The sequence below is a fragment of the Trichomycterus rosablanca genome, chromosome 10 (genome assembly GCF_030014385.1).
Source record: "Trichomycterus rosablanca isolate fTriRos1 chromosome 10, fTriRos1.hap1, whole genome shotgun sequence".
Classification (NCBI taxonomy): domain Eukaryota; kingdom Metazoa; phylum Chordata; class Actinopteri; order Siluriformes; family Trichomycteridae; genus Trichomycterus; species Trichomycterus rosablanca.
In genome coordinates this window covers 13,647,789-13,719,877 of record NC_085997.1, presented here as the reverse complement: position 1 = coordinate 13,719,877, position 72,089 = coordinate 13,647,789, and the positions used below count along the sequence as shown (strand labels likewise).

At 39.5% G+C, this 72,089-nt stretch overlaps 1 protein-coding gene across 1 annotated transcript; it reads left to right on the top strand.

Moving 5' to 3' along the window:
- Nucleotides 1–12,669: 12,669 nt before the first annotated feature.
- mpp7a (MAGUK p55 scaffold protein 7a) lies at nucleotides 12,670–69,632 on the top strand. Its single transcript, XM_063003616.1, has 15 exons — nucleotides 12,670–12,736; nucleotides 14,536–14,613; nucleotides 19,963–20,043; nucleotides 26,850–26,981; nucleotides 36,389–36,470; nucleotides 38,470–38,555; nucleotides 38,675–38,749; nucleotides 40,714–40,910; nucleotides 43,972–44,033; nucleotides 51,092–51,262; nucleotides 51,938–52,018; nucleotides 56,206–56,299; nucleotides 56,480–56,588; nucleotides 58,743–58,849; nucleotides 68,324–69,632. The coding sequence occupies exons 1-15, from the start codon at nucleotides 12,701–12,703 to the stop codon at nucleotides 68,532–68,534; spliced, it is 1,602 nt and encodes a 533-aa protein (XP_062859686.1). The 5' UTR covers nucleotides 12,670–12,700; the 3' UTR covers nucleotides 68,535–69,632.
- The last annotated feature ends 2,457 nt before the right edge of the window (nucleotides 69,633–72,089 follow it).

Here is a 72,089-nt window from a genome sequence, read left to right as displayed (position 1 = left end):
GTATTTAGAAAGTAAACTGGCTGCTTTACATTGCACCTATAGGCGTAAGTACAAAAGATTGTGAACGCGTTCTGAGAAAAACCAAGTGCTCCTAAACAAAGCCCTTAAGCCTCAATTTCTTGCATTGTATTCAGTCACTACTGTAAGTCGATTTGGATAAAAGTAGCTGCTGCATGCCATGGATGTAAAGAAAATGCCATAATCTTTAGAAATATAGATAAAATATAGTCTTATTGACAATGTGCTCACATTTGAGTTTATCTCAAGCTGTGTGTGTGTGTGTGTGTGTGTGTGTGTGTGTGTGCACAGCCGGGTGTGTTTTTGAAATCAGACTTTACAGCAATTTTGATTACATACCAGATGTTGGAATCCAAAGTAAAAACCCAGACTATCAATTGCTATTATGGTCATTTTAACCAATTATTGTTTTTTTCTTTCTTTTTGAATTAAACACAGATGATTGGATTGGTTTGACCGTCTCTCTGTCTCTCGTGCTTCACTTATTTTATCATTTAAAGGCCAACTTGTGAAGGCTTGAGGATTCATTCTTTTGTACATGCTAACACACATACAGTACACACATATAGGGAATGGAGTATGACCTTATACTGTATACCCTTTAATAACAGAGGTCTAAAACCTGTGTAGACTGTCATTACATTTGCTAGCTGTGAGAAAACCTTAGCTGTTTCAAATCAAATTTACTACGCTGCCTGTTGCCATGTCATTGCATGGTTAGAAGAAGAACCCAACTGTATGCCTAACCATTTTCAAAAGAACGAATTGTAACAGACTGATATTCTTGAAAGTATTCTATCCGTAAATCAAATATTTGTAATTTTTCCAGCATCTTTAGTGGTTGTAGAAGACAATAAAAAAAAAAAAAAAAAAAAAAAGGAAAGATGTTATGCTTTTTGTTTCACTTTAAACATGCATGACAACAATGTACTTTTTTTAGGGTTGCGACAGGTCTGATTCCACTAGGAATCATGGGTTCAGGAATACCATCACAGGGTGCAGCATTTATACGTATATGCTGCACATTTATATACTGTGTATTCAGTAGGTTTTGTATTCTAAAAATAAGGCCAAATGATCACAGAAAACTAAGATTACGGTAGGGCTGCCGCGATTGGTCGACCTAGTCGATGTCGTTGACGCTAAAATGCGTCGACGTTAATATTTTAGGTCAATGCATTGTTTTTAAAACTATGTTTATAAATAATCCTGTTTCCATTCATATAACCGTTCATATGATTTCCATTAACACTACTTGCTGCGTGCATGACCTACGTTGTATTTGGTCCAGTTACTGGCTGGCGGCATTAAGCGCAGTCTTAAAAAATCCCATCTGCAGCAGAGTCAGAGGCCGATTGTAGCGAGCTTTCAAAGAAAAGCTAAAAGTTTTTCAAGACCAAAATCATCAAAAGTTTGGGAATACTTAAAACTGGCACAAAACAAAAAGGTGGTTTGTACACTATGAAAAGCTTTGATGGTACCACAGCAGCACTAGCGCGATGTTGCACGTCTATATTGTTTCATTACGCTTTTTAATCACGGAGATCTTGGAATACCATATTCACTAGCGAGTTCACTTAGGGCGCATGAGACGCGCCAAAACTTTTACTTCCATATTGTTTCATTAAGCTTCTTAATCGCGCAGATCTTGGAGTACCGTATTTCTTAGCAAGTTCAGTTAGACCGTCGTGCACTCTGCTGCATTGGGCTCAAAGTGCAAAACCTTTTCATGTGAAACACTTACCACTTTGTGTACGTTAGATTAGATTAGATTAGATTAGATTCAACTTTATTGTCATTGTGCATAGTACAAGTACAAAGCCAACGAAATGAAGGAGCATCTAACCAGAAGTGCAAGATAGAGATTATTTACATATAATACAGTAAAAAGTGCAGTAGTGACCAGATAAGTAAAGGTGCATATATTAAAAACAGTAAACAGGTAATGGTGGTACAGTGTATAGACTACTATATATTTACAAGGTGACTACAGTGGCTAAATCAATTAACTACAAGGGCTAAATGAATGATAATAAATAGATGAGAGTATATAAGTATAGTGGATAATATACAATATATACTGTACATACATTATTGTTGTGCTGGTGTGATTAGTGCAGTAGTGCCATGTGCAAATTTGCAAATACTGATATGTAAACAGATGAGATGAAACACTTAAGAAGTACAAAAGTTTAGTGCGATCCAGGGTGCAGTGATATTTTAAAGTGTTGTGGTAGAGTTTAGCAGCGTGACAGCCTCAGCAAAAAAGCTCTTCCTGAGTCTGCTGGTACGAGAGCGGAGGCTCCTGTAACGCCTGCCAGACGGAAGTAAGGTAAAAAGTCCATGGTTGGGATGAGAAACGTCCTTGATAATGTTCCTCGCTTTGCCCACGCACCGTTTGTGATAAATGTCCTGTATGGTGGGTAAAGCTGGAGAGCTTTCCGGTCAGCTGCGGAGCAATTGCCGTACCACACAGAGATGCAGTTTGTGAGAATGCTCTCAATGGTACAGCGATAAAAGTCCACAAGTATTCTGGAGCACAAGTGTTCTTTCTTGAGTCTCTGTAGAAAGTAAAGGCGCTGTTGTGCCTTTCTGACCATGATTAATGAGTTGTAGGACCAAGAGAGATCTTCAGAGGTGTGGACGCCGAGGAATTTGAAGCTGGGCACCCGTTCTACTACAGCACCGTTGATGCAGATAGGGGCGTGTGCCTGACTTGCTGTTCTTCTAAAGTCCACAATAATCTCTTTGGTTTTCCCTGTGTTAAGCGTTACTTAGAATATGAAATAATTTTTGAGTGAATGTGTAGGTTAGAATCTGGGCTCATTCTGTCATTACTGTACAGATGAGACATGCCTACATCCAACTATTTTATTTCTGCTGTAAGTCTTAAGCACTTTGCTTTGTGTACAGAATGCCATAAACACGTTGCCCTTTGTTTAATATGGAGCGCGTGAGTATTTGATAATATGGACATAAAAGATAAAAGAAGCTAAAATGAGATTCTGAATTAAATTTTTTGGAGGAAAATTCATCGTTTAGATTAATCAACTAATCGATAAAATAGTCTAGAATAATCGCTAGAATAGTCATTAGTGGCAGCCCTAGATTACACTTGACTAGATTGGAGAATTTATTGGCACGATTGTGGGTTCAGCAGTGAAGAAGCTGAAGAACAGAGAACAGAACTGTCGGCCTCCGTTTATACTGCTCTAGTCACGTTACAGTTTCAGCACTTCCTCTAAAGCTTGGGTGTAAAAAAATCTGTGGTAATTGTTGTTCCTTATGTGGTTACAACTAGGGCTGTCGCGGTGAAAGAATTTCCCCTTGCGATATTCAGACGGCGGTGATATCGCCATTTTTTTGTTTTTGAAAATTACTTAATTAATCTGCATTTTAGAGCTATATACAGGTCCTTCTCAAAAAATTAGCATATTGTGATAAAGTTCATTATTTTCCATAATGTAATGATAAAAATTAAACTTTCATATATTTTAGATTCATTGCACACCAACTGAAATATTTCAGGTCTTTTATTGTTTTAATACTGATTATTTTGGCATACAGCTCATGAAAACCCAAAATTCCTATCTCAAAAAATTAGCATATCATGAAAAGGTTCTCTAAACGAGCTATTAACCTAATCATCTGAATCAACGAATTAACTCTAAACACCTGCAAAAGATTCCTGAGGCTTTTAAAAACTCCCAGCCTGGTTCATTACTCAAAACTGCAATCATGGGTAAGACTGCCGACCTGACTGCTGTCCAGAAGGCACATCATTGACACCCTCAAGCAAGAGGGTAAGACACAGAAAGAAATTTCTGAACGAATAGGCTGTTCCCAGAGTGCTGTATCAAGGCACCTCAGTGGGAAGTCTGTGGGAAGGAAAAAGTGTGGCAGAAAACGCTGCACAACGAGAAGAGGTGACCGGACCCTGAGGAAGATTGTGGAGAAGGGCCGATTCCAGACCTTGGGGGACCTGCGGAAGCAGTGGACTGAGTCTGGAGTAGAAACATCCAGAGCCACCGTGCACAGGCGTGTGCAGGAAATGGGCTACAGGTGCCGCATTCCCCAGGTCAAGCCACTTTTGAACCAGAAACAGCGGCAGAAGCGCCTGACCTGGGCTACAGAGAAGCAGCACTGGACTGTTGCTCAGTGGTCCAAAGTACTGTTTTCGGAAATCAAGGTGCCAGAGTCTGGAGGAAGACTGGGGAGAAGGAAATGCCAAAATGCCTGAAGTCCAGTGTCAAGTACCCACAGTCAGTGATGGTCTGGGGTGCCATGTCAGCTGCTGGTGTTGGTCCACTGTGTTTTATCAAGGGCAGGGTCAATGCAGCTAGCTATCAGGAGATTTTGGAGCACTTCATGCTTCCATCTGCTGAAAAGCTTTATGGAGATGAAGATTTCATTTTTCAGCACGACCTGGCACCTGCTCACAGTGCCAAAACCACTGGTGAATGGTTTACTGACCATGGTATTACTGTGCTCAATTGGCCTGCCAACTCTCCTGACCTGAACCCCATAGAGAATCTGTGGGATATTGTGAAGAGAAAGTTGAGAGACACAAGACCCAACACTCTGGATGAGCTTAAGGCCGCTATCGAAGCATCCTGGGCCTCCATAACACCTCAGCAGTGCCACAGGCTGATTGCCTCCATGCCACGCCGCATTGAAGCAGTCATTTCTGCAAAAGGATTCCCGACCAAGTATTGAGTGCATAACTGAACATAATTATTTGAAGGTTGACTTTTTTTGTATTAAAAACACTTTTCTTTTATTGGTTGGATGAAATATGCTAATTTTTTGAGGTTTTCATGAGCTGTATGCCAAAATCATCAGTATTAAAACAATAAAAGACCTGAAATATTTCAGTTGGTGTGCAATGAATCTAAAATATATGAAAGTTTAATTTTTATCATTACATTATGGAAAATAATGAACTTTATCACAATATGCTAATTTTTTGAGAAGGACCTGTAAACAAGCTTTATTGTTAGGCTATGATTCGGCATATTATTGCTTTATAATGACAAAGATGAGACGGCTTTAAGACCAATGAAATGCGTGTTTAATGTTAAATACAGAACACAGCAGGGATGCGCATCTTTTCTCTATATTAAAAAAAGGTTTAAATTAAGCTTCTAGCCTAGGCTAGATATACACTGTGAAACAAAAAAAAAGTGTTTAGGCTAAATATTTTATATGCACATCTAATCAAAATATGGTAAAAAAAATAGAATAAAGAATAAAGTCTGTAAGAGTGTAAACCTGCGTTATCATGCGCGCTAGAAGAACCAACATGTTCACCTGATGTGGTTTGAGAGGATCTGAGTGGGGTAGCGATGTTCCCCTCGGCACTAAAACTCTCTCTGATGGTGTGCTCGTTACACTAATACACACGTGTACTGTACTTACATGCGACTTTACACAGCAGAGGAAATCTAGCCCGGTTATCGCGCCACTATTAACTATCTATTTAGTAGGTGTAATTATCATAACAATATATACTACATTTTAAGTTATTATTCGTTTCAATACATTTTTATTCAACGAAAAAATACATTTAAATCATTCCAGCAAGCCAGCAAGAGAATATTTGCAGGCTGCAATGCCATATTAAGCGTCATTAAGTGTTTTAGTACACCAAGGCTGTTTGAATATAGTCTAAATTACAAGTATTTTATTGAGTGTGAACTCAATTTGATCATTAATAAACTTGCCTATAATTAACGTTGCGATTATTTACATTTTAAAACACAAAGCCTGACACTCAGCAGCAACGGATGGAAACAGTTGTTGGGAAAATGTCGCTCATTTTCATTATGAATTCATTTAACATTTATTATGCCCGAATGTAAGAGTATAAAACAAGATGGACACTGCACCAATAAAAAAAAAAAAAAAAGAGAAGGAAGAAAGAAAAAACTTGAATATCGCGGTGATGCGGTTGCTTGGCATGCCCTGCGGTTGGCTGGTCTATACCGCGATATTTCAAAATTGCGGTTAGCGCGACAGCCCTAGTTACAACAGCTTGTAACGACTTAACGACAGGCATGTTGCTCATCTCTGTACTTTCCACTCCAGCCACACTTCCTCAAGCAGCAATATGACTATGAGGAATTAATGCACAAGCAGTATAATACTAATATTCAGCATATACTAAGCATAAAATCTAACCTTTTCAATGCATTATTTAGATCCGTCTCTCTGGCACAATTCTGTTGGTATTCTAGTGGTTTGACATAGAAATGAAATAAGTACCAATTTATCTAGGCTCTTATATTGCATGGATTGTAGCAAATGTCATCACACCCTTGCAGCTTGCAGTTTAGAAGAAGAATGCCTTTACAAATACAGGTGTACAGTACAATGAAATTCATTTCTTCGCATATTCCAACTTGTTTTTGGAGGCTGCGGTCAGAGTAAAAGGTCAGCCATTTAATGGTGCTTCTGGAGTAAAGAGGTTTAAGGAATGAAGTCGAGACTGCCGTGCCAACAATGCTGCTCCTGCCGGATGTGACGGGCCCTGTTTTTGCACCAAGAATGTCAAGAACTCACTACAGACTGGACTGAATAATAACTCTTATTTATTTATTGCTAAATCTTATTCATTTAAAGTATCCTCCAGACCACCCAAGAAGGATGGGCCCTGCTGAGTCTGGTTTCTCTCAAGGTTTCTTCCTGTAATTTGAAGGGAGTTTTTCCTTGCCACAGCCGCCCTCGGCTTGCTCAACAGGGGTTTTTGTATCTGTTGGTCCTGGATTCTGTAAAGTTGCTTTGAGACAATGTCTTGTATAAAGCGCTATATAAATAAATTTGACTTGAGGTTTAAGAGTCTTTCTCAAGGGCACACAGTGGCTGCATGGCAGAGCCAGTATGCAAGCCCTCAACCATTCATGACATTAAGTTAGCACTGCCCTGGGCTTGCACTACAGGTCTAGGTCGATTTTTGATCCATCAACAATCATTAAGTCACAGGACTTGACTTGTCTTTGCCATTCATGTTCCCTTACGAGTGTGTGTCGACTCTACACTTAAACTGTATGTGGGTGTAAAGGCATGTTTTGAAACACTTAGCCAGACATTTGGTGTAGTGCACATCTCCAAGATCCACACTGCACTTTTTCCTCCTTTCTCTCCGCTATTTTTTAAAGTAGAGCATAATAAGTGATAATGATCTATTAGAAAATAATACCTAGCAGTAAAATAAAAGTGATGAATGAGTATCGAGTGACTGGGAGGCGTGTGGTACGTTCACCACACTCTGTTCTCACTTACTCCACACACAGTCACTGGAAACAGATTGGAAGCCCAGCAAACCACAATGGGCCTGATAGATTGACTCTATTGCATACCACACGTACGTACATGTATCCTCTCTGTGTATAACCACTTAGAATTTATCTGGGTGCTTTGCAAACAATTCATCGCTTAGGTCTGAACGTGGGTTTCAAGTCCTGGCTACAAAGCAGGAAATTAGGATTTGAAGTTAATACAATTAAATTAATCAAGCAGTCTTATCGTGAAGTTATTTTCTTCTCTTCTTTCTTAGCACTTACTCTCCTGATTTATCTGAAGTACTTTTTAATGTGGTTTTTTTTATATTTTATTTATGCATTTTCTCCCTTTTAGCCCATGGGAGTGAGACCCCATCTGGCTTAGTCCCGCCCAAATCTGAACAACAGGCCAATCGTTGTTCATTTGGCCACTCAGCCTTAGCCGGTAGACAGAGCTGAGATTCGATACGATGTATTCAAGATCCCAGCTCTGGTTTCTGGTGTTTTTACAGCTGCGCCACCTGAGTAGCCTTTAATGTTGTTTTTTTATAAAATCACAACTTCTTATGGTAGGATTAAAGATAAGTGCCATTTCATAGATTTCTCAGGGCTGGCTGAAACCAAGCCTGTGTTAAATTTGCCAAGACAAAATTGGCTTACTAATTAAATTTGCTGGAGCTTGGGTGGCGCAGTGGTAAATTGTGCTAACCCATTAACTCTGGGATCTTACTGCAGGTTGCTGCACTGTGCTACCTGTTAGCCTGATGAGTTAAAGTTGCCCTTTAGTAGGAGCATCTTAAACTCCTGCTGGCCTTTTATTGGTCATATGACGTTTTACTATGTTATTCTGGGCAGGCCTGTCCAGTCACAATAAGTGGCCCCATGGTACTGGTAAAAGAATAGAAGCTCACATATGCTTAGTAGAAAGAAAGAACAGCCAGCAAACAGAAAGGGGACGTGGAAATCTTTGAGGTAAACTCTTGGTAATCTGGTTATTTGTGTGTGTTTATTAGAAGGAAGCTGTAATTGTGCTTAAGCATGATTTATTTCCATCCTCTTTGATATGAAGCAAGTGTACGCCTCAATGATGACCTCGTCTGTTATGAGATCCATAATGAGGTCCAGAATGTTTATTGTTCAGGTGCTGCTTTCTGTCTCTTATGGCTTGAGCAGATTGCTGTCGGAATACGACTGCAACATGGGATATGTCAGGAATGGACATATTAAATTTCTCTCGGCTTACGGTAGCCTGAATTTTTTCCGTTCTGATGTCAAGAATGCAGAGCATCTGGGAGCTGAGGACAGAACGAGAAAACGATGGAGAAAGAGAAGGAACGTCAGCAGCGGCTGCCACAGCGTGTACTTTGGGAACACTTTAGTGATTTCCAGCAGTTTATCCCACTCCCTCTCTCAGTGTGTCTAGGTCTGTCTCTGCCATAGGGATACAAAAGTGTAACACAAGGATTTGTTGCCACTGGACGAGCTCCCTGTTTCCAGTTACATCAGAATGAAAATTTCCACTTTATTTTACCAAACGCAGACGAGGAAAAAGCAGCGTGCGAGAGGGAGTTTAATTTATTTGCATTATATTTTTATGTCTCTTATTCAGAGGGATAATGATAACCACCACTGACACACACACAAAATGCTGTGTTCTGGTGTGTGTGTGTGTGTTTGTGTGTACTGGCCGTGCTGACCTAAATATGATGTCTAAGTGTTTCATCTGTGTGTTTATTAAAGAGTAATTTATTGTCTTTTTTTTAAGTCTGTCATTTCTAAAGAGACTGAGACTGGGGAGAGTCTTTGGCTATGAACAGCGCTATTAGAGTGCAGACATGCACCAGACCATCTCTCTACCTCATTCTTCAGATTTCTTTCCCGTCTTTAAAGAATAGACTGCTTCTATCTATCTATCTATCTATCTATCTATCTATCTATCTATCTATCTATCTATCTATCTATCTATCTATCTATCTATCTATCTATCTATCTATCTATCTATCTATCTATCTATCTATCTATCTAATCACTTACAGTTCATCAGAAACTTGATACCCTGTCTTGACTGAGCAGAATAGTAAGAGTACTGTGGCAGGAAAACTTGTTTTGTATTCTCAATTCATTGTGTGTATCAGTCTTGTTCAAATCAATGCTAAATGTTTCAAATTGCAGCTGATTGAAAGTGGAAAGTATGATATAGGGGCGTTGCCTGATTGACAAGTTGCCTGATAGGGGAGTTATGAAATTGATGAGTTTTATAATCATGTGATCATGTTCGCCTTTTTCAGTGGATGTTATTTAAAATAATAATAATAAAAACACTATTACTGGGAAGGATTTTTGCTTTTATGTGTAAAGAGATATTTGTTATTTACCAGGAATGATCTAGTCAGTAATAAAATGCCACTTAATATGCAATTTCTTACTACAATAAAAAATTGGTTCAAACCACCTAATTACCTGCATATTTCTTCATTTTTTTCTATTTTCTTGGTGTAACCTGGTCCGTCGGTTACTGTGTCAGTCTGCTCATGATGTCAGATGAAGATATACAGTATGTCTTCACTCAGATCTATCTTTTGACTCAGTGTGTTGTGTCCCAGACTGCCATGAAACACAATCTGTGGAGGAGTACCTGAAATACTGATCCCAGAAAAGAGCTCAGGTGTGTATCAGACAGATATACAGTCTCTCAGCACCTAAAGACAGCAGCACTTATTTACTTTAGCACTGCTCACAGAGACAAGTTCATTTTCACTCTTTTTTTTGTATGTCTGCTTATATGCTGTAAACTTCACAGATTGTTCAGTGAGAGGTTTGGAGAGGAGCACTTTTCTGTTCTTAAAAACTCCAGACTGGAGACTAAACTGTAAATCTTTCACACTCTTTCGGCAACTTGTCATGCGTTCGCTGACGGGAGCGACACCTCAGGCCAACAGGGCCAGACTGCAAGCCAGCTGGGCAGGATTCCCATGCAGACGGAACACAGGTCATGTGTTCACTTTCTGCTGCTTTATACTGTGATGGAAATAATGTCAACTAGTGATATGTGATTAACCAATTAAATGTTAACTGTTCAATTAATGCTGTCAGATAAAAACATAATTTAAATTCATTTTCAGCAACTGATGCTTGATTTAAACTGGGAGCAAAGGTTTAGGTAGGCAAGATTCATCCACTGTTGACCTGGCTGGCAGTCAAACAGGCACAAGCAGCCATGCCCAAGGGAAGGAGGTTGACAAAGTTTCTCCATATTGCTGCTGCAGAAATGTGACCTTTGCACACTCAGCATGACTATACGTGGTGTGGCAGTATTTAGAAATAGAAATATAAATACTGGCCAAACATCAATGAGTTTGTCTGAGATGTTATGCTTAATACATAAATGGTAATAACAGTATAGAATTTAAGTAAGGCACACTGTCCAATTAAACACTGATTCTGGTTTGTGGGGTCCGGCATTGTCTGGAAAGACTGTACACACTGCAAATATAACTCATGGACAGGGTGTTAGTCCACCCCGGGGCATCACACATTTACTTACTCCCTTAGTTACACACACACAACCAGGGGCAGTGTAAAACAGCCCTTTCACCTTCTGCATGTGTTTGGGCTGTAGGACACAACTGCAGTTTTCGAAACCTGCCAAGAAATCGCATGCTTTGTCCTTGTAATTATAACTGAGCTTTTTGCCCTGGGTTGCTGACCCATGCTTGCATGAAAGTGAACTCCATGTCACTGGTTTGTCTTTCTAGTCTGCCTTATTGTGGCAGTGCCATTGATGTCTACAGCGCTCTGTTATTTTCTGGCGGCCTTGGGGAAGTGTGGGCGTTCAAAAGCAACTCACTGTAGCACTGCATCATTTTACATGCCTTTACACATGCCATGTAAACCAACAACAGGGTACTATATCTGTTATGGCCTGGTCACATCGAAAATGTATTTAATTTGCCCACTTCTGTAAATTGGACGTAATTAAGCTAAGAATTTTCAGCTGAAAATGGTCCAGTAATTTAACCATGGTATTAGCTATGTCATAATTTGGAAATTTATTCTGTTTTTACAAGTTAACGGAATAAGTAAATAAAAGATAGATCACAACCTTTCCTGCCATGAACATGGCCCAAAGGGCAGACATGGCATTAAAAACTAAACACCAAACTGTTCTTACAAGTTTTATAAATATAGTTCAACAGTCTGAAATGAACTTGATGGACACAGTTGGGTCCTGTTTGTCTGTCAACTGTTATATATTTGGTGATAATAATCTGCCTTTCTGTCTGTCACAGTTAGCAACACAAGCTACCAGCACCTGTAAGTTTCATCATCTTAACGGTGGCTGTCGTTAGGGTTCACCACAGTGGATTATTCATCTCCATCTTGTCCTGTCCTGAACATTCTCCTCTGTCACCCAAACCACCTGCATGTCCTCCTTTCCCACATCTATAAACCTCCTTATTGGTCTTCCTGTCCTCTGCCTGCCTGGCTCCATCCTCCATCCTCAGCACCCTTTTTTGATAGAAGGCTCTGCCTCCTGTGCACATGCCCAAACCATCTCAATGTCTCCTCCCTCACATTTGAAGACAAACATCCAACCTGCTCTGTTCCTTTAATAAACTCGTTCCTAATCTTGACCATCATCGTCACCCCTGAGAGAACGCCAGTACACCGCGGGGCCTTGGCCATCCTCTTAGACACAGACAGTCATGTTTGTAAATAGACCATCAACCAGCAGATAGCTCAGCTGGGGATTTGAACCTTAGATCCCAGCAATAGTGGGCCACCCAACAGCTATTATGTGTACTGTGTGTACTGTCTATTTATATTTTGTTTCCTCAACATAAACAGCTTAAAGAGCTGGCACAATGTAAAAACACTGCCTTTTAATTCTCTATGGAAAAAAAAGCTTAGAGTCAGGGAGAGATCATTACAAAAAACTTTTAGGAAATTGTTTTATAGCCCCAGTTGTGAGTTCCTGGAAAAGTAGGAAATGGTCAGACAAAAGCAGGAAGTGAGGTGTGGCCTGGGACAGATCAATGTTCGATGTCCTCAGACAAACTCCTGCCCATGTGTGTATGAACCCTCAAAAAAGATTTTGCTCTGTACTGACAGACTGTGTATACAGGGTAAAACTGGTGATATTTTAAAGTGGTTTAATTCATAAAAGGTGTTGTGTAATATAAAAAGCCTTAAGTATTAATCTGACTGGAAATTGCTGGTATGCTGGTTTGCATTTGCCCTCTAGTCTTAAACATCACCTCTCTTGACACGTGTTTGTGTTCTTGTGTTTGTAACGTGTTTCCTGTGTTTGCTCTGCAGGTCTGTATGAGCTGTTGTCAAGGCTGCCATCTCAACTTCAGACTTACGTGGAAAGTGCAGCTGACCGCTCGTTTCTACATGCCATGTTTGGGGAGAGGAGTCTACACTCACTGGTCAAGGTGAGCATGGCTTTTATCCTCAAAGTTGATGTGTTAGAAGCAGGAAAAATGAGCAAGCGTAAGGATTTGAGCGAGTTTGACAAGGGCCAAATTGTGATGGCTAGACGACTGGGTCAGAGCATCTCCAAAACTGCAGGTCTTGTGGGGTGTTCCCAGTCTGCAGTGGTCAGTATCTATCAAAAGTGGTCCAAGGAAGGAACAGTGGTAAACTAGCGACAGGGTCATGGACGGCCAAGGCTCATTGATGCACATGGGGAGCAAAGGCTGGCCAGTGTGGTACGATCCAACAGACGAGCTACTGTAGCTCAAACTGATGAAGAAGTTACTGCTGGTTCTGATAGAAAGGTGTATCGCAGTTTGTTGTGTATGGGGCTGTATAGCCAGAGACCAGTCAGGGTGCCCATGCTGACCCTCTGTTCGCCATGTAAACTAAAAGGTGTTAATTAGTGTTAAATAAAGGTGCCAGTTCAGCAAAACTACAGCTAAAGGAATGCGTTTGTCAGGTAAAGACCAGGTAACACAAAGATGGTTGTTACTGCTGCAGAGGAAGTTTTTGCATTTCACACCACAAAGCATCACAACAGCTACAGATCAATGGACTGCAAGTCTTTTCCAAATGCACGTACTGAGATAGAGGTTATGGTCAACAACATGATAACGCCACATTCTGGACCTGGTTTAGCATCTGGCAGCTTCATCGGGATGCCAAGTTGACCGTTCTGCAGTATGAAGAAGCTTGATCAGGAGTAGTCATTTTTGGAAGGGTAGCAGCCAAGAAACCATTTTTTATGATGGGGGAACAGGGTGAAAGGGCTATGAAATGCTAAAGAACTCAAAAATTGGAATGATAATCTGTGGAAAGAGATTGTTATAGAGAGGCAAATTCAAGTTTGAAATTTGATATCATCTACAATGTGTAAGAAGAAGAGTGGGAAAGAGATGAGAATGAGGTCTTTCCTGGTTTGGGGCTGCAATACTACTAATCGAGTTGGCCATATTGTCCACTTGATGCTTGATGCACGTTAACCACCCACAAATCAACCTAATGTTCTGGTTCCTTTTACATTTAATGTTTCTTTTCCCTGTACATATTGTTTCTCTCAAGTAACAACACATTTTTACTGCTTTATTGCTTTATTTAGATTTACTGCTGTACTGCTTTATAAGCAGGGCTGTAACAATACACTCTACCCACAATGCGATATGATTCACGATACTGGGTTCACAAAACGATTTTTTCCCGATTTTTTTTAACAAAATTGAATTGAAGACAAATGATGACAAAGTTTCCTTTATTATTTATCTTAAATATTTGTGCTTATCTTTTATTTATCTAAACAATGAATGTCCTTTTATTTCTGAGGTAGGTACAAACAATGCAAAACAATGCTGCATATTTCCCTTTTTGTGTAAAAAAAAAAACTAAAAAAACTAAAATGAAATAAATCACACATTAATTAAATAAATAAATGAATAATACAAAAAAAGAAAGAATCCTCACATTAAAAAATTTGGCTGAAAAATTCCGAACCTGGCAACCTTGTGGTGATGTCATCCAGGTGAGGTGAATAGCGCCAGTGCCCTCTGCTGTTTAAAGTGAATATCGATTCATTATACATGTACACAGATTTGAATCGTTACACATGTGAATCGATTTTTAACTGTCTTGTGGTGCATCGTTACATCCCTATTTATAAGTATAAGCATATACTTTTGTTTTAGCTTGTCTCTGTTTATCTGTTTTTAAAAATATAACCTTCTAATACAATAATAATCACCGTCTTTGTTACTTTATTTAGATCCATGAAAGGTTACAGCGTTTTGAAGAACGATATCCTGTTCCAGTACTAGACTCTGCTGCTTCTCTTGCCCAAGGGGTAGGTAAACCACTTTTCTCTTCACACACTTGTCCAGGGTATTGCTGCCTTGCGCCCAGTGTTTCTTGTTGGAACTAGACCCACCACAACCCAGACCAGAATAAAGTGTTTGAAATGCATGGGCACTTCAATAAGAACACATTAGGTTGTAGTTGTTTTGTGCACTTGTAAAATTATATTTTTAGCACACATGCGTACACACACACACACACACACACACACATACACAGAACAGCGTACAGCAGGCATGGAGACAGGAGGAGGGAGACATGAGGAGTAATGTGTCGATGGAGGGGAGAGGGAAGATAAATGGATGTCTGGAGTAAAGAAGCAAGCAGACAGTTTGCAGATGAGAGGGTTCGATGAGGCGTGATCTTCTGTGTATCTGCTCAAGACATTAGTGTTATAACATAACATAAACTGAGTACCGTATCAACATGCCTGCTGATGTGCGCACACACACACACACACACACACACACACACACACACACACACAAAGCAAGCAAATGTAAACAGATGTAGTTTTCTCTGGATGTGATCAAAAGGGGGCTGTTAAACACAAAAGCTGTTTTGCCCTGTAAAGCACATTAGCAGGTCAGAAGCTCCATGCTGATTCTGTGGATTGAATTTTTTCTAACATTGAAGGCCTGAATTAACCTCAGCTACTTTCTGTGTGTGTTTCTTATAGATGCTGATAGTATCTATTAGGGATTGATTGCAGCCTCGGCCACTACTTGCTTTGGCAACAATTTAATCATCAGTTTAAAAACTAAATGATGTATTTGACTTGCAGCATTTAACGGATCAAACTCTGAAAAGAAAAATGACAGATACATTTATAACAGAAATATGAATGTTTATTGCTCTTAATGTAGCCACCAACCAGAATAATGGTAAAGTCAACTGATGGAAGGTTTTTAATGCCGTGTGATTTCACAAGCACACTGTAAGAGCTATAAAAAATAAGTACAAAATAAAATATACATGAATAATTTGAAGAAAATACAAATAATGCATCTTTGACTGTACAAAGATAAAGAAATGTACAAATGTTTATATATACATTTTTATTACAAGACTAAAATAGTGTTATTTAAATCATATTAAATAAAACTAAGGACTTTAAATGCAAAAGAGTCTCACTTTCACTTCAGAATGATTATTGCATGTCACATAAAATGAAACACAATAAACAATGAGTGTAAGTAAATAATTTGCAACATTAGCTTACACAAAGGTATATTGATAAGCTGTTATTGTTAACATTAGCGCAGTACTAATGCAGTTTCGCTATTTACGTAATAACTTTAAACCGTAAATTAACATATCCATTTATAATACAAAAGCAACAAATGTATGTAAAAAAACATGAATTAAACATAAAATACCTTGTTGCCACTTTAGTTAGGGGCTCAATTTGCAGCTTTTCTCTCTCACTAACAACTCTCTCGCTTGTTCCTCCTCGTTCGGCGCCAGCTGCCCGTTCACCTAACTCAGCAGCTTCACAGAATTAACTAGAAGTGCTGTGTCAAATAAAAGTCCCTATAACATTTCACACCTCACGGCCATTTACATAGAGCCAAAATAAGAATGACCTTTACACTTAAACCCACATTTTGGCTGCCTGCCATGCTCCTAAATAATTATTATAGTCAGGATAAAAAACCTCTCAATACATTTTTCAAGACTTAAGACATGTCTTAAACTTTTTTTTAACATGCATTTTTTACACTGTATGCAAGGGTTTTGTTCATAAATCTTGTGTTATGTGATGTTCCACACATGGGAAATACGACTGGACTGCAGACAGGCCATGTCCTAAAAAAATTTGTCGTCTACAATGCTGCATATGTTACCTTTGCCATGGCTATTTATACACCTGGAAGCAAACACAGTTTTCCTGAAAATTACTAAATTCATTGTCTTGCATAAATTTGTTCAAGCAAACAATTCTACTGGAGCGCGAGCACTTTTGCCTTTAAGATGAACAGGTACCCCAAACAGAATAAAGTACTTGACGAAAATAAAATGAAAAACTATATGGTTGAAAGGATGCGGACACCTATTATGGGTTTGGCATTTTGGCCACACACTTTGGTAGCAGATATAATAGATAATTGTTTAAAGTTAATTATATGTTTTAGTGTTTGGAAAACAGTTTGGGTAGGGTTCTTACCTTATGTTTTTGCATGACTGTGAATAAACTCCAGTGGTCGGCTTAAAGCCAACTCCAACCGCATTGGTTACATTTGAGATAGATTAAAACATTGCCAGGCCTCACAAATGCTTTTTTTTGTCTTATTAGGCACATGTTATTGCTGTTATGCCCATGCTTTTGCAATGCAATGTAAGCACGCTGTGAACAATCTCATGGTCAGGTGTCAACATTTTGTCATATAGGGTATAAAAAGCTTTACTTATTTAGTTTACCGATGGAAGACTACTGCTGATATATCGTGACTCACCATTGTACCTTATGTGCAATTTTGAAACCTCATTCAATGTTGGCAGCTTCAGGATCTTGGTCAGAAAGTGCTAAACAGCTTTCATGCGTTCTTGTTTCCTGCTGATTTTTGCCTGAATAAGGCGGAGCTGAAAGCATCTTGTATTTCTCTAAATTATGATCTTGGTTCTGAATCCTCAGCTCGAATCTGAATCTGAAGCTCAGATTTACACCTCCCTTCAGTATCCCTAACAGTCCCACACAAGATTGATCTGATATTTGAGTGTGTTTTTTGTGCATGTGTGTGTGGGTGAATGTGGTTGTTTGTTAGAACGTGTGTGTATATAAGTTACTGAATGACTTCCCTCAGGTGTTTCTGCTAGCATATCACTTTGCTCATCCCAGTGTGGAATAAGCCTCTCTGTGCTGTTTTCAACAGTTTCCTGCTGCAGCTTATTTACGTGTTAAATTTCTCTAATGGACCTTTAATTTATAGCTTCACATAAAATGACTTGTTAACCTCTGTCTGGCTCAGTATGTAGTCTAGAACCAACACAGCGGGTGGGTTTTGCTAATGCTCAGAATGTACTCGGGTACAAACACATTTTACAGTTAGCAGTCAGTCAGAGAACATTACAGTTACAGAACAGTTATATACACATACACACATCCACATTTGCTTAAATCTTGTCGTTTCATTTCAGTTTTTATTCTCGGACTGTCTTTATTTAATTAATAATAATAATTGGTTACAAAACAGCTGTCCAGTTTTCCATTTTGCCACAGCATGGCAGTACAGAAACTCTAAGCCAGCCAACTAATGCAATGAGACTGAAGGTTTTAGGAGACTACATATACATTTATTATTCCAGAAGAGGGTGCTGGAGGTGTAGAGATGAAGATGCTGCGATGACGAGGATAGTGAAGATTAGGAACAAATCTATTAGAGGGACAGAGCATGTCGGATGTTTTAGAGACACATTTAAGGAGGCCGGAGTTTGATGGTTGGGGCATTTCCAGATGAGGGGATGGGAGTTTAGTCTCAAAAAGGGTGCTGAGAATTGACCCAGCAGGCAGGAGGAGGGGAGGAAGGTCAAAGAAAAGTTTTATGGATGCAGTGGGGAAGAGCGTGCAGGTGGTGGGGTGACAGAAGATGTATGACATATGACAGTATGGAGACATATGATCCGCTGTGGTGACCCCAACGGGAGGTAGATATGTATTAAGAGTGAAGATATCTGTTTATGATTCCTCAACGGTGTAAAGCAAACTTTTGGGAATGGTACAAGACTTGTTTACAAAAGACAAACTTTTGAGGTGGATGGAAATAAAGTGTCATTAGTGTAGGAACAAGCTTAGTATAACGTTTCCTTAGTTTGTGTTCCAGGTCTCACACTACTGAACTAAATAGTCTGCCTAATAAGTGAACTTTTAGGCAATGTGAACTTTTAGGCACTCAAAATGTCCAAAGTTTTAGTTCAGTAGTATGAGACTTGGAACACAAACTAAGCTTGTTCCTACACTAATGAGACTTTAATTTCCATCCATCTGGCTTGGGACCGGCACTAGGAGCACACTGGCAAGTGCACCTCCCAAAGGCTAAGTTGTTGAGCGCCCTCCAGACGTCATGTCCAGCCAATGATTTGTAAAGATGGCCGATAGCACCAAACCCCGGATCTCAGCTGTAGTAGGCTGGTATATTATACTACTGCATCACCCAAAATGCCCATAAACCACAAGTCTTTAATATCAGTTTAATTTTATCCTAAATATATAATACGTTACTTTACTTGCCATTGTTTTCTCACAACTGCACCCACTCTGTGCCAGTTTCTGCAGATTTTTCTTCTTCTGCCTCCACAATTTGACGTGTATGCCAGCTTTTATGTGCTTCCCTCCAGAGATGTTAACACTTTGAAAGCATGTGTTGATGGCTTTGACCCTGAACCTAACTAAAGTAAAGCTGTTTATTATAGCTTGTGACTCTAAACCTGTTTATGCTCTTACACCTGTGTCCTCTTGACCCTTTTCACCAAGCAGGAGAAACTGTTCACTCTTACGTACTCTGTATGATTGTGTTGGCAGATATGCTTACGCAAGTCCCCAAGGTTCAGCGTGGCTATTACTCATTGCACCGACTGCTCCCATTGGGTTGGTTATGACCGACCACCAATCCTATAGGGGTTATGCTTAAACAAATCAATTATGCAAAATCTATACAACATCTCAAGCCTTGGAAGGCTGTAGTTTAAATGGCATCATGGGAGATGATGAGCAAAGCCTCTCCTCATCTGCCCCCATCTTTAAACTTTACTAAAGGAATGTGTAGCACACACACACACAACCTTGTGGAGTCAGTGATTTTATGGTTATGTTCCTCTAGATGTTCTTCTGAAAAATATGGCATTTAGCAGACTTGTTTATGTAAAGTGCTGAACTGAATTCCTGTTTACCTACTTGTATCCTGAATTGCTTGTTCAGTAAAAAACAGAGTAATTTCCTTGCTGCATTTAGGAAGGTGGTAGCTTAGGAAGGCCATGGTAGCTTAGTGGTTAAGGTACTGGACTGTTGGCTTTTTGAGCAAGGTCGTTAAGTCTTTTTGCATTGTTTTTTGTCACAATTGACAGTCACTGTATTTTTTTTCCTTACAACCTTCTCCTGTTCAGTGTCTTGGTGGGTGGTGGGTCTGAACTGTCAATACAGTCATCATTTTTATTTTAACTTTAATTACTGCTCTATCCACATCAGGTTTGTTGCAGGTCTGGTATCCTTGAGAAACACTGACACAAGTCAGAAATGGTCCATTACAGGGCATTAATTTATTCTCTCTCTCTCTCTCTCTCTCTCTCTCTCTCTCTCTCTCTCTCTCTCTCTCTTTCTCTCTCTCCTCTCTCTCTCTCTCAGGTGTCTGAGGAGTTGCAGGCTAAACCATTGAGTGCAGACATCAGTGAACTGATTAAATTGCTGTCAATGCCCCACTTTAAGGTAAGTTAGCCCATATAATAAGATATACTTTTTACCAGGAGAGAGCTTTTAACAAGAGAATGGAGTGTGTTTGTAAAAACATGTGCCCATTCAGTCGAAAGAGGATTTGTAAGGTCAGAAAATGATGCTGGACAATAAAGATCTGGCTTGCAATAACTGTTCAGATTCATCCCAAAGGGTTTGGTGCTGGCCATTTAGGTTTTTGTACACCAATCAAATTAAACCATGGGCACTGATTTCCTCTAAACTAATGCCACAAAGTTGGAAGCACATCATTTATTCAGTTTAACTGATTTTCTACATCAGTGAGCAAAGGGTGTAGTTGAAACACATATGGCCAAATAATGTGTGCATTACATATATTATATTTAATATGTAATATATTTAATATTTAACCCTAGTTGTATATTATATTCCCTATGTTCCACAAAACATGCTTATTTACCAAAACTTTGTATTGAAAACTAGATTACTTTCCTTGTTATCTGTAGGTCACTGAAAATACAGTGCAACCATGAATATTCTACATAAGATTGTTTTAGCACATCTGTGAAAGCAAAAACCAGGCTTATCTAATGTGCACAGTTTATTCTCTTCCTGATTTGTGTTGTCGGGTATGTAAAGCACAAGCAGATGGCTGCTGTGGGTCTGAATGGCGCCTCTGTATGATTGTAACTGTGTCACTCAATTATGGCTGAAATCATCCATTTGCAGCTAGTGAACATAAATCAGAGCCCCTTTAAACCCACCTCCGTGCAAATCCACACATGCAAAAACCTACCTTATTTATATTAGACTGACACATGAACTAATACTGACAGTCACAAAGCAGCACTTATGGTTTCCTGATTGTAAAAGTGCTGCAGCTGAGAAACACTTGTGAGTTTTAGTATTGACAGTCGTAGCTCTGACAGCATTCCAGTCTTTCTGAGCTGGTTGGATGAACAGGTGGTCTGGCTGGGTTTGATCAGGTTTTTAAATGGCTTTTTATTTGACACTCTTTCCTTAATGAGAGTTGTACTGCAGGTTCCTTCTTCTGTATTTTGACAGGCATGACAATCTGTTATTACTTGAAGCCCAGAGCAGCTAATGAACGCTCACACGCATCCACAGTCACGCACCCAACACACAATAGAGAACCTGGAGTAGAGTTTGACCACTCTTGACCCCTATTCATAAGCCAGTGTTCAGAGAGAGATTGAACTGTTTGGATTGACCTTTACAGAGTCAAAGTCAGGTCAGGATGGAAGGCAGTGAATGGCAAACATGATGGCACATATGCTTGTATTTTTCTAAAAACCTATGTGATGGATAGGCTCATTTTGTGGTTCAAGGCTTAATCCTGGGCTGCTTGTTCGAAGTGGGAGGTCCTTTTCTCGAGACAGATGATTTTTCCTGTGTTTATGCAGGCACCTTACTGATGTGGAGGGTTAGACTAATAGGGTAAACTTAATTCCTAACTAGTTGTATCTATAAAAAAGCAGTAAATTGTACAGTTCTGATAAGTTGTTAAATTAACTAAACACAAAGAGCTATTGCTATTTATTTTGGAGTCTAATTACCTCATTTGCTGTTTTTTACTTTGTTCTTGTTGGATATTCTTTTTTGAAATCACAAAGTTGATCTTGACCGCTCCAGTCCCAAATGTATAAAACTTTATAAAAAGTCCTTGTTGCTCTTGCAGTTTAGTTAGCAAAGCTTCAGATGTGAGCACTCTGCATCGTTCAATTTATTGTATTTCTGTGTTTAGTGATGATTCATAGTAATGACGATTTAAATCCTGGATTTAAATTGTGATCCTTCAGTAAATAAATAATTAGAAGTCTTAACGTCTCTATCAATCGCCCTCAGTTCTGCTACCAACACATTATGGTGAAGCTGAATACTCGCACACACGTAAATTAGAACTTCGTAATTTTAAAGAAATAGCTTTCCATTTAAAATAAAAACAATCCTGTTGTATTGCATGTGTGATGTACAGTTATTTACATGTGATTTGTAATTGCCACTGACCTCATGTAGGCTGGTTGGGGACAGCCAAAGTGTTGTCTCTTACGGCCTTCATATACACTACACCAAAAGTATTCGCTCGTCTGCCTTCACACGCATATGAACTAACTCGCTCATCCATGTCTTTATGGACCTTGCTTGGTGCACTGGTGCGCAGTCATGTTGTAACAGGAAGGGGCCATCCCCAAACTGTTCCCACAATGTTGGGAGCATGAAATTGTCTAAAATCTCTTGGTATGCTGAAGCATTAAGAGTTCCTTTCACTGGAACTAAGGGGCCGAGCCCAACTCCTGAAAAACAACCGCACACCATAATCCCCCCTCCACCAAACTTTACACCTGGCACAATGCAGTCAGACAAGTACCGTTCTCCTGGCAACCACCAAACCCAGACTCATCCATTGGATTGCCAGATGGAGAAGCGTGATTCATCACTCCAGAGAACATGTTTCCACTGCGCTAGAGTGGCGGTGTGTCTTACACCACTGCATTCGACACTTTGCATTGCGCTTGGTGATGTAAGGCTTGGATGCAGCTGCTCGGCCATGGGAACCCATTCCATGAAGCTCTCTACACACTGTTCTTGATCTAATCTGAAGGCCACATGAAGTTTAGAGGTCTGTAGTGATTGACTCTGCAGAAAGTTGGCGACCTCTACGCACTATGCACCTCAGCATCCGCTGACCCCGCTCTGTCATTTTACATGGCCTACCACTTCGTGGCTGAGTTGCTGTCGTTCCCAATCACTTCCACTTTGTTATAATACTACTGACAGTTACCTGTGGAATATTTAGTAGCGAGGAAATTTCACGACTGGACTTGTTGCACAGGTGGCATCCTATCACGGTACCACGCTGGAATTCACTGAGCTCCTGAGAGCGACCCATCCTTTCACTAATGTCTGTAGAAGCAGTCTGCATGCCTAGGTGCTTGGTTTTATACACCTGTGGCCATGGAAGTGATTGGAACACCTGAATTCAATGATTTGGATGGGTGAGTGAATACTTTTGGCAATATAGTGTAGTTTTATTTCACATACAGATCAATAAACTCTGAAATATGAACTTAAATTATAAAATCAAAGAATTGTGGAAATGTTGGGCCACCTAACATTACGCTCTTTCATACAGTTTGTTCATTCATTCATTGTAAGTTTTAAAAAATATGCGGGTTGAAATGCACATACAGTAACTAAAACTATTATTTGGTTGTTTTATGATTTTATTTAATTGTGTGGCAAAGACTCGTATTTCCTGTTGGTGTGATTATGGTTGTTAGTTACTTGTCCATATAAATATGGCTAGTTTTACTTTTCCAATGAAAATATACACAGAACTGTTTTCTTTTAGCAAGATTGTAACAGAAGAGCTACTGTGACTTGAAATTGCAGATAATTTTAATTTTTAAAGATTGTCAAAAGTACCGACGGATGTGTTGTTGAGTCCATGTTTTGGCGGGTCAGAGCTGTTTTGATAACATATTAGGCTGGTGGTTGTAAGATTGTGGCTGATCTGTGTATAGCAGCCTTTGTAGGATTCTTGTCCTTGGGCTGGAGCTGTATAGTGTGTGGTAAAATGGATTAATAATTTGATGAGAAGGTTGTGGAATGTCAATAGAAATAATGTTAATAATAACGGATGAAACTGATGAACGTTTAATAACACATGAAATTTCAGATACACTGCTAGCCAGACTCCAGAGTCTAGTCTATGAAGTTTTGCTCTATTTAAATGGTGCAAGACATGCATTTGGGTTAAATGTGGCAATTCCTCTGTCTCTGTCATATTTGCTCTTCTTCAGCCACATCTTGAATTTTGTTCAAGGCCTTGATCCCATGTAATAAAACGGACAATTTTCTTCTACTAACTCTCTCTTGCTTTTTCATTTTTATGTATTTTCACTGAGCTGTTCATTTTTTTTTATCTGTGTGGAAACTGAAGGAAAAGTAAATGTTTCCAGCAGTACCTGACATGCATCATAGTTAAAGAAGTTTTTTTTTTCTTTCATTCATTTGTCTATGTTGGCATTTTTTATAAATCAAAGAAGACTGAAAACTGTATTACCTTATGTTGGAATTTAACGATTTCATCTGATGAAGCAGGATGATGTCTGATCAAGGTGGAGCAAGGAGGGTTTTAAACATATGTAACTACAGCTCATTAAAATGTAAGCACAAAGCTTGGATTAAAATCTGATTTCTTTAATTGGCTTCACCCAAACAGCTGATCAGTGGCAATCAAAGTAAAGAAGCACTAGGTAAATATGCAATGCATCACTTTATTTAGGAATTATTACAGAGCCATTGCTTTTCATTACCCACTTTGTAACACTTACATATACAGGGGTTGGACAAAATAACTGAAACACCTGGTTTTAGACCACAATAATTTATTAGTATGGTGTAGGGCCTCCTTTTGCGGCCAATACAGCGTCAATTCGTCTTGGAAATGACATATACAAGTCCTGCACAGTGGTCAGAGGGATTTTAAGCCATTCTTCTTGCAGGATAGTGGCCAGGTCACTACGTGATGCTGGTGGAGGAAAACGTTTCCTGACTCGCTTCTCCAAAACACCCCAAAGTGGCTCAATAATATTTAGATCTGGTGACTGTGCAGGCCATGGGAGATGTTCAACTTCACTTTCATGTTCATCAAACCAATCTTTCACCAGTCTTGCTGTGTGTATTGGTGCATTGTCATCCTGATACACGGCACCGCCATTGGATGCACATGGTCCTCCAGAATGGTTCGGTAGTCCTTGGCAGTGACGCGCCCATCTAGCACAAGTATTGGGCCAAGGGAATGCCATGATATGGCAGCCCAAACCATCACTGATCCACCCCCATGCTTCACTCTGGGCATGCAACAGTCTGGGTGGTACGCTTCTTTGGGGCTTCTCCACACCGTAACTCTCCCGGATGTGGGGAAAACAGTAAAGGTGGACTCATCAGAGAACAATACATGTTTCACATTGTCCACAGCCCAAGATTTGCGCTCCTTGCACCATTGAAACCGACGTTTGGCATTGGCACGAGTGACCAAAGGTTTGGCTATAGCAGCCCGGCCGTGTATATTGACCCTGTGGAGCTCCCGACGGACAGTTCTGGTGGAAACAGGAGAGTTGAGGTGCACATTTAATTCTGCCGTGATTTGGGCAGCCGTGGTTTTATGTTTTTTGGATACAATCCGGGTTAGCACCCGAACATCCCTTTCAGACAGCTTCCTCTTGCGTCCACAGTTAATCCGGTTGGATGTGGTTTGTCCTTCTTGGTGGTATGCTGACATTACCCTGGATACCGTGGCTCTTGATACATCACAAAGACTTGCTGTCTTGGTCACAGATGCGCCAGCAAGACGTGCACCAACAATTTGTCCTCTTTTGAACTCTGGTATGTCACCCATAATGTTGTGTGCATTGCAATATTTTGAGCAAAACTGTGCTCTTACCCTGCTAATTGAACCTTCACACTCTGCTCTTACTGGTGCAATGTGCAATTAATGAAGATTGGCCACCAGACTGGTCCAATTTAGCCATGAAACCTCCCACACTAAAATGACAGGTGTTTCAGTTATTTTGTCCAACCCCTGTATATTATACACCGATCAGCCATAACATTAAAACCACCCCCTTGTTTCTGCTCTCACTGTCCATGTGATCAGCTCCACTTGTCCATCTGTTTCTCTGCATGCTTTGTTAGCTTCTTTTACCCTGTTCTTCAATGGTCAAGACCCCCACAGGACCACTACAGAGCAGGTATTATTTGGGTGGTTGATCATTCTCAGCACTGCAGTGACAATGACATGGTGGTGGTGTGCCACTCTATTAGACACTCCTACCTAGTTGGTCCACCTTGTAGATGTAAAGTCAGAGACGATCGCTCATCTACTGCTGCTGTTTGAGTTGGTCATCTTCTAGACCTTCATCAGTGGTCACAGACGCTGCCTATGGAATGCTGTTGGTTGGATATTTTTGTTCGGTGGACTATTCTCAGTCCAGCTGACAGTGACAGTGAGGTGTTTAATAACTCCAGCAGCGATGCTGTGTCTTATCCACTTATACCAGCATAACACACACTAACACATCACCACCATGTCAGTCTCACTGCAGTGCTGAGAATGATCCAACACCTAAATAATACCTGCTCTGTAGTGGTCCTGGGAGAGTCAGCATGAAAGGGGGCTAGCAAAGCATGCAGAGAAACAGATGGACTACGTTCAGTAATTGTAGAACTACAAAGTGCTTCTATATGGTAAGTGGAGCTGATAAAATGGACAGTGAGTGTAGAAACAAGGAGGTGGTTTTAATGTTATAACTGATCAGTGTATGTGAGGATTAAGAATTTGGAAGGTCTGTGTAAATATTAGACACTAATGCTGTGTTCATGATTGGTTGTACCTACCAGAGCCGGTCACTCAGATTTGTTGCTTCACTGCACCATGTCATTATATCCTATTTGCTTGATTCTGTAGATAAAATCATAGCTAAGTGTTCTACTCCTGTATTGAAAATGAAAAAAACCCAGTGGATTCTTTTTATAATTTATTGTACTCGTGCATTATAGCATACCGCATTCTGAATACACATATTTATTCAGCATTTGGATAGAAAAAAAAAATCAAGCAGAACTCTTAAGAGTGGTGATTTATTATGTAGCTCTCAGACAGATGCTCAGAGTATCAAAGTGCATCTGATTAGCCAGCACATAAGTACCAAATCAGATACATGACTGTGTGTGTGTGTGTGTGTGTGTGTGTGTGTGTGTGTTTGTGTGTGTGTGTGTATTTTTTGTCTTTGCAGAGCCTGCTGTCAGTTCATGATACAGTGGCTCAAAAGAGTTATGATCCTAAACTTCCTCCACTTCCAGATGACATTGACGATGAAGAAGATTCAGTGAAGATCATACGACTTGTCAAGAATAAAGAGCCTCTTGTAAGAGTCCTTTAATATAAACATGCACACACACATAATAATAATAATAATAATAAGTTCAACTTATATAGCGCCTTTCACCAAGCTCAAGGTCGCTGTACAGTATAAAAAGTGAAAACAAACGACAACACGCAAAACAAGACAAAACAAAAACAAAACAAAAACAATTCAACAGTGTGTAAGGATAGGTTAGAGATATAAGTTCAAGAAGTAGAATGAAAATGTTGTGAGAAGAGATGAGTTTTTAGAGACATACATACACACACAGGGGATAGGCAGTTTTCTTTGTTTTGTTGCTACGATCATATTATTTATTACTTGTAGTGATGTAGCCAAACGTTGTATTGGTATTAAAACAAAAATATAAAATACTGATGTTCCCTGCTATTCAGTGTGGATTGGGAGCAAGATGACTTGCAGTTAATCTAGTAAACACATGTGCAATGTTCGGTTTGTTCTGAAATACCACGCCATGAATGCTGAGCTTAATAAATCTCCATTTAAAATTCTTATAGGATAGAATTTTGGCTCTTGTGCTGACAACAAATGTAAAATCATTGCTTTGCGAGTTGGAAAACATTGTCCGAGCAGAAGGAAGCAAGTTTTTTTTGAGGATTATGTTGTATCTGGCTTGATTCATGTCCAGCTATAACCTTTGCACTCCCTGATCATCACTTAACCTTCACTGGATTTCACACAGGGTGCAAGACATTGTACAAAGACTTGTAGGCCTTTTCAGGTCTTCATCTAAACATAAGATGATCAGTAATTAAAAGTAATTAAAAGTGGCCATAAAATGTCTTATCTGTTAACTTTTCCTTCTAAGTGAAAATACTTCCATAATTTGACAGTTTTCAATATATTTGATTATTACAGAATCTGGGTAAAATCTTTCACACTAAATGACTTGTAAGGGTAAGGATATACAAACCTTTCCAGCCCGGTCTAAAGTGTGGGAGCCATCTATACAGCTCTATCCTTTTTGCACTCCGCAATAGCTCAGTGCTAAACAGCCTTTCAATCTAAAGCCTGTTAAATAGAATATGATGTGAACCTTGACTTACAATTTCATATAATCAGACTCAGACGCCCATTATAACAAGAGGCCTGTACAGTTTAACTTACTCTAATTTTCCTTCTGTTTCCTTTCCGTTTGTTTCTCTCTTGATTTCCTCCCCCTTTCTCACTCAGCAGGCTCGGAGTTAGCATGCCACGCTCTTTCATTTATCCATTTGTGTAATCGTGACCAGTCGAGTAAATCATATTCAGTAGCGCTGATTAATTGCTGTCATTTTTTAGACCATGACGCCAGTATTTTATACTAATAAAGCATACAGCAGAGAGAGGTTGGTTTGGGCCCGAGGTCTTTTTGAGATTGAGCCAAACGCATATGAGTACACACAATATTCTTGGTAACTTAAGATCTTTGATCTGGTAGCGGAAATGACAGGAATAAGAAAATTGGGTTTGGTGGAGAGTGGATACATTTGGTAGCAACAGAAGTGTGCCCCTTAATTAAAAGAGTATGCTGGAAATAATGTTCCTGAAGATGAAATTAAAGTACAAAAACATTGTTAACTGTTTAAACAATCACTCATACTTAGGGCACTTTTAAGTAGCTCTAACTGGCCTGACTACCTGACTTTGAATCAAACCTGAAGGAAACCCACTCGGACACAAAGAGAACATGCAAACTTCCTGAGGTTTTTAGTCACTGACAAACAACAGTTGTGGAAAGAATTAAAATCACAAGCTGGTGTCCTTTACATGTGTATGTAAACGTTTGACTTCAGTTGTAGATTAAGTCTAGGCTGTTTGATTAGACTGTTTAGGTGAGTGTAAGGTGCTCGGGTGGAGCAGCGGGTTCAAATCTCAGTGGTGCTGCCGACCAGTCACGCACACATAAATCATTGACTATGTCTGATTAAAGATTAAGGAAAAAGTGAAGCTCTGTACTGGGTTGGCACCCAGTTCAGGGTTTACCCACTACAACCCTGGCCATGATAAAGCAGTTGTTAAAAAATAAATACAATTAAAAAAGTGAGGGTGCCGCAGGTCACACTGGTATTGAACTGGGATTCTTTTGTTTTTCCAGTTCCTTCCATCCTTTGCCTCGTCTGACTTGGCATTCCCAACTGTCCATGTTTCTGTGTTTCTGTATTACATTACAGGCAATTTGGGAGGTGCAGGAGCACACACATGCTCATACACTAGGGTCTTTGTGTAGCAAAGTGTCTGGTTGTGGACAGAAGGCAGTTCCTGCTGTCATTACATGAATAAGAGCTGACATGTGAAAGTACTGTTTTCTTGGTGGAATAATTGCAATAAAAACAGACTTAACAAACACTTAAAAGGCAGCACATAGTCCAGCTGTGTCATTGTTTAACACCAGTAATCATTTATTCATACACACAGAAACTACCTTACTTCACCACACGTGTTCCAGTTCAATAAGAGGACACATGGACACACGTGTACCTGTCTATAGCTCGGAAGAAACACCGTTCCCTATGTTTTTACAGCTAGTGCATAATGTCTGGTCCCTCAGGCTGTATTACAGTAGACATAAGAGCTGAAATAGAGCGTTTTATTCCAGCCCTCTGCTTCCTTCCTCCCCACGTTCCCATTTACTTCGTCATTCCTATTTATTCCTGTGTATTTTAAGTTCATTTCTACTCATAAACCACATTTTATTTTTAATATAGACATCTCTTAAAGAAATGATACAGGTAATTTACTCGGAATGTAGCTAGTCAACCTAGACATGTGGGGCACTGGCAGTATGAAGCACAGTGTACTGTAGATAATAAGAAACTGACGGTTGTCTCACTCAACATGTTTTCCAGAAATACAATACATGTCCAGACCACAAACCACATCCAGTTTCTCAGTATCCTCACACTTGACATGCCATTATGGACATGGTATTATGACTTACACAGTATGGCTCAGAAGTTCAGGTGCTTCAGCCACACCCACTGCTAGAATAAGCATGAATGTGTCCCTGTGCACAAAGCGAGGACTGTAAGAAGGTTTGGCAAGTTTGGTGTGGAGGAACTTCATATATTTTTGGCCATGCAATGGACTATAATTTGTTAAAATTAACATAATGTCAGTAATGCTAAGATGGGGAATCAGAAATACACTGATACTTAATCTGACCAAATTTTTCAGTAACAAGTAATCTAACGAGTTACTATTTCCAATCCAGTAATCAGATTAAAGTTACTTATCCAAGTTACTGTGCGTTACTATTTTTGCAAGTGACGTCTGGCCTATGCGACAATTAAGTCACGAGCTGCGTCCGAAATCGCATACTTACAGAGTATGCACTAGATTGGAGGAAGTATGCACTAATTGGCCCGGTAAAGAAGTACATACTTTCAGTACAGATGCAGTATGAACACAACACCGCTAAGTACTACACGTGGGGACTTGATGACGTAATATCACCATAGTTACAGACTCATTACAAACCCCACTCGCCAACATTTTGGATATTTATCGTCTTTTTGTTATTTATTTGTCTTTAAAAATTTTATTTTATTTATCTTACTTACACTTGTGAACAGAGGACTTAGTTTTCCACTATCTTTCTTGTTTCTTATTCCGCTTCAATCGCCTACGCAGCTCCAGTTGCATTACAGCAGCTGCTGAATGTAACTAATAAAGTAACTTGTAGTAACTTAGTAACTTTTAAAATCAAGTAATCAATAAAGTAACTAAGTTACTTTTAAAATCAAGTAATCAATAAAGTAACTAAGTTACTTTTTAAAGGTAACTATGACATCACTGCAGAAATATACAGTAAACATCAGTAACCTGGTTGCTTAGGGGCAAAATGTTAGAAACTAATACTGACTGGAGTCAGTATTGTCCTGCCTGACCACATAGCTGTAGGATGATATTTCTTTTTGCCTTTTGTGTCATAAAAGTGGACTGTTATAAAAGTGGGCATTGGAACTGGTCATTATTAGCTGGTTCATGCAAAAGCAATACTTCTGAATGCCAGATTTAGAAATATGAGTGGCAGACAGCTGGCGATTCTTTATGAAGTAAGTAATTTATGTCTGCTTGCTTTTCATGCGTGTGAAGCCAGCAGTTCTGGCTGACGTCTTTGCGCTCCATGCAGATTAAGCGATCCCCTTTGGCAGGGCTTGCAATAACAGTCATAAGCATGTATGTGTTGGCGTCTGTGCATATGGCTCTGATCACCACTGTAACTGGCCACTGAGGATCGCCTTACTGATGAGTAACTTGGTCCGCCATGGCCTCTGATTCTGTCTCATTTTCTCCTCTTTCCAGCTTCTATTTGGTTTTTGCGCGTTCTCGTTTTTCTCGCTGTATTTAAAGCACTCCTTAGTTTTCTACGTCTTATTTATAGACCACCTTCCTCAAAGGTTCATGTTTGTGTTTAATGTTTGATGGTCAACTGGTGGCCTGCATGATGACTTTGGTTAGTTAGCCTAGCATACTGTAGCATAGGCATCGCATTAGTGCCTGTGATTGGAAGCCATTCATCATGTCTCATGATGCCTGAAATGGTGTAGAAAGCTAAAACCTTCGCTGTTTGGTGAACTTCTCCACCTGCCACTGCTGCTTCATCCAGCCGGGGCAGTTAGGGCATAGTTCAGTCTAAGATGCACAAAACATGCTGCTAAAATCTCTGTAAAATCTGTTTATGTGATGTTTTGAACTGATAGGAGGCCTATAGATAAACATTTTAATCATTTACAACCGTCCACATAAAAACAGATACTTGAGCATTACAAGTTTTGATGAAGTCAATAGTGTACATACACCCAATGCAGTTGTTCTTTTTCTGTGACACTGATTGAAATGCATTGTTTTTGTGCACTGCATTATGAGTTCTCTCAAAATAAGCCGGACCCAGTATATAAACATATGGCTACTATTAATTTGGAGGTGTAAAAAGTTTACCAATATCATATACCCAGCACAGCACAGCTGGTGACTTATCTCTGCTATTTTGACTGCATCTATTAAAAAGCACAAATTCAGCCGCTCAGGTGGCGCAGCTGTAAAATACGCTAGCACACCAGACCTGGGATTTCAAATACATCGTATCAAATCTCAGCCCTGCCATCCGACTGGGCTGGGCGGCTACATGAACAACGTTTGGCTGTTGTTCATCCAAGGAGGGAGCCGGATAGGAACCTCATAACTGATGCAATTACTACCTCTGCTGGCTGATTGATTTCGTCTACACAGAGTAGAGGAATAATGCTGATCAGGGTGTGTCTCTCCGTGCACAAGGCTGATCGCATATGAACTCCCTCATGCAGGTGATGAGATGCAGTCGGCTACTGCTCACGTGTCGGAGGGGGCGTGTGTCAGTTCGCTCTCCTCAATCAAGGGCGGAGGTCAGCACCAGTAGAGAGGAAGCATAACGCAACTGAGTAAAAAACTGGACGCGCTAAAATCGGGAGAAAAAAGGGAGAAAATGCATAAAAAAAAGTTAAGGCATTTTGTAAATTTCAGTAAAAACAACAATCACATTTGGGAGATTGCAAAATAAGAGCAAGGGCTTATCTGGGGATGGCACTATACAGTGGCCTCATCCCAGTGTTACAACTGGGGTTTACTTTAAATTTCAGCAGCGGTGTGTTTGATAGCATTTTGGACTGCTGTGCCACGGTAGTTTTATTTCGTTTAACCAATCGAAACAAAATCAATTTTGTCTTTGAATTAAACTGAAATCTGTTTGCTTTGGTCAATCAGAGGCTCAAGTCAATAAAACTGATTTCAAGATTCAACAGTCAGTTGTTTAATTAATCAAGAAAGCTAAAAAGCACATAAATCAGTTTTTTGTCCCCAAGTCTTTTGCTTCAGTGCTTCCGTGCTTTCTCCTCCAGTAGTCCTGCTTTTCCTCACTGCTCTTTAATGATGATCTCATTGACGCTGGCTGACATTCTGTCACTTCCCAAGGCTACCAACCACTCACCCTTCTTCTGCCACAGACCTCGGGGTCACCTAATTGTACAATTTTTTGATTAGGAGGAAACGTTCAGTGAGTGGGTTTATGTGCAGCATCAAGGGGCTGCACTTTAGATCAGAGAGGCAGCGTTTAACTCCTCAGCACAAGACCTTGAGGAAATGCACTTATCTTCATCATAATGACATTACAGATGACATTACAATTGTGTGTGTGTTTGTGTAAAGAGCCAGATGGGTGGAGAAATAAAAGAACTTTTCTGAAGAACATTATTCTGCCAGTTTTAATCAGACATTTAATATCAAATTGCACTCGTCCTCTTACTGTCTGACTTACACTCACGAACACAGCTGTATGAGAGCATAGCAAGCTTGTAGTGTCACAGAAAAACAGCATCACCGGTTATGAAGTTGATGAGAAATAGAGAGGAGGATAATCAACCAATCCATCCAGATGAGTAATATATGTGTGTAACACTGTAGAAAAATCTTGCTTGCTTTGTCTTGCTGAGGGATCCACTCTGATTTAGCGACAGCATAATGCTGGTGTGTATGTGGCTGCTGGAATTTCACACCTGTCTGATCGACTGCTGCACTGTTTATCACAGACAGTATCAAGCTTTACCCTGCTTATCATTCTCATATGCTAGAATAATCATATTGAAATCCTGATTCATTCATTCATCTTTGTTAACCACTTTATCCTGGATCTAGGTCTCAATGCGTCCAAAGCATATCCCAGGAGCACTGGACACCAATGCAGCAGTGTAAACATACTGACTCATCATTCATACATATACACACACATAGAACTTAGAGCAGCCAAGCCACTTAGTGAAATATTCAGGAATAGTAAACAAGTGCACTCCGAGCCACTCAGGTGGCGCAGCGGTAAAAAGACACGCTGCAACCAGGGCTGGATTCTGAGTACGTGGTATCGAATCCAGCTCTGCTTCACCGGTTCGAAGCCGAGTGGCTGTATGGGCAACGATTGGCCGGTTGCTCAGTTGGGGGGGGTGGGACAAAGAACCAGATGTGGGTCTCTCTCTGTCAAAATGCGATTACGACCTCTGCCGGCTGATTAGAGGCGCCTGCACAAGAGATGAGGAAGAGTGCCCTTAGGGTGTGTCTCTCCGCATGCAACGCTAGGTGGCGCCAAACTCATCAATGTGTGGGTGGCAAAAATGCATCCGGCTGCTGCTCATGTTTCGGAGGGGATATGGGTTAGCTTCGATCTCCTCGGTCAGGGCAGGGTTCGGCATAGACAGAGAGGAAGCACGATGCAAAATTGAACAATTGGATGCGCTAAAGGGGGAGAAAAAGGGGGGGGGGATAAAAAAAAAAAAAAAAAAAAAAAGTGCACTCCCACACAGACATGGAGAGAGCAAATTTCAAGGATTAAATTAAACCCAGGCCCCTTAAGCTGTGCAGTACTAACAGTGCAAACTGCACCAGATTTCTGCAAACAATAAAAATCGAACATTGGTTAATGTAAATAGCCTATGCTTGTGTATTAATACAGGCTAAGCAGGGCATCACACTCTTATTGTTTTATTGCTTAGTAATAGTAGCCAAATAACTAACCTAGCATGTTTTCGGGGGTGGGATAAAGCTGATTGACCCTAAGAAAAAACACTAAGATGTGGGGAAAACATGCCAAACTTTGGTCAGCTATTAATCTGGGGGGAGGGGGGGGAGTTCACATACTGACTGGTATTATAGAGGTGGTTATGGCTGCGAATCGCCGGATGGCTGCTTGTCATAGTTGGTTACTTTTCATCGATCCCCACATCCCTAACCCGTGGCTGGTTGTGTGACTATGTTATGTTCTTATGTTTACATGTGCTTGTGTGCTGTAAGGGGCTTTTTTTCGTGTTACCATAGTGTGCTCCTCAGGGAGCACCATCTGGTTGCTGGTTTTTTTTTTTATCTCCTACTCTCCCAATGTGTTTATTATTTCTTGTTTCTTATCCTGTCTTCTTATCCCCCCCCCCCCCCCCCCCCCCCCCCGTCATATTGAATGTTCTGGACGGGTTGATGGCTAATTTCGCTGTAATTGTACCTGTTGCAATTTATAGTGACAATAAAGTTCTACTATACTCTGCTATAGAGGTGGACGTCGCTAAAACCTAAATAGATATTGATAATATAAATGCTTCACTTCACCAAAAAGGACTAAACCTGGATCTCTGGAGCTGTTGTACCAACCTAAATTTTGGATTTCAAGACAAAAATTCTGATTTTACACATTATGTGAAATGACCAGGGTGACACTGTAACACAGTTGAGTAGGGTAGAGTAACTCCGTTAATCCTGAAGGTCAGGGTTCAGTTCTTGCTGATCACTGACTTCAAGTGCAACTACGTTTCCTTCTTAGTTCCTCCCACCATCCACTGTTATGGAACCAGGATAATACAGCTCGTAACCGTGAATGAGTCGATTTGAAATGATCAGCAAATGTCTTTTGTTCTTGTTGTTTTTTATAAGTCTGTATTCCTGTAAATGTATATTATTATTATTATTATTATTTTATATTTTTACTATCTCTTACTGTTTCTGTTTTTATAATAGGCACTGCATCTTAAAAGGAATAAGAGTGTGGTTTTATTTAAAAATAAAAAAAATGGTCAGTAAATCAACCATGTCTGTATGTAGATGCCCAACTGGCCGATAGCACCACTGAGGATTCGAATACTGGATCCCAGCTGTATTATTGGCCGGTTGGCATCTATATACAGAAATTATTGGCTATGTCTGGGGGAAGAGGGTGGTGACGAAGGCCCTGTGATGGATTGATGTCCTGTCCTGGATGTGTTACTGTGTTATGCAGAGTAATTCCGGAAAACCGGACCCACTGCGACCCTGACCAGGATAGACAGCAGTATACGGAACATTATAATGATCCAAGCAGAGTTAGAAATGAATCAGCTGAAAAAAAAGCACAGTATGTTTCTCAATTGACATTTACAGCATGAATACCGAATTACAGAAAGTGAATTAAAACTTCACATCATTCACGTCATTCATTTATTTATTTATTTTCTTATCCATTAATTTATTGTGTTTTACCACCGTATTTTCCTGGTCAGAATTGCAGTGGGTTTAATTTATTGGGTGAAAGGCAGAAAAAACCCTGGACACGTTGCCGGTCCATCACAGAGCAATCACACACACACAAACACTCACACACTTGACTTAACTGCATGTCCTTGGGCTTGTGGGTGGAAACCAGAGTACCTTGAGGAACCCATGCAGACACGGGGAGAACATGCAAACTCCACACAAAAAGAATCAAACCCAAACCCTTCTTTCTGTGAGGTGACAGTGCTACCCACTGTGCCGCTGTGCTGCCCAGATTGTGATGTGCCAGTCAAAAACTGTAGATTTAGCTAAAATAAATATTAGATTGGATCATGTAATGTAATGGTAAAGTAATGTGTGTGTTTTAACAGGGGGCCACAATTAAAAAGAATGAGACTACCGGAGCCATCACCATAGCTCGCATCATGAATGGAGGTGCAGCCGACAGAAGTGGTGAGTTTTGAATTCAGATGCTATTTTTATTGTTGTTGTGTTTGTGCTAATAAGCAGACCTTTTGTGTTTGTGTTTTTTTTCTCGAAGCCCAAATACTTGCCACCAGGTTTATTATAACCTGAAAGCCTCTAAAACAAATTTATATCTACATTTTAGAGTACAATGAAGCATGTAGTGTACAGTGTATCACAAAAGTGAGTACACCCCTCACATTTCTGCAAATATTTCATTATATCTTTTCATGGGACAACACTATAGACATGAAACTTGGATATAACTTAGAGTAGTCAGTGTACAACTTGTATAGCAGTGTAGATTTACTGTCTTCTGAAAATAACTCAACACACAGCCATTAATGTCTAAATGGCTGGCAACATAAGTGAGTACACCCCACAGTGAACATGTCCAAATTGTGCCCAAATGTGTCGTTGTCCCTCCCTGGTGTCATGTGTCAAGGTCCCAGGTGTAAATGGGGAGCAGGGCTGTTAAATTTGGTGTTTTGGGTACAATTCTCTCATACTGGCCACTGGATATACAACATGGCACCTCATGGCAAAGAACTCTCTGAGGATGTGAGAAATAGAATTGTTGCTCTCCACAAAGATGGCCTGGGCTATAAGAAGATTGCTAACACCCTGAAACTGAGCTACAGCATGGTGGCCAAGGTCATACAGCGGTTTTCCAGGACAGGTTCCACTCGGAACAGGCTTCGCCAGGGTCGACCAAAGAAGTTGAGTCCACGTGTTCGGCGTCATATCCAGAGGTTGGCTTTAAAAGATAGACACATGAGTGCTGCCAGCATTACTGCAGAGGTTGAAGACGTGGGAGGTCAGCCTGTCAGTGCTCAGACCATACGCCGCACACTGCATCAACTCGGTCTGCATGGTCGTCATCCCAGAAGGAAGCTGACGCACAAGAAAGCCCGCAAACAGTTTGCTGAAGACAAGCAGTCCAAGAACATGGATTACTGGAATGCCCTGTGGTCTGACGAGACCAAGATAAACTTGTTTGGCTCAGATGGTGTCCAGCATGTGTGGCGGCGCCCTGGTGAGAAGTACCAAGACAACTGTATCTTGCCTACAGTCAAGCATGGTGGTGGTAGCATCATAGTCTTGGGCTGCATGAGTGTTGCTGGCACTGGGGAGCTGCAGTTCATTGAGGGAAACATGAATTCCAACATGTACTGTGACATTCGGAAACAGAGCATGATCCCCTCCCTTCGAAAACTGGGCCTCATGGCAGTTTTCCAACACGATAACGACCCCAAACACAACCTCTAAGATGACAACTGCCTTGCTGAGGAAGCTGAAGGTAAAGGTGATGGACTAAACCCAATTGAGCACCTGTGGCGCATCCTCAAGTGGAAGGTGGAGGAGTTCAAGGTGTCTAACATCCACCAGCTCCGTGATGTCATCATGGAGGAGTGGAAGAGGATTCCAGTAGCAACCTGTGCAGCTCTGGTGAATTCCATGCCCAGGAGGGTTAAGGCAGTGCTGGATAATAATGGTGGTCACACAAAATATTGACACTTTGGGCACAATTTGGACATGTTCACTGTGGGGTGTACTCACTTATGTTGCCAGCCATTTAGACATTAATGGCTGTGTGTTGAGTTATTTTCAGAAGACAGTAAATCTACACTGCTATACAAGCTGTACACTGACTACTCTAAGTTATATCCAAGTTTTAGTTCTATAGTGTTGTCCCATGAAAAGATATAATAAAATATTTGCAGAAATGTGAGGGGTGTACTCACTTTTGTGATACACTGTATATTCAAGAATTCCTTTTTGTCATTGGGTTACCAGCACATTACTACCCCCCATTATTATTACCCCCCACAGCAATGAGCTCAAATAACAATGCACAATAACTTTAAATCACATAATATATTACAAATTGGAGGCTGAAATATCAGAATCAGGCATCATTTCCTCTGTTTTTCTCCCTTTGTTGCTACTTTATGTTTTTAGATTGTATTTTCTTTGTCCTCTTCAGGATTAATCCATGTCGGAGATGAGCTTAGAGAGGTCAATGGCATTCCTGTGGAGGGCAAGACACCTGAGGACATCATTCAGCTTCTGGTGCGTGTATAGGTGGGGATGGGGGGGCATATGTGTTCAAATGGGCTGAGCTTTATGAACTGTAATAATGATTAGTAAACATGAACAATGCCATAATACCCGTTTTGTGTTTTTTGCAGTCCCAGTCACAGGGTGCCATAACATTTAAAGTAATACCAGGACCTGAGACGGAGGGTCCAGTCAAAGAACCCAAGGTATGCAGCAACACAACACAGAACACTGTACTGTACTTAATAGGAAGGACAGAATGCAAGCTGGGGTTATTTATTCAGTCGAAGGACGTTGTAGCTCAGATATACTCAGATACTTAGGATTGAGAAAATTGACAAAATGACCGTTCCATAGCTGACTAGTTTTTTTTTATATCATATTCCTGACCAGTGTTAATTTTGACAGCACATTTAGATTTAGTCTTAGTCATAGTCTTAGTCATTGACTAAAATGTCATTTAGTTTTAGTCATAATTTAGTCATCTGAATTGTTTTAGTCTAGTTTTAGTCGACTAATTATCATAAGAATATATTCGACTAAATCTACAGTCGATTCAGTCGACTAAAATATAAAGGGTGTAAAATGTAAATGCTTTTTCATCAGTTCCCTTGAATTATTAAAATTTTTTGACCAGTTATGGAATATTATTAATGTTTGAATGTGCAATACACACAAAAACAGATTTAACTTATTTCAAACAACATCTTTATTTACCTGACCTTGCTTATTGAGCATAACAATAACAACATATTAATGACCAGTAGGCCTGCTCTGCCTGAAAAATATATGCATTGTTCATAACAAATTGCATATTACATTCTTTATAAAACTGGGTACCGTAAAAGCAGCTGTGACATTATGTTGCCATTATACTGCCAGCAGTGCCAGATGTTTCAGATTTGTTGTGTTTTTACCCGAGATGGCCCCACATGGTTTACACATCATCTTGTTTTTCACGACGTCAGATGAGAAATGTGTCCATATATCGGCTCTCCTCTTTCTCCCTGTTGACATTGTCGAGTTAATCTAGTTCCATGAGTTCACAGGCTAGTCTGGTCTTCCCGGGTTTAGATCAAATTTGTGCAAGTGTGGTCTTACTGCAAAAGAGATTAGTACTGATTGGATGGCTACCCGGCTTGTCCCGCCTCTCCACATACGCTAAAGTAGTTATGATTGGATCTCTTCCTAACTTGTCCCTACCTTCCACAAAACTAAATCAGTTATTGGATGTCGTCCCTGCCAAACATTTTTGTCTCGTTTTTATTCGTTGATGAAAGTGTCGATTCATTTTGTCATAGTTTTTATCCTTTTATGTAGTTTCTATTTAGTTATCGTCTCGTTTTTGTCATGAAAAAAAGGTTCGTTGACGAAAACTATGACGAAAATCATTCATCAACGAAATTAACACTGGTCCTGACATCAGGCTTTGTGTATTACTGTGACTAGTAGACATCTGGTCATGATGTTTATTTTATATTAGTGTTTCGTGCTCACTGGGTAGCCACATACTGCTCAGTGTCTGTGTTTCCCAGTCTCTCAGTTCTCACAACATTACCCACTTCAGTTGAAAATGTATGGTCTGTTAGACTTCCCAATTTGAAAGCACACATTTATGATTTCCATTAAAATGCACCATTTGATGGCCGCTCAGGTGGCGCAGCGGTAAAAACACACCCTGGAACCAGAGCTGGGATCTCCAATACATCATATCGAATCTCAGCTCTGCCTACCGGCTAAGGCTGAGCGGCCACATGAACAACGGTTGGCCTAAGCCGGATGGCGTCTCTCTCCCAATTGCAATTACGACTCTGCTGGCTGATTGATTGTGCCTGCACAGAGATGAGAGAAGAGTGCTCTCAGGGTGTGTCTCTCCATACACAACGCTGAGCTGCACTGCTTTCGTCAAAGTGTAGGTGATAAAATGCATACGGCATGGTGCCCACTTGTCGGGGGGGTGTGGGTTAGCTTCATTCTCCTCAATCAGAGCATGGATCGGCATTGGTGGAGAGGAAGCATGATGCAATTGGACGCACTAAAAGAGAGCAATAGGGGAGAAAATGCACAAAAAAATGCACCATTTGTCTTTATCCTTTTACAGTACTTTGTAATGGTATTACTTCCACCCATTTGTATTTCTGTCTTTTATTTTTCCTTCTTCCTGTTTCAGATTTATGTAAAGGCTTTGTTTGATTATGATCCAGACGATGACATGGCAATTCCATGTATGGAAGCCGGCATGTCCTTTAAGAAGGGTGATGTGCTGCGAGTTATGTGCCAGGATGATGCTACTTGGTGGCAGGCCAGAATTGAGGGCACCGCTAACCCTCGTGCCGGACTAATTCCCTCTAAACAGTTTCAAGAGAGGTCAGTCAACTCTTTTCAACTTTTTCCTCCACCGTTCTGCAATTCTTAGAAATCATTATTGTAACAAATGGTTCAGTGTACTAATTCGGGCGGCACAGTGGCTTAGTGGGTAGCACTGTCGCCTCACAGCAAGAAGGACCTGGGTTGGATCCCCAGGTGGGGTGGTCTGGGTCCTTTCTGTGCGGAGTTTGCATGTTCTCCCCGTGTCCGCATGGGTTTCCTCCGGGTGCTCCTGTTTCCTCCCACAGTCCAAAAACATGCCACCAGGCTAATTGGAAACACTGAATTGTCCTATAGATACCTAGCCGCTAGATGCACAAACCAGTGCATTGTAGTGCCGGTCCCAAGCCCGGATGAATAGGGAGGGTTGAGTCAGGAAGGGCATCTGGCGTAAAAACTGTGCCAAATCCCACCGGCGACCCCTAACGGGAAGAAGCCGGAAGTGCCGACAAGGCTGAGGAACAAGAAGAAGAGGTTCAGTGTACTAACTCCATACTGCATGTTAATGTCATCAGTCAAAAATGTCAAAAGACCCATAAATCCTGCTCATTCTTTCACTCTTCTAGTCTATATGTTTGTGACAACAAAAGGTAAAAGGACATTTATATAACACAAATTTAACATTCTCGTTTATACACCAATCAGCCATAACATTAAAACCACCTCGCTGAAATCTACATTTCAGTGCAGGTAAATTTCCAACATTTGATTCCAGTGGCACTTCTCGTCTACTATTACCATGCCACTATACAATGTATGATTGTCTTAAAGCAAATGTTTTATTGTAAAACAGAAGTCTTACTGGGTCGCCACACACAACCCACAAACACAAACCAGTTGCTGATTAAAAGAACAAAATCTGGTGCAACAGTAAAACATTTGCCCTATAGATGTACATCAAAGTTCAAGTTCCAACAATGGCCTGCTGACCTTTCCTGTCGGCCGTATAAGAGCTTATTTATTGTATATACAAGTAATGGCCCAATTTAAGCATTAGCTACAGCCTAAGATGATGATTCGGCTTGATTTATTTCTCTCAAAGGAAGCACATCATCACACACCCTTTTAGACCGAAAGCGGTTGTGTGTGTGTGTGTGTGTGTGTGTGTGTGTGTGTGTGTGTGTGTGTGTGTGTGTGTGTGTGTGTGTGTGTGTGTGTAGAAACTCTGCTGGTGGATTAGAACTAACAGTACATGCTCTCTCGCTCTTGTGTGGGGGCCTGGTCTTTTTGCCAAAATACTTTGGATTTTCATGCCTTTCTGGCCAGGAATAAGTAATAGGTGATCTACCTTAGCCACTTTGTGCATGGAAAAATTACACATCACTGATGCGCTGATGGTCTGTGGGATTTTACTCATAAAATGGAACTATTTAAAACATTTATACACTTCAGATCTATGAAAAAACTTCAGTCAGGTATTATATGTAGTGTGGATACAAGCCATATTGTACTATAAAACCTCCAAATAACATGATACATGGTACACAACTCTAAATGTGGATGTACAAAAACTATTCAAAAGTTAAATAAAGATGCCCCAAAATCGTCCTAAAATTATGCACACAGGAACGACCCAGTTTGACTCCACCAGAAAAATGTTGAAACACAAAAACAATACTGTACATTAGGAAACAGTAGTGTTCAAATTAACACTGCTATAAGAAGTGACATTTAGGGAAGTAACTGAAGTGAACTAGCATTCGAGTGGAGCTGCACTCTATTATGCTAGCCCACCACCACTGAGCTATCGGCCAGCCTGGGGTTTAAACAGAAATGATTGGTTTTATATGAGGGGAGGTGGAGTGTCCAGTGTATTCCTGCCTTGCGTCCAGTAGTTCCTGGTGGAACCAGACCCACCGTCATCCTGACCATCATAAAGCGGTTGATGAAAATAAAAATAAATTGTTTTTCTTACTTCCTTTGACTTCATGGTGGTGGGTGTGCACACGTGGATTGGTGCATGAGCACAGAGAGCAGTTTTGACTTTTCCTCTTAATACAGTGGACCCTTGAGTTATGAACGGTTTACCATACAAACATTTCCGGTTATGAACGATCTTTTTCAACTTAACGTACGAACAAATTTCGGATTACGAACAGAAATTCACGAAACACGTCTCTCTCTCTCTGTGTGTATATATATATAGTGAGCGAACATTCGGACAGCGGACGGTGTTTTTCCGGTGTTTTCTTTATATTTTGTACAATTCTATATTAAAATGTTCCCAAAGAATGTGCAGAGAAAGTGCAGTGGCGAGAAAATGAAAAAAAAATCACTATTTGTTGTGTTGTACAATTACTCCTGCCAGTAGCTGTCACTGTGTATCAGCGGGGACAGTTAGTGAGTTTGAGTTTGAGAGAGAAGAAGGAATTCGGCTCAGTCTTTCTTTCGTGCAATTACACCTACAAAATACAGTACAATACTGTTAAAATAAAGAAGGGAATAATAGAGAAATATGAGAGTTATTGTTGTTTCTGGTAGATACATTTTATATAAAAAAAAGAAGGAAATGTATTATGGTGTATGGTACAGCACACGTACTACACTGAAATGTGATGTGTGTTATGTACAGTACTATTGTGTATTGTTGTTCATTATTGTTTATTACAGGAATGTATATTCTATAATTTAAGATTTAAGGGATAATATACTTATTTATACGTATTTATGACAAAAAAGACCATTTAAGACATGAGAAAGGTTAGGTAAGGGGTGGTTTGGGAGGTCTGGCACAGATTAATTTTATTTACTTTACTTCTTATGGGAAAAATAGGTTTAACTAACGAACATTTTGACTTAAGAACTGCCCTTTGGAACCAATTAAATTCGTAAGTCAAGGGTCTACTGTATGTATGTATATGAACATTTTCACAACTTTTTTAGGAATTAAAAGCTCTTGATGGAATTTAGAATCCAATCAGATCATTAAAATGTTGTATAAGAGGTACTGTGTATAAAGAGGACTTAAAAGTGTTAATAAAGTCAGTGTGGTTAAACAAAATTATAGATTTATTTATCATGATTGTCTTTTTAAATGTCCCGTCTTCTTTCTGTCTCTCAGGAGGTTTGCACTCCGCCAAACCATGTCCAACCCTCAGCCTCAGAAGGTCTCCAGAAAACCATGTAAGTTCTTAAAACTATATACAAACATCTGTACACATAACAAGAAATGTGTACTGACTCATACTTTATGAAACCCAGTACTCACAAAGTCCTCACAAACCTCTGTGCACACACACACACACACTCACACATACATATACATACATTTGTTCTTGACTGATTGCATTTTGTTTTTGCAGTATAGCACTTAAACAATAGGCACCCTTCACTGTGCAGTTGAACAGAGATCCAATCCAGACCATTATAAAGCAAGCCAATCGCAATATTAGAAATTAAAAACAGCCCTGCAATGGGCTTCAGGCAGATTGTTGAGTTTTATTATTACACTAGTAATTAATTACAGGGTAGCAACATGCAGAAGAGCGGTGAACAGTATCAGTTGTGCTGAAAACTTTCAGCACGTACAGATTTACAGTTAAAAGAACATTGTAAAAGAAAAGGGTCTTAACCTGAGCATTGACAATGAATTGACAATAAATTGACAACTTGTTTCTGGTTTATCCAAAGTAGTTGGGCACATGTGCATCGTTCACCCACAAAAGAGTCACCCGTATAGTCGCTGGCCGCATCTTTTCATCTGCTTTTAATTAAGCCTTAGAGAGAGCTGCATCACGTTCGTAGAAACACACTTAACTCTTGATGTCATAAACTGTTAGTGCATTGATGACATTTTCCTCTCATACCAGCACAGCCAGTCGTGCCTGTGTGCGAGTGCATGGCCAGTCAGCAGCATAGCTGAGATTTGAACTAGAATCCATGATGTGTTAGTGCATGGCTGGTGTGGATATTAAATTGCTTGTTTAAATGGATCTCTAATTTCTGTATGTTGTAAGATTTATTTTTTTTAAATAGTGTTTTAGACCTCTGTTTTTTATCTTTACTCATTACCTCATTTCCACAGCACTGCTATGCTCCTGCCTTCTTTAGTTACATAATAAAGCAAGTTTGGGTGTGTAGAGTGTGTAGCACTTTTTTGCTGTTAAAGGTTTGGACTTAAGGTTCATACAGTTTTTGGTTAAGCACTGTAAAAACATAACTACTGAATTAAACAGCATGTGGTTTCTACAGTATCTTTGTGGGTTTGATTTACAAAGTTGACCTCAACCTGAATACAGTGCGCTTACAACCGGTCTAAAAATAACATGCAATTTACTGAGAATGTAGCCAATCATACAAACTGCCCATGATGTCTCCTTCTATTTTCACTCACCTTTAGTAAATGCAAAAAACTTGATTTTACTTTTCTAAATGAGTTTATTTAGGAATAGAGTAGAAACAGCAATAAACTGACCAGCAACATATAGGGTGAGGGGACAGTTATATATATTATTTCATTTTGGCGCTACTATTATTTTATTCCTGGACCGGTATCATTACTCTGGCTTTTTTTCTCTTCAGTAAACATGAGTCTGGTAATGGTTATAATGCAGTTTTTATTGTCCTCTTTTATGTCTTCTTTATCTTAACCTGTGGTTCGGGTTTCTCTTGCTTGAGTTTGGCTTAGCAAATTTCCTCCTTTTTTCCTCATTTGCCCCGTATCCCCTTTTTGCCCCATTATCCCACTTTGTTTAAATGTGCCAGAGAGACTGGTTTCACTTTAAACTGTCTTTTTGCTGCACAGTCAATCAGATCAGATCCACACTGACCGCTCACATCCATGTGTGATATAGGAGAGTCATTAAGAGCACTTTAGCTCTAAATTGCTTTCACTTTCAGTGTTATAAATGGTCGTAAGGGAAGTCGTACCTTTAGTGGTGGTTATTGCTGTTTATCCAGCACTGGCATTTCCCACAATTTAGTGTGACAGTTGTTTTGACTGAACTGTACCTGTACCGTGCAGCAGGGTCATGAGGTGTGCTTTGCTTGTGTGTAAGGAGAGACTGGGGTGACTGTAGGTGCTGTTTGGTACTTGCTTTGATTTGACTTGTTTTGATTTGCGTGTATTTAGTGGAATTAAGAACATGTGAATGGGAAAAGTATTTTAAAGTGGCTTTAAATGTTTAGCTGTCTTTAAAATGTACAGGCTTACACAGTGATGTGCACGCTCTGTTATCCTGTGTTTTGACCACAATGGTTTCATTACAGCTGCAGTTTGATCTAAACGGTCATTTGTAGTTGTTTATGTGTAGAACTTTATGTTGTAATTTAGGGATGTCCCGATCACGTTTTTTTGTTTCCGATCCCGATCCCGATCTTTAATTTTGTTCCCGATCCGATACCGAGTCTCAAACCGATACTTGTATTTTCTAGATATTGTCTTAACTAGATAATACTGTTCACACAGTGCACACTTCAAGTACATTACAGTTATTCAAATTAATCCAATGTATATGTTTAACAACTGAATAGATCTGCAGTGCTGTAGGAAAAAAAATTGCCTGCATCCAAGCTATTGCTTAATGTTCTTTTATTTTTACAAAATAAAAGTTAACAAACTTAGTGCAGCATTGTAGTAGTAAAACTAGAACACTCGAAATGAAGTGAATGTTCTTTTTGAGGAAAATCAGCATCTCTGCCGTGTTAGCAGACAGCCGGTTCCTCTTCTCATCATATAACAATAAACTCGCTGTATTCGACTGAGTGTTTATTTTTTAGGTGCCGTATCAAATTGGTAGTAATTGTAGATCGTTTGGTTAAATGATAACGTTTGTAACTGTAACAAATTTTTCTGTGGTTGTTTTGTGACAATGGTTTGATGGACGTTTCTACGCAAAGTGAGTGTGTTTTGACCCTTTGGGGCTTCCATAGTGCATGGAATAGCGTGCTTGGCTAACGCGATGACTCTAGCTGTCCGCTATTTGGTACCATAACAGAAGAAGTTAATAAAGTGTTATGCTCCCGACAATTTGTGAATATACCGTGTATTTATTTCTTTATTAAGCAAGTGCATCACTACGACGCTCGGTTACATAACTAAGCCAATCAGAGTGCTTGATACTGAGATGTTGTTCAGTCTTGTAACACGTAAACTCGTAAAAGCTGTATGTTATGGTCCTGAAGTTTTCATACTCGGATTAAAAGTTATTGTTTTGTAAACCGGTGCAATCCTTGACTCACACACCATACAAACAGTAAAATTCTACAGCTCTGCTTTGCAGACATTACACTTCGCTGTTGGACTTGTTTCACTTTCCAATTAAAAGTATTTCCACAGAGCGGACATGCTGACATAAAACAAAGGATCGTGCTTAGGATCGGCTTTATTAAAGCCGATACCGATCAGTTAAAAAATGCCTAGATCGGCCCCGATTCCGATCTTTGAGATCGGATCGGGACATCCCTATTGTAATTTAAAGATACCTGAGTGTCCAGAATTTATAAAGATTGTGGGGCGTGCAGTGGTTAAGGTACAAGTCTATTCATCTGTAGGACACTGGTTTCAGCCCCACCACTGCCAGGTTGCAACTGGTGGGCCTATATATATTGAAAAACATATATATTCAGTGCTATATGATTCAGTGCTGTTCATTGCCTTAAAACTAGACTGAAATGTATGTAAAATACTGTTACTACTTAAACATGGTAAAAGCTGAGAGTAAACAACCTTTTCCAGTAGTTTTTATGTGAATGGCAGTTTGGAGATCAAAAGTTACTGTTAATTGCAGTATCAAGGTTATGCTTTTTAAGCAAAGGTGTAACTACCGCATGTTTAAAAATGGCAGGAACCACACCAGTGTTTAGGAAGGTATTAATAATATTCTGAATAGTAGGTTTTAAAAAGAGTGTCCCTAACCAACTGTGGGGGCATCACATCAAGCGGAGAGGTTGTCAGATGTGACTGAACAATCCATTCACTCCTCCACACAGTCTGTCCTCACTCAACATCTGTATATCCTTTTGGAGTCACCCCTGTTCTGGTTCTAAGAGATCAGGATTCACATTCCATGGGATCCATCCGCATGTCTGTATCCCGGGCAGTCCAGTAGAAACACTTAACCAGACTGCCTGAGAAGCGCCGACACATTAAGTCATTCCACAGCACCTCGCCTCTAAACATCCAGCAGCAACACAGACCTGGCACCAGAGACTGACTGAGAAAGATGGAAAACAAACGCAGATGAAAACAGTCGGAGACGAGAAGTAAAAGCTGGAAAAGAGATCAACCCCCACAATGCAATTAGGGAAGAAGTTATGGAAAAATCTTGTGCATAACTTCCTCCATTTTTTGAATGATGTAAAAACATTAAGTTTTTTTTTTTATCATATAAGCTTATCTTAACTACCCACAAGTCAAATCCCTTAAAGCAGGTGAAAAAAAACAATGTTCAGCAATTTAAACAGCAGTTGTTTTGAAACTCCAAAGCTCACCTACTGCAAATGGGTGTAATAAATACAGTGGTGTAAAGAAAACCTAATTGTGTATTTCTTATTGCCTGTTCTTGCATATTTAATTTGTGAGCTGCTAGTCAGTTTATGTAGGTTCCAATTAGCGGAGTGTTACAACCATTATTCACCATGTTAAGCTCTCCAAGCTGAACAATGGAAGGACTCTGTTTTGGCTAGGTCTTTGACTTGGTGTAACTGTACATGGTGATTTGTTTTTAATTTTTTGACATGGTACATTGTGATTTGTTTTTTTGGGGAAGAAAAATTGGATTTTATGTTCTATTAAAAGATCTGTGTCCAGGCTGCCATAGGGTTATTTTCTTTAATTTTAGAACAAAATATTTTGCTTATCTTTATTTCAACCTGAGCCGCAGTGGGTTGAAGTAATATATGTCCATGATTTTCTACATTAAGACAGAGTGCGGTGTTTTGGCAGATCAGCTATAACATTAAAACCACCTCCTTGTTTCTACACTCAGTGTCCATTTTATCAGCTCCGCTTACCATATAGAAGCACTTTGTAGTTCTACAATTACTGACTGTAGTCCATCTGTTTCTCTACATACCTTTTTAGCCTGCTTTCACCCTGTTCTATAATGGTCAGGACCCCCACAGGACCACCACAGAGCAGGTGACACTGACATGGTGGTGGTGTGTTAGTGTGTGTTGTGCTGGTATGAGTGAATCAGACACAGCAGCGCTGCTGGAGTTTTTAAATACCGTGTCCACTCACTGTCCACTCTATTAGACACTTCTACCTAGTTGGTCCACCTTGTAGATATAAAGTCAGAGACGATCGCTCATCTATTGCTGCAGTTTGAGTTGGTCATCTTCTAGACCTTTATCAGTGGTCACAGGACGCTGCCCATGGGGTGCTGTTGGCTGGATATATTTTTGGTTGGTGGACTATTCTCAGTCCAGCAGGGACAGTGAGGTGTTTAAAAACTCCAGCAGCGCTGCTGTTTCTTATCCACTCGTACCAGCACAACACACACTAACACACCACCACCATGTCATTGTCACTGCAGTGCTTAGAATGACCCACCACCCAAATAATACCTACTGTGTAGTGGTCCTGGGAGAGTCCTGACCATTGAAGAATGGCATGAAAGGGGGCTAACAAAGCATGCAGAGAAACGGATGGACTACAGTCAGTAATTGTAGAAGTACAAAGTGCTTCTATATGGTAAGTGGAGCTGATAAAATAGACAACGAGTGTAGAAACAAGGAGGTGGTTTTAACTTGGTGTATATCGGTGTATATCGACTGGCCACAACTGAAATGGGTAATAAAATGCCAGTGCACCTGCCCTGAACTGGAGAAACACAGATATTCCATACCAAAACCAGTGACCCGTGTGTGCCCTTGTATAGGCACAGACACATGCTAATTGAAGAGAACATGCTGTCTTTGCTTTATTTAATAGCTCTGTAAGGATTTCTCCTCTATAAGTTTTGATCTTACAAGCCACCAGTGCACTTCCAAAAAAGAAATTTCTGATTAACTTAATTTATTATTGTTTTTAGTTTTGAAGGCAGCCCAGGACTAAATGTAATTTTGAGTTAAACTACTTTGAGCAACTTGTGGATTAACCAGATTGGAACAAGTTAGTGCAGCGTACCTGATGTAATTTAATACCCCAATACTCAGAACTAAGGCACACACACACACACACACACACACACACACACACACACACTTCTGTTCAGGATGGTTTGACTTACAGAGTGTTTCATTTGCATCCCAGCTTAGGTCCCTTATTACGTGACCCTATTAAGTGAACAAGCTGTAAAGAATGAAGGATTTCTCTGCAGTAACACGACTGCTCAGCTCCATCAGGGACCGTGGAGACTGTTATTAGGAACAGATCACTAAATTCTCTTAAACTCTACTCCTTTGTACATAATTTTCATACTCACTTCATCTCTGTTATCTTGCATCATATGTACAGTACACTGATCTGCCATAGTTCTACAATTACTGACTGTAGACCATTTGTTACTCTACATGCTTTTTTAATCTGCTTTCACCCTGTTCTTCAATGGTCAGGACCCCTACAGAGCAGGTATTATTCAGGTGGTGGATCATTCTCAGCACTGCAGGGACAATGACATGGTGGTGTTGTGTTAGTGTGTGTTTTGCTGGTATGAGTGGATCAGACACTGCAGTGCTGCTGGAGTTTTTAAATACCGTGTCCACTCACTGTCCACTCTATTAGACACTCCTACCTAGTTGGTCCACCTTGTAGATGTAAAGTCAGAGACGATCACTCATCTATTGCTGCTGTTTGAGTTGGTCGTCTTTGAGACCTTCATCAGTGGTCACAGGACGCTACCCACAGTTGGCTGAATATTTTTGGTTGTTGGACTATTCTCAGTCCAGCAGGGACAGTGAGGTGTTTAAAAACTCCATCAGCGCTGCTGTGTCTGATCCACTCATACCAGCACAACACACACTAACACACAACCACCATGTCAGTGTCACTGCAGTGCTGAGAATGATCCACCACCCAAATAATATCTGCTCTGTAGTGGTCCTGGGAGAGTCCTGACCATTGAAGAACAGCATGAAAGGGGGCTAGAAACAGAAACACATAATTTTTTATGGTAAGTGGAGCTGATAAAATGGACAGTGTGTGTAAAAACAAGGAGGTGGTTTTAATGTTATGGCTGATTTATTTATTTATTTATTTATTTATTTTTAAACAATTTTGTTCCTTTTTTGTCTTATAGCTGGTTTAAGAAAAAGTTTCCGGCTTAGCAGAAGAGGAAAGAAGACCAATAAGTCTATGTATGAATCTAAAAAGAGTGATCAGTATGACACTGCAGATGTCCCAACTTATGAAGAAGTGGCCTCTTATCACAAAGCACCTGGAGCAAAATACAGACTCATCGTTCTGGTTGGTAAGTGTCACATCTTGTGTGTCTTTTTGTATAGAATTTTAAAAATGCTTAAACAATTTCAACTCATTTCAGTTTGACAAGGACGTATGTGTATGACAGGAATAATAATCTTTGCTGTTTGGTAAATGATCCAGTACAAGAAGTGTAGGATTTACATAGAGCATAACTTGACTCTCTGTATGGCTGTCTATGAAAATCCACTGCTGTCTTGTGTAAAGAAGTGGCTTGTAAATGCACAAGTGTCAGAGAGGGTGCTAATCTGCAGCTCTTCGGCCGACCAGATGCTTACACAAACATAATTGGCTATGTCTTAGGGGGGGATGGTAAAAACCATGCGATGGATTGGAATTCTGTCCAGAGTATTTCTGTCTAGATCCCAGTTTTTCCCGGTTGAACCAGACCCACTGTGTCCCTAGCCAGGATAAAGAAGTGGTAAAAAAAAGGAAGTTAGATTACACTAAACAAAGGGGACTTTTGTACTAACATTCTGGACTTGAAGGATGATATGCACTTTACAGCACACAAAATAAAGAAAGATTCATACTAGTGACATCATGAGTGATGCGATTTTAAAGACAGGGTCTTTCATCACTCATTTAGCATCATTCTCTCTTCAGTCAGCCACTTTTTTATTGCTCTCTCTCTTTCTCTTTCTCTCTCTCTCTCTCTGTGCAGGTCCTACAGGAGTGGGCTTGAATGAACTTAAGAGGAAGCTGTTAATATCTGGCCCACAACACTTCAGTGTCACCATCCCACGTAAGTCTTGGTGTACCTTCCAGAAAAATGGTGCTTCCTTTCCCAGCCTTTCACACTTAAATACATGAATATGCAGTTTAGTCTCCAGCTCTCAGGCTGCGTCGCATCTCACTTAGCATCCAAAAACACATTTCTCAGGGACGTTCATTGGAGCTGACACGCTGGGACAAATGAGTCGGGCTCTGACTGATGTATTTAAACAGGCCAGCTGTATAGAAGGAGCAGTTTTATATTCTGCAGCAGAAGCATTAAGTAGAAGGGAGAGACAGACAGTGAAAGAGATGGATGAAGGAAGGGAGGATGAGTATTAAGCAGAGTATTAAACAGTGGCCAAAAGAGCCACCACTGCTGATATTTGTTACATGTCGTTTGGCTGTAATAGATGTGTCTGATTCTGACTATGACACTTAAAATGCCACTGGTATTAAAATCCCATCCAGAGCTTTCTGCTTTAATGCTTTTTAATTGCTCACAAATGTGACCTCTGCGTACGACTGTGTTATTGGCTCAGCTCGTGTGCAGAACTTACACATGGATTTAAATTAAGAAGATTTATTCTTGGAAAGTTCACTTTTTTCTTCGTCCTTGCTTTCTTTTCTGTCCCCTGACTTATTTTCTAAATCCTGCCAACTTTAACGTTCCAAGTATTTACACTTGCTATTCGTTCAGATTGTTATGAAACTATTAAACATTATTTAATTTGTATAAGCATTAGTTTACACAGTGCATAAGTGACTGCAGCTACTTTTATCCTTAGACTGCATTTACATGATACCACTTTTGTGCTGGCTGTGTCATTGTTTCCTTTGGGGTGAAGCTTCGTTGCCGCTGCACTACCTTGGCTATTGCACGCTGTGCAGATTTGTCATTTTGTGATTTGTTTTTACAGCTTGTTTCATTGAACTTTGACCCAGTTTGTCACGGATATTTACACATGTTGGTTTTTAATGCAGTCCTGTGTAAGGGATTGAAGAGCACATGCATTAACTTTGGTTTTCTTTGTGCCAAACAAAAATCTGCATACAAACATTGCTTGGAAACTATGCACTCTGGGTAAACAAAAAGTGTAATTAAAGTCCAAGAAAAATGGGCCATAATTAAGCACTAATGCTGTAAATGTGTTAAAGCTGAAATGACACAACAAGGTACAAATCTTTTTAATTTGTGGGGGGAAAAGCAAAAAAAATTAACATATCTTTTTATGCATTTAATAAATTATGTCAACTTCATTGTTGTTTGTAAATATAAACAAATTTTAAATTTGATGCCTGAAACACACTAAAAATAAGTGTAAAAAGTGTACAAAATATTCAGGTTAGACCAGTTTGACACATTGCCAGTGATAGCTCAGTGGTTATGGGGCAGTGATAGCTCAGTGGTTAAGGTACTGGACTAGTAAACAGAAGGTTGCCGGTTCAAGCCCCGCCACCACCAAGTTGCCACTGTTGGGTCCCTGAGCAAGGCCCTTAACCCTCAATTGCTCATCGTGTTCTGCTCATCGTGTAAGTCGCTTTGGATAAAAGCGTCTGCTAAATGTAAATTGCACAATAAGCAGGTGAATTGGGAACAGGTGACCATGATTGGGTGTAAAAGGAGGATCCACCAAAGACTCAGTCAGCAAAGATCATTTTGTGTAACGTGGCAGATGCTAAATAAGAGGGGCCATGGGGGCACAGACACAGACTGTATCAGTTTCTCTTGGTTGACAGTCACCTGCGATCAGTAAGTATTTATTTGTTTTAGGTAGATGTTTTTTTTTCTATATCATGGTTTCTCCATCTCAAACGTACTGGCTTGTTATTTCTTTGATACTGTGATGACAGGCTGCTTAGTCCAAGTTCGGTTTTATACTAGCATGCATAATGCCAGCATACCCCATTTTTTTGGGAACTCGCCATGTCACAGTCTGTAGGGAAAGACTGGAAACTACTATTGAATCTGCATGAGCTTCGAGCCCTTACACTATTACATGAGAAACACAAAAAATTTCACTTGCAAAACTGCCACATTTAGTGTCCTCAGTTCCCAAACCATTAAAAATGTTATTAATAGAAATGGTGATGTAGCACAGTGGTAAACATGCCTCTGTCCCAAATTTTCTGAGTGTGTTGCAGGCATCAAATTTAAAATGTGTTTATTTGCAAAATACAATGAGATTGGTCAGTAAAAACATTGGACTTTTGTTTCTACTTTTGTCAGTAAAATAAAGGTTCAAGAGAATCAACAAATCACAGATTTTTTTCTATTGCATTCTTGTAAAAATGTCCCAATTCTTTTTTGGGAAATTGGGTTTGTATTTATAAGTTGTATTAATGAACATCATGGTTGCCATGTATTCTGTACCTACATTTATATAGAAACTAAGCATTATTACATTTCAAATAATGTAAAATAATCTAAAACAACCATGCGATAAGCTTAAATAGCTTAAATAAATTACAGATACAGGCTGACCAGCAAAAGAACTAAAACTTAATTCTATTAAAAACATATGGGATTATTTGGAACAGCAGGTGAAAGACAGAACTAGATCATTACATAAGCCAGAGACTGGTGTAATCCATATTTAACAGAAATGTGCTGTTATTAAGGCATAACCAAGAATATTTGCTAGAGGAATTTATTTTCCAGAATTGTAAGAGAGATTTTACATTCCATAGTTGTACCAAGACCATTTCCTCTGCCACAGAGCTAATACATATGATTCATACTCTGTCAGTGTGGGCATATGCAGGCAATCAGCTAGTCAGTCCATCCACTGCAGTCAGACCCATAATTACAGCTTCTCTCATGTTTGTGGTGTGCTCTTCTAATCACAGTGAGTAACCATTAGCCTAACTCTCTCATTTTCTTACTCTGCCTTTGTGTTCTGAATCATTTTATTGAGGTTCATCCTTTCTGAAAGTACTTTACGATGATGTCATTAATCAGACATGTCATGTCTCTGTCCCAATCTCATATAAAGACAAAACGATGTGGAAAAATGACCATCTCACCTTTGTGACCCACATAAAAGCAACGAGGGTTATGAGCAGAAGATAAAGCACTAAAATCAGTACGAGCAGATGGTTCCTATCTGGTGGAGTCAGTAAGAGATCATAGGAAAAACATTTTAAGACTGCAGAGGATTTTTTAGCCGGCTGTACGTAACTGTTTCAGGAGAATAATGTGTGTGTAGACAGCTCTGTGACATCAGAACTTGATAACTTGATGGCAATCATGTCTGTCTTTTGACACCCGACTCGCCGATAGCACAGCTGAAGATTTAAACCCTGGATCCCAACAGCAGTGGGGTGGTGTAATTTGCCACTGCGCCACCCGCCATCATGTTCCAGCTCTGTTATAGCTGATACATGCTGTTAGTTAAACAGCATAATAGAAGTAATTATAATCATTACTTTTAATTACAGCTGTGTTTGTAAGATAATATACTTTTATATGGAGGGATTAGGGTTAGGCATTGGCTGGCAGTTGTATTTTAAGTGCATTTAATTGTTTCAGGGCTCTGTTAGAAGAGCACAGGACAAAATGAGAGATCTAAACAAATGGGAAAAGTGGAATAGAATGGCCATTTTTTTGCTGGTTGAAATGGTAAAAAATGTTTTATAGTTTGTTTTGGCACAGCTGGTTAAACATTTTGTCTAGGTGGTGCACCACTTCTTACCGCTGAGCCACCAGGTTCTTGTTAAACATGCTGCACAGTGACCCTTAACCCGTACTAAACCCACTGGAGCCTTGCTAGCTAAAAGCAGGATGGGCATGGCTTAATGAAAGCTGGAAAAAGTCAGATTCACACTTACTGTACTTACTGCACTGTAAAAACATCAAGAACAGACTATGCACAAACCAGCCATAACAGTAAAACCACCTGAATAAGACTATAGATCCCACTTGTGCCACCAAACAGCTCCTTAGGGCATACTGTTGCCCTAACGGGGTCTACTTAGTCTGCTGCAATGTTTAGGTAGGTGCTACCTGTCAGTTTCCCAGCAGATTATTGCCCAGAGCATCACACTGGCTCTGCTGGCTTGCCTTCTTCCCATACTGCACATTGGTACCTCCACTTTGCCAAGTGAACTACACACATGATGTATAAGAAACTGTGATACCAACTTCTTCTGTCACTTTATGCTCCAGTTCTGTTGCTCATTTACACAATATAGACAATTTCTTTTCCTTGTTTTTAGATACGTCTCGAGCAAAAAGGAATCAGGAGAATGATGGTGTGGAGTATTACTTCATCTCTAAACACCTGTTCGAAACTGATATTCACAACAACAAGTGAGTCTTTGTGTATTTTGCTTTTAGGTTCTGATAAAAAATAAAAGATGTGTAATACTGTGCCAAATAAGGTATGCAGACCCAGTGGTAGTGGGCTAGCATAATTTACTCATGTGCCATTTAAGAAATAATTTATTTAGCTATTTTTGTACTCTCTGTCTGTCTGTTTACCTGTTTCAGATTTATTGAACATGGTGAGTATAAGGGACATTACTATGGGACAAGCCTGGACTCTGTTCGGTCAGTTCTAGCAAAAAACAAGGTGTGCCTTCTGGATGTGCAGCCCCAAGTGAGTGACAAACACCCACACCGACATACACACTTAAACCCACAGGCCGCTTGTTCCACACTTGGCAGCCTCTTTTCCATCTTTACTCTAATCAATTCATTTTTCACTTTTGCTTTATTCTGCCTAACACCTTTCTGCTTCACATTCCTCCTCCACATACCTACACCTGGTTCCCCCTCAGAGGATCAGAGGAAGCACAAAGACCACCACTGTTTAATATCAGATGCAGGGACTGGTCTAGTCCATACCAAATCTCTGTGGATGGAACATAAATCAGCAGTGTAGACTGTTTAAATAGAGGGTAAAGAAATGTAATTTGAAATTTTCTGTCCATATAATTATTTTGCTGAGCAGTTTTATAACCATGACCTCTTAGAGTCTGGCAGGCATATTACCAACATAATACCAACGTTCAATAGAACTTTTCTATGTCTCCTATATGCTGGAAACTGTGTTTACTTGTTACACCATCTGTGCAATGCAGGAGCTCAAGTGTAGCTACCGGTATGTTTTTTATAAAATTATATCATAAATCAGCATTAAAGTATTAGTTTAGACTTGATACAAAATCTGCTTCATCAAGTTAAACCCAATTTGTTTTTTGCTACTGACCTCAATATGTAAAGGTCACTTAAAGGGTCATTTTAAGAGCTGCATTTTATTCCAGTATTTCTAAGCCATTTTTAAAACATCCAACTGCATCCAGGATTGAAGAATGTGAAGGTTGTAATGCTTATTATTCTATTTACTGTCTGTAATGCATTAGTTCCACTGGCAGAAATTCAGCCTCAGAGTATAATAATACTACTACCATGTTTTAATGCCTCAACTATTCCCCTCTATTGTGGGGCCATTGTGTTACCCAGTACCTCCGTTATCAAAACAACATTTGGGAAAATATCTTTTGGAAAAATGCTGTTTTTTTCCTCTAGTTCAATTTCTTTGACTGTGTCTTAGTGTGTCTGTGTTAGCTCAGTGGGTTTGGTTGTGGGTTCAATCTCTACCATCAGGTAAAGTCATCTGTTGAATGCTGTAAATTTAAATGTATCATATCAAACATATTATACTGAGAGTTCACCTCTCAGGAAAACAAAGGAACCATCCAGCAGAGGAAAGTAAACATCACTCTCTGTATATACGTTTTTTTATTCATTATATTATGTCTGTGAGCTCATGTGGCATAATAATAAAAACAATAAGAGCCACACTGTTGGTAACAGCAGTGCCTGAGTTGGGCTGGGCTCTTAAATATGAAAACGTGAACCTAGCCACTGGGGGAGGATGTATCAGTGCACCCTTGTGCCACTCCTAAACCTGGATAAATAGGAGAGTTGCAAAAGGAAGAACATCCTGTGTAAAAACTGTGCCAAATCAAATATGCAGACAAATAATCTGCTGTGGCGACCCGTCAAGGAGCTACTGAAAGGAATCATCCATTCATTATAATATGTCTACCTTTTTATTCTGTGCCTACCAACAAAAGCACTTTTTTGTCTGTAATTCCTTACACTAGACATTATTAAACATGTGCAGACTCAAATTCACAAAACTTTTAAGCTTAAGTTGTCCATTTTGTTCAAGTCACCTGTTCCAAAATGCATTAAATCCCTTGAGGTGCCAGAATAATTGGTAACATTCCACATGCTTACAGTGGTACACACATTATTGTATCTTCTGGCTCATCTCTGTGGGCACAAATCCAAGGCCAGACCTGTCTGAGCCAGCCATGCATTGGTGGTCCATGACTGTTTTTTGTCTATGTCAGAGAGCTTGTGAGTAAGAAAGAGGGAGAGGAACAGTGCCAGTGGTTCTGTTAAGTATCTACAATAAGCTGCTTTTGCACTTCATAAATCTTTCTTACAGCCTGTATTTTTCTTCTTTTTTTCTGCACATGCTTTGTCATATTGACTTCAGGTTTAGCTGCTCAGGTTTGTTAAAACAGGATGAAAGTAATTAGGTTCCTCTGTAGCATCGACTTTTCCCAGTGTCAAATTAGTTCAACTCAGTGTGAATGGTCCGAACTGTTATGTCTGAAAATGTAACAGTGACTAATGACAATAATGCACTATAGTATCAATATCAAGAAGGATTAGGACGTTGTGATTGATCGTGTTTTGATTGTTCTTTGGTTTGTTTGTTTTTTGTTTTTTTCAGTGTCTGAAGCATCTTCGCACAGCTGAGTTTAAGCCATATGTGGTTTTTGTAAAGCCTCCATCCATTGAACGCCTGAGAGAAACTAGGAAGAATTCAAAAATAATATCAGGAAAAGATGACAAGGGCTCGGCCAAACCACCAGCGGTAAGCCCCACACTGGACGTTACTGTTAAATTGTGGTTGGTGAAATTGTAAGTGAATGAGACCATAGTTTATATGATTTTAACATTATTACATTAGTTAGGAAGTGTTACACAGGAACCTTGTGTGAGGTGCACTGATGGTGCAGCAGTTAATCGCACTAGCCCACTAACACTGAGATCTGAGGTTTGAATTTCGGCCAGTCAGGCAACTACACAGACAGGATTGGCCAAGTCTGAGGTAGAGGGAGGTGCACGTGTACTCTGTATTTGCTCTAAAACTGTTCTGTTACTGACCTGCAGGCTTGATCCAGCCATTCAGAACTGGATCACTGTTACTGGATTAGATCTTACCAGCCAATCGAATTCATTTGTACACATTAGACAATAAATCCTACTTATACCAATACTTATGTCTGATTAGATTATCGTGAGCTGTGTGGATGTGACAGACAATATAGATGATAACCTTAAGAAAAGTAAACAAAACAAGTGAAACAAGCATCAAATGGAAATAATAATAATACAAATGTAAACGAACATAACCAAATGTGTTTATACACCTGAGTCTCCAAAACTTATACAGAGACAATTTGTACGTTTTTTTACACAATTATTAGGATATACTGTGCGTAGGATGTACCTAGCTTGCAGTTGTCCTGCTTTTTCAACTTCAGAATGCTCTGTTAGATGTTTTAGGTACTTATTTTGTTGTTATAAAATAACTGGTTTGTGGGCCAGTGATAGCTTAGTGGTGAAGGTACTGGACTACAACCCCTGGCAAAAATTATGGAATCACCACTCTTGGAAGATGTTCTGTCAATTGTTTAATTTTGTAGAAAAAAAATAAATCACAGACATGCCACAAAACTATCATTTTTCAAAATGTCAACCTTCTGGCATTAAGAAACAATAAAAAAAGAAACAAATATAATAGTTGTGGTCAGTCACAATTGCTTTTTTTAGATCAAGTAGAGGAAAAAAATATGGAATCACTCAAATCTGAGGAAAAAATTATGGAATCACTCTGTAATTTGCAGTTTAAAAACAAAACATCTGCAGCAGATTAGATTTGCTAATTATTCTTCAGTTTAAAAAGAGTGCTCACACCTCGGAGAGCTGTTGCACAAAGCAGATTGTCATGAATCATGGTTCCAACACAAGATATGTCAGTTGAAACAAATGAGAGGATTATAAAACTCCTTCAAGAAGATAAATCATTGTGGAATGTCGCAAAAGATGTTGGTTGTTCCCAGTAAGCTGTGTTTAAAATCTGGACCAAGTACAAACAAAATGGGAAGGTTGTAAAAGGGAAGCATACTGGTAGACCAAGTAAGACATCAAAGCATCAAGATAGAAAACAAAGCAATATGTCTTGAAAACAGAAAATGCACAACAAAACAAATGAGAAACAAGTGGCCGGAAAGTGGAGTCAACGTCTGTGACTGAACTGTAAGAAATCACCTAAAAGAAATGGGATTTACATACAGAAAAGCCAAACAAAAGCCACCATTAACACCTAAAAAGAAAAGAACAAGGTTAAAGTAGGCTAAAGAAAAGCAATCGTGGACTGTGGGTGACTGGATAAAAGTGATCTTCAGTGATGAATCGCGAATCTGCATTGGACAAGGTGATGATGCTGGAACTTTTGTTTGGTGTCTGTCCAATGAAATTTATGAAGATAACTGCCTAAAGAAAACATGTTAATTTCCACAGTTGTTGATGATATGGGCCTGCATGTCGGGTAAAGGCACAGGGGAGATGGTCTTCAATAAATGCCAAAGTCCACATTGAAATTTTGGACGCTTTTCTTATTCCATCAGTTGAAAGGATGTTTGGTGATGATGACTTCATTTTTCAAGATGATAATGCATCTTGCCATAGGGCAAAGGACGTGAAAACTTTCCTTCAAGAAAACATATAATGTCAATGGCATGGCCTGCAAATAGTCCGGATCTCAATCCATTTGAAAATCTCTGGTAGAAATTGAAGAAAATGGTCAATGACAAGGTTCCAACCTGCAAAGCTGATCTGGCAACAGCAATAAGAGACAGTTGAAGGCAGATTGATGAAGAATACTGTTTGTCATTAGTTAACTCCATGCCTCATAGAGTTTAAACCATTCTAAAAGCCAGAGGTGGTGCAACAAAGTAATAATAATGCAGTGTTTTCTAATGATTCCATAATTTTTTCCTCAGATTTGAGTGATTCCATATTTTTTTCCTCTACTTGATCTAAAAAAAAGCAATTGTGACTGACCACAACTATTATATTTGTTTCTTTTTTTATTGTTTCTTAATGCCAGAGGGTTGACAGTTTGAGAAATGATAGTTTTGTGGCATGTCTGTGATTTCTTTTTTTTCTACAAAATTAAACAATTGAAAGAACATCTTCCAAGAGTGGTGATTCCATAATTTTTGCCAGGGGTTGTAGTAAACAGAAGGTTGCCGGTTTAAGCCCCGCCACCACCAAGTTGCCACTGTTGGGTCCCTGAGCAAGGCCCTTAACCCTCAATTGCTCATCGTGTTCAGCTCATTGTGTGTAAGTCGCTTTGGATAAAAGCGTCTGCTAAATGCTGAAAATGTAAATGTTATAATGCTGCATTTTGTATTAAGAAAGAAAAACAGCCACACTGAAATTAGATGTTTTAATAAAATGTACTTCTTTATTTGGGTTTATACAAAGCTTATGTGTTTACAGTGCAGTTAAGCTAATTGCTGTTAAAGAAGTATGGTTATGCTTGCTGCCATAACTCTCAGCTGCCTCCATTATGCTTCTTGCTAGGGGTAAGACCCTGTGATGTATTGCCATTCTGTTGGGAATATGTTATTGCATTGTGCCCAGTGATTTCAGCAAAACCTCAAATGTGAACTTAACAGGATATTGTAGGGAAAAAACATGAAAATGAGGATTTTTTATATGTAAATATTTATTTATTTATTTATGTACTTACGTATGAGAGTCCTCTCAGTGCTGAAAATTCTGGTCAGGAAAAAGTCATGGACAATTAAATCGCAGACTGTGAACAGGTTTGAAAAATGATAAAATAACCTTTAGGTCATGGAAAATTATATTCTATTAGCCTTGGCCCCTTGGTTGCAGCTTTTGGAGGGCCTCTTTAGGCAGGTTTGTGAATGTGCCATGTCTTTCTTTCTTGCTTTCTTTCTTTTTTTTATGGTGGATTTAATGGTGCTCTGTATAATTTCAGATTCTCAGTAAAAAAAAAAAAAACAGGCAGGAGTACTTTATGGTTGCTTCCACTTGGACTGCATGTATAATAGCTGCTGGTGCTTGTGAAAAAAAGGCTTCCCAGTCTAAACATACTTTGTACAGCACAGTAATCTTAAAAGCAATGTGTTCTGGATTTTTAAAGCAAATGTGACACAGTGGGTGTGTTCGAAAACCTAGTGAGCTCTCCACATAGACGCATTTTACATCATCTTACGCGCGCTCCCGAGAAGGAGGCTGTTCGAAATCCTAGATGCCTTAATATGCTCACTAGTAAGGTATCTTAAAATTTGAACACGGAGGGAGATGTTAGTTGACATGCTAGCGTGTTGTGCCACCCCATCCCATTGGTTCGAATGGTATGAGGCTAACTGTGTTAGCTTAGTTAACGAAAACTGATGGAATCGCTGTCTAAATAGTGTGTTCGAATAACATGCCTTATAAGTCAATGACTTATTAGAATCCTCTTTACTGAGGCAGCTGCCTATGTAGGCAGTAAGACAGCAAGGCTGCTTATTAGGTTTTTCGAACACACCCAATTAGTCAAGAAACTGAAGAGAGGCTTTTACAGCACAACAGTGATCCAATAACATACCTTAAAATTCACTATGACCTGCACCAAGAACCCTAAGCAACAGCTTATGGAATGGCCCCTAATTTAAACATTAATAAAAGCCTGTTGGTGAATTTTAAACATGTTGTGTATGAAAAACAACCAAATAATACTTTAAAATATTGTAAAACTCAAACTGCAGAAAATATTTATTAAAAATGGTTAAAAAACAAACAGAAATAAATTTAAGTAGCTACAAAACATTAGCAAGCTGTAATATTTGCCAAAGTTAGGTACTGACATAGGTTGTGTTTATACTTGACAGCTTTGGTTCAATTAACTTAAAGGAGATTCACAGTCCTGCTCAGATCAGTAACACCATCTTATAGTCTGATGGTGTTGAAAGCACACAGATCCTTCTTCCTACTAGAATGAAAGAAAACCTTGTTTGATGAAAATGTCAGACATATTTTGCTGTATTTCTTTGCCAGAGAAATACCTTTGCCTGGTCTGCAAGAGCAATAAAAGCTAGGCAGCTGATGCAGAGAGAATAAAGGATTTGTTTCAGGAATTGTTTCAGCGTCACCAGACATCAGCTGCATTGTTCTCTCTTTAATATTACTCATTTACTGTAACACTGATGTCATATAACGACTAAATGCATTTATTTATGCATATTTCTGCAATTTATGTGAAAGTTCTTAACAAAAGCACTCAAAAACACATTTAAATGTCTGGTGACATGAGAGTGCTCTGATCACCTGTGGTCACTCAAGTGAAAATAAGCGGCTTTACTTTGACAATATAAAAACGAGAACCTTTTACTGAACAAAGTGTGTCCTTTTTTTAAATAGGTTTTATGTAGAGGGCCGGTGCGTTTTATAAAAATCAATAAAAAAACTGTTTTTCGGCATGCGGCTTAGATATTTCTGTTAGATAGTCCTGCTGATAGAGAGAGGAAAGATGAAAATATATGGAGAAAACCTAAGGCCTCCTGAGCACTGCAACTAATGAAACTGAATAAGATGCTGAAAGATGTTCCATAAAGTGGTCATGAAGATATGATTATAATGATTATAGTGAATGATTATAATGTAAATAGTTTTTTCTATCTTTAGTTAAACTCATGATGTCGTTCATATTCTTAAATGATATGGATAAAACTGGTTTCCTGGCATAGCTAACTAATGACTAATACTATTCATATTACTATCACTTGATTAGGAACATCTGGCTAATAATGTGTTGGCATATCAAGTTTGGGGGCCACGGCCATTGCCAACCATTCTTAAGTGATCCGAGCCTGATGACACAGGGCATTGTCCTGAGGAAAATCACACTGTTGTCGAGAAAGACCTCCTGAAGGTATGGGTGCCGATGGCCAGCTATTCAAGGATTGTGGTATGATGACTAGTAGCTCTAGGACATACCAAGCGAATGCTCCCCAGACCATCACACCACCATCGGCCTGTAGCACTCAAACGTTGCAACCAGGAGATGTGACTTCATACGGTTTCCATCAGATGCGGACCCATAGATCGGTGTGTACACGTGTTGGTATAGAGCTGTTGTATACCACGTAGGGTACATTGCATTGTCATGGCCGAAATTGGTTGTGTTTGCCCATTGTTTTACTGGTGGGTGAGCTGTTCCACAGCAGCACATCGATGCTGCGATACCAGTTGATACCACACGCGACACTCACCTCTCGGATCAACCACACATGGCTGGCCGCTGTGTGACCTTCACCTGGATGTTTGTTCAAAACCAAACAGGATTAAATCATAGAATCATTGCTTATATATGTTTACCCCCTCAACATTGTTAACTTTTTATCCAAAGCAACTTACAACTGTAACCAAATACACTTCAGTTCAATTAAGAGGGTTAAGGGCATGGCTCAGATGCCCAACACTGACAAATTTTGAAATGGTCAGTGGTGGGTCTTGAAATGGCAACCTACTGCTTATTAGTCAGGGTACCTTAACTGATTAGCTACCTCTGCTCAAACTAGAAAGGAAATGAGTTTATTTGGCTCCGGTGACTTTAACTGTCATGCTAGAGTTGCAGAATTTAGTGGGTATGACTGTAAGGGACTGTCATGGATTATGCATAACAAAAATGTTACACCAAGGTGGCAGAAAGACTTGTTCATTAGTAAGACTCAAGTAAAACTAAAGAAACACAATCTCCACTCCAAAACACAGCACTGGTGGTGTTACGGTGATGCGTTTTAGCAGTGGAGACTGGCAATGTGGGGGGAACTGCTTCTAAAAAATAACATTGCACAGTACAAAGAGCTGTGGAATAAAAAGAAAACACTGTACATGTAATTGATGTCATTAAGTGGTCCAGTCAGAGTCCAGACCTTGACTTCATCCAGTATCTGTAGGAGACCTCAATAATGCCCTTCACCCATCTCCACCACTAACCTGTCAGAACATAAAGAAATTTGGAGTGAAATGGGTCAAATCACTCTGTTGCACTGCAAAATTTTCTGAATTGGCTGTAACACCAACCAGAGGTTTATTTTTGGTATTTAAAAAAAAACTGTGTGTTCATTTTGAAATGTTATTGTTCAGTCAGATCGAAACAGGTCCTTACAGGTTTTTTATCTGGTTTGGGGTGAAATATTCGTATTCAGTCATGTTCAGCTGCTTTGGAACAGTATGTGCAAGCAGCAATTCAAAATGATGCAGTAACTGGCTTTAAGTCTCTCTGAAAAGGGATTGCTAGCTGGTGTGCAGTGTGGGGCAACTTGGCTCAGTGACTGGTAACTGGAAACAATCATAATCTGGTAAAATAAGAATACTTTTATATTTATGACTTTTATTCCGAATAAAGAGTGCAGATGAATTATTGTGTTCCAGGCTTAACCACACATCATAGTTTACAACCGTAAAGCAGTGAGCAGCACTTTTCTTGATTCTTTGCTGGCAAAATGAACCAGTATCATTTTCATCATATCTCGTTATGTCTTTGGCAAGATGAAACCCAACATCTCTCACTGAGCTGTGGCTCCTGGGTTTCTGCATAGTAAAAACCTGTTCTAAATCAGAATAGCCGCTCAAACCATGCCATGTTCTCGGGGACTAGCACTAAAGCCTAGTCACCGCCACACAAGCACTAATCTCAAACCCACAGACCAGTTAGGGCAAAGGCCATACATACTAGATAGATGCAAATTGTGCTCTACTGAACCAGCTTGCCCAGTGAGTCTTACATTTTTAGACCAAGTGCCACCCCTGATCAAACCAAATCCTTTAAATACCACCCATGGGTACTTAGTAATATGCACACTACACACACTCTTATACACAATCCGTTTGTGCTATGAGCCCTCACCATGTCATCAAGAAAAATTAGTCTTAATTAATTAATTACATTCCACTCTTGGTACCACAAGCAGTGCAGCAGGTCTGTCCGATCCATCAGAACAGGCATGATGGCATGTATTATACTGTATATAATGGCACTAAAATACAGTGTCTATGTAGCCTACTCAGTATTGTTCTCAAACAAAAGAACACATTATTTAAATAGAAATAGAAATAGAATAGTTTTTTACATCAGTGCACCAAAAATTATCGTAAGTACACAGAACAGTGTGATTATGGAATGCCCAGCACCTGGATTGGGGAACTGTTAGTATGCTATGATAAGGCTCATCCTCAAGTGCTGGGTCCATTCCCTAAAGTTATGTTTGTATAGGCTTGTGAGTGTCTGAGCAGAATAGTGTATTTTATGTGTCTGGGTTGGTAATCATTAGATGTGGTTTTAAATCCATTATGCATTCAGATGTGCAGCTCTGTAAAAGTGCGGTGAGCCTCATCATTCTCCAGCCCCCTTTATTTTAGCTATTTAAAATCCAGATCTCAAACTAAACAGGCCTTCTTCTTTACTACAGGATAAAATGCCACTGTTATCCTTTACCCATCGCTGGCAAATCTCTGCATTTGTTCATTTGAAAAGAATACTCTGCCTTAAAAATAAATTTACATAATATCCCCCTCAGTCAGTCAGACAGTACATTGTCCAAAAGTGGCTTCCATTGCTGTCCAATTATATAGTCCCCAGCACTATATACAACTAGACTTGCTTATGTGGTTTCCAACATGATATGATGAATTACTGTCTATTAAAGAAAAGGGACAAAAGGATGTTACATTGCTAATTCTAAAGCTGGAATCGCCTATTTCCTCAGCACATAGTTTAGCATCATTCTACCCACATCTTTTCAGTTATGGACTGAGCTGTCCACTCCAAGTTTCAGCTTGCATTTCTTAGTAAATCATAGTAGATTTTGAGATATTGGACTGTTTTGCTGTTTAAAGGTCCTGGGTTCGATTCGCAGGTTGAGTGGTCAGGGTTCTTTCTGTGTGGAGTTTGCATGTTCTCCCCATGTGTGTGAGTTCCGGTTTCCTCCCACAGTCCAAATACGTGCATGTGAGGTGAATCGGAAATACAAAATTGTCCATGACTGTATTTGACATCAAAAAGACTTGAACTGATGAATCTTGTGTAACTAGTAATTGCCTGCCCTGTCATGAATGCAACCAAATTGTTTAAAACATGATGTTAAAATCCTAATAAATGTATTTTGCTGTTGAGGAATCCAACCTCTTTTTCAGCTTGACTTTTTGATTAGCTGTGTCACATTTTACTTTAAGGCTTTGCTAATATTTAGTAAAATTAATTTTTTCATCTACAATGCTTCTTGTGCCACTGGCTGCCACACAACACCAACGCATAATTGAACCACTTCAATGCTTAACAGTTTGCAGCGTGTTATTTTTATTAAATGTTGTTTATTTTGTTCACTAAATATACTTTTGATGATTAGGGCCAAAAGTTTTATTCTTAATAGCTTAACCGTGCCTAAATGGACAGTACCTGCTGCAAATACGACCTCTGCTGGCTGTTCAATTCCATATAAACCTGAGCAGGGTGTAAAAACGTGTGTCGATGGGGCCGTGTGTTAGCCACAGCCCTCCTCTGTCAGGAGTGGAGGTCAGCAGCAGTAGAGGTTGTGAAATCTGATCTGGTACTGGCTACTACATGATTGGGTAAAAAGGGCAAAAAATGGGGAAACATTTTGCATGCTTCAGACATGGACTTAAGCAGTCATTTGTTTTAAATCCCATTGAAATGTTTGGATACTAAAAAATGACATCTACAGCAGATGCTCTTATCCAGAGCGACTTACAGAAGTGCTTCCTTAGTAAACATTACCTTACTCTAGTACAAATAGACAACTCTCTAAGAACACAAAGCTGCCGAAACCCTGCAATTGCAAAAGCTTAGATAGAACTGTTTTTTTTAAAGATACATTAGTAAGTGCAGGGTCCAGGGATTCCACCACCTGGGTGCTAAGGACAGAGAATACTTTTGAGGCCTGTCTTCAAGTTCTGATTAGTGGATCTTGCCAAGCTAGAATAGTGGCTTCAGGGGTATGTAGTACAGAAAATGTAAATTCATCCTCAGGAAACCTGAAGGTTAAAAAACACTTTGAGGTTTAGAAGACACATTAATATTCTGTGGTTCAGACTGTGTTTGGTATGGACACAGAACAGTGTTTTAATACTGTATATGTGTATATAGTTCTGTGTAGTGGGACTGTTTTATGACCAATGTGTTGCTCATTTAGCTCGTTTGGTATTTTCTTATTATATTTTTTTGTGTTTTAACCAGGAAGAAGATTTTCAGGAGATGATAAACGCAGCCCAGCAGATGGAGAATCACTACGGCCACCTTTTTGACACGGTCATAGTAAACGACGACTTGGCGACTGCTTTCGGCGAGCTCAAACAGGCCCTACGGGAAGTAGAGACAGAGACTCACTGGGTCCCCGTCAGCTGGACACACTCCTGAAGGACAGAGACTCACCTAAAAAGAGGAAAGAACTTTGTAAACCCTGATTGCTGACAAAGCTTTTATTTAGCCTAAATCTGGTGATTGGGATGGCTTGTGGGGTATTTTAATGACTCTCGGACAGTTTTTATGGGTCTCTGCGTCTCTAAAAGGAGGAATTTTAGGTTTGTTATTGTGTGTACTTGGTCAGCATAGCTGGACTGGAATAAAGTGTCTAATTACACTCGAAGCCATCAAACATTTGCGATCGTTTAGCAGCAGCTGTCGAAGTGTGTGTTTATTTGACAGCCAGGAAAAATTGGTTGGGCGATGTGAGCTGGTTCATGGTGTAGTTTTGACATTTATTTCTAAACACCAAAGGGATATTTTTTCTGTGGTTAGAGTATGTTTCGTTTTAAAGCTTAGTTATGAAATTTGGGAAAGTATGAACAGTTTAGGTTTTTACATTTTAAACTGTTGTTATTGGGTGATGCTGTTATTAGCACACAAGCCCTTTGTAAGCTGTTCAAATGTGGGCAGAACCTTGATGAATGTCCTCCAGAGGAGCTTTTGTAATTATATTTAATTGGGATTTTAATATATTTAATATTTTTATGGGGTTAATATAATTTTTTATATGTGTACAAATGATTATACATTTTAATGAATTTAGTGCTGCAGGTATCATAGTAATTACACAGGTATCAAACACAAACAGCACTCAGGTCATTTTTAATATATACATATAGTTATATAAAGGTTTTTATCTGGGTTGGGTGATAGTAGTGCCTTTTTTTAGATATAGCAGTTATTTGAACACAACAGACACTGACTGTGGACTTTTTTCATGTCTTAAGAGAGCTTAACTGCTGCTGTATAAACTGCCAAATTATAGAAGCGTCTGCAATGGTGAAAGACGTTTTTGTAAAATATTTACAGCTTTAATCATTATGTAACTGTAAAACATCTAAAACTACAGAGTTTTGTTCCAAATAAACATTTATATTTCATAAACTGGAAAAAACAGTCAGTGGGGTTTATAAATGGCATACAGTGTGCCATAATTTTCAGTATGCAATTTAGAACAGTGCGTTTTGCATCAAAATAATAATATGTGCTTTTGCTTTGTAACTCTTATTTCTCATTAAATAAGCCACAATGTTCAACAGTAGTTTCAGGCTGTACATACTTAATAATGTATATAGAGAAAATGCTCTTATCGAATCATAGAATTGTTGAATGGCATAACATCCACAGGTTGAGACCCTTTGATTAATTTATTCAGCACTGTCGCCTCACAGTAGGAAGGTCCTGGGTTTGATTCCCAGGTGGAGCGTTCTGGTTCCTTTCTGTGTGGAGCTGGAATGTTCTTCAATGTTCTTCAGGAGCTCTGATTTTCCCCCACAGTCAAAAGACACGCAGTCAGCTGGTTAGCTGGAAATACAAAATTAGACTTGAACTGATGAATCATGTGTTAGCTGTAACTACCTGTCCTGTCATGAATGTAAAACATGACGTTAAAATCTTAATAAACTCATTGGCCTACAGACGAATGATTCGTCCCTGCCCATTTATAGCAACCGTTTGACAATCCAAGCCTCATTTTCCTTCTTAGGTGTTGACCACAGGTCACTGTTTGCTGGAGACGTTTGGATGGTAGACCATTCTCAACCCAGATTTTAGCTTTTTTTTATATCAGTGCTACACTTACTGTCATATCAGTGTCTCTGCTGTGCTGAGAATGATCCACCACCCCAACAATTTCTGGTCATTTCCAGTTAGAGGAAGACTAGTAAATTGTGTATAGAAACTTTTGGCCTACAGTCTGAAACTATCTACTTACAAAGTGCATGTGGTAGATATCTGATAAAATAGCCAATGACGGTAGATATACCCTAGGCCTATAATCATGTTAGATTTTACCCTTTTTTAAATAAACCTGCTTTATGGTTGTTTTTCCAGTTACACTGATTTGGTTGATTTTTGTCTTTTTTATGGAACCCAACTGTAGACAATTAAATATGAAACCCACTTCCAACTTGAGTAGAATATGAACTTTTTACTGGCATCTTTTTCACTCATATCTTTGACAATCTGTTGAAGTCTGTTTGATCCAAATAATATCTTGTGTTTGATTCTATTTCAGTAATTCATATTGACCACGAGTCATTAGACAAGGCCTGATCGTCTTCCAACTAAAACGTACAATAAGCTGAGGAAGCGATTCAGAGAAACATTCTGTTTATTTGTCTTATTCAGCCAGGCTGAGCTTTAGTTATGCACCCTAGAAGCTAGTTTCTCTCTGTTTGGGGATATTAATGGATAATTCAGATGTGACAGAGTTATTTGGACACAATGGGTGAAGTAAGACAGTGAGCTCTTTTTCTGCTCCTTCACTGTAGGGATCTTCACTGCTGTCAGATGAGCTGCCAAACCAAAGCAGCAGTCCGAGCACGGCCTGTAACCTTTAGCTTTGCTTTATATTGGTCACAAAAGGCACATTTCCACTGAGGTTCTGGAACCTTTTAAGAAACTTAAGCAGTTTGTAATTATGCTTTGCAAAAATCATTATGTAAAATATCATTATGTGAAATGCTGTTATGTAAGTTAACATTTTGTGAAATACCATTATGTAAATAAAGATGTACAATCTGCAAAATGTGCACAATTTAATCTTACATCTACAACACAGAAAGACACAAAGGCATGAGAGGTTTAGATTGTGTCTCGGTCTCTCTAGCGAGGCTCGTCCAACCCCTTTACAGATGGACATATTAAACGTGCCATAAATTTTGCTTATGCCACATTTGATGTTTTAATGTGTTAAATTATGCAAACAAACCATTAAAATGCAGAACTGTTTTCCGTAGAGAGCCATAACATTAAAACCACCTCCTTGTTTCTACACACATTGTCCATTTTATTAGCTACACTTATTATAAAGACGCACTTTGTAGTTCTACAATTACTGACTGTAGTCCATCTATTTCTCTGCATGCTTTGTTAACCCCCTTTCATGCTGTTCTTTAATGGTCAGGACCACCACAGAATAGGTATTATTTGGGTGGTGGGTCATTCTCAGCACTGCAGTGACACTGACATGGTGGTGGTGTATTGTGCTGGTATGAGTGGATCAGACACAGCAGCGCTGATGGAGTTTTTAAACACCTCACTGTCCCTGCTGGACTGAAAATAGTCAACCAAACAAAAATATCCAGCCAACAGCGCCCTGTGCTTAAACAGCAGCAATAGATGAGCGATTGTCTCTGACTTTACATCTACAAAGTGGACCAACTAGGTAGGAGTGTCTAATAGAGTGGACAGTGAGACACGGTATTTAAAAACTCAGCCACTCATACCAGCACAACACACACTAACACAACACCACCATGTCAATGTCACTGCAGTGCTAAGAATAATCCACCACCTAAATAATACCTGCTCTGTGGTGGTCCTGTGGGGGACCATTGAAGAACAGGGTGAAAGCAGTCTAAAAAGGTATGTAGAAAAACTGATGGACTACAGTCAGTAATTGTAGAACTACAAAGTGCTTCTATATGGTAAGTGGAGCTGATA

What these genes read in the sequence shown, in the direction of transcription:
- mpp7a (XM_063003616.1), top strand. Translation starts at nt 12,701, where the DNA reads ATGTTTGGGGAGAGGAGTCTACACTCACTGGTCAAG. An exon ending in TGTCAATGCCCCACTTTAAG is followed by an intron (nt 20,044 to 26,849) that starts GTAAGTTAGCCC and finishes TTGTCTTTGCAG; the next exon opens with AGCCTGCTGTCAGTTCATGA. An exon ending in AAGAATTCAAAAATAATATC is followed by an intron (nt 58,850 to 68,323) that starts AGGAAAAGATGA and finishes TCGTTTGGTATT; the next exon opens with TTCTTATTATATTTTTTTGT.